At 33.6% G+C, this 72,089-nt stretch overlaps 5 protein-coding genes and 1 long non-coding RNA gene across 6 annotated transcripts; 2 read left to right on the top strand and 4 right to left on the bottom strand.

Moving 5' to 3' along the window:
* The first annotated feature begins 3,934 nt into the window (after positions 1-3,934).
* On the top strand, positions 3,935-26,555 carry LOC132030942 (small ribosomal subunit protein eS30z/eS30y/eS30x). Its single transcript, XM_059420747.1, has 3 exons — positions 3,935-3,993; positions 24,707-24,844; positions 26,298-26,555. Exons 1-3 carry the CDS (start codon positions 3,990-3,992, stop codon positions 26,342-26,344), a joined length of 189 nt encoding a protein of 62 aa, XP_059276730.1. The 5' UTR covers positions 3,935-3,989; the 3' UTR covers positions 26,345-26,555.
* Positions 26,556-27,566: 1,011 nt separating this feature from the next.
* On the bottom strand, positions 27,567-35,347 carry LOC132030940 (IAA-amino acid hydrolase ILR1-like 4). Its single transcript, XM_059420746.1, has 5 exons — positions 34,980-35,347; positions 33,038-33,163; positions 29,534-29,848; positions 28,077-28,205; positions 27,567-27,997 (listed from the first exon to the last, which is right to left on the bottom strand). The coding sequence occupies exons 1-5, from the start codon at positions 35,337-35,339 to the stop codon at positions 27,590-27,592; spliced, it is 1,338 nt and encodes a 445-aa protein (XP_059276729.1). The 5' UTR covers positions 35,340-35,347; the 3' UTR covers positions 27,567-27,589.
* Positions 35,348-36,853: 1,506 nt separating this feature from the next.
* LOC132029240 (vacuolar protein sorting-associated protein 32 homolog 2-like) lies at positions 36,854-42,671 on the top strand. Its single transcript, XM_059418555.1, has 6 exons — positions 36,854-36,972; positions 39,329-39,428; positions 40,183-40,268; positions 40,356-40,447; positions 41,157-41,271; positions 42,146-42,671. The coding sequence occupies exons 1-6, from the start codon at positions 36,904-36,906 to the stop codon at positions 42,320-42,322; spliced, it is 639 nt and encodes a 212-aa protein (XP_059274538.1). The 5' UTR covers positions 36,854-36,903; the 3' UTR covers positions 42,323-42,671.
* An 820-nt stretch (positions 42,672-43,491) lies between these two features.
* LOC132030943 (uncharacterized) lies at positions 43,492-45,068 on the bottom strand. Its single transcript, XR_009408139.1, has 2 exons — positions 44,542-45,068; positions 43,492-43,752 (listed from the first exon to the last, which is right to left on the bottom strand). It is a non-coding gene; the product is annotated as an uncharacterized LOC132030943 (long non-coding RNA).
* A 1,484-nt stretch (positions 45,069-46,552) lies between these two features.
* Positions 46,553-51,717, bottom strand: LOC132030944 (meiotic nuclear division protein 1 homolog). The gene is made up of 10 exons (XM_059420748.1): positions 51,574-51,717; positions 49,543-49,623; positions 48,679-48,795; positions 48,448-48,486; positions 48,262-48,369; positions 48,089-48,151; positions 47,923-47,974; positions 47,737-47,781; positions 47,568-47,647; positions 46,553-46,869 (listed from the first exon to the last, which is right to left on the bottom strand). Exons 1-10 carry the CDS (start codon positions 51,574-51,576, stop codon positions 46,792-46,794), a joined length of 666 nt encoding a protein of 221 aa, XP_059276731.1. The 5' UTR covers positions 51,577-51,717; the 3' UTR covers positions 46,553-46,791.
* A 5,746-nt stretch (positions 51,718-57,463) lies between these two features.
* On the bottom strand, positions 57,464-59,000 carry LOC132029241 (transcription factor RAX2-like). The gene is made up of 3 exons (XM_059418556.1): positions 58,759-59,000; positions 58,351-58,480; positions 57,464-58,208 (listed from the first exon to the last, which is right to left on the bottom strand). Exons 1-3 carry the CDS (start codon positions 58,892-58,894, stop codon positions 57,674-57,676), a joined length of 801 nt encoding a protein of 266 aa, XP_059274539.1. The 5' UTR covers positions 58,895-59,000; the 3' UTR covers positions 57,464-57,673.
* Positions 59,001-72,089: the final 13,089 nt, after the last annotated feature.

Raw genomic sequence — 72,089 nt, forward strand, 5'->3', positions numbered from 1 at the left:
AATGAGTTCATTCATTATTGTATTGTTTTCTATGAAATCATATTTGTTTTCATTGTTATTAAAATTATGTTGTATGGTGTTTTAAATACATTGAAATTTCGTGATTACATAGTCATGAAAAAGTCCAATTTTTATAACCACAAATTTGATGTTTTTTGCGTGGTTACGTATTTCATTTCTCCATTATTCCCTCCCCACCCACAGGGGCGGAGCTACAACCTACCAAGGGTGTTTAGGCGAACGCCCTTCGCCGGAAAATTATATTGTGTATATAGATGAAATGCTATCTTATATCAGCATAGATGATATTTTGAACACACTTGGACAATATGGAGATGGTAGTCCAACGGTGAAGGTTGTTCAGAAAGTCTTGCAGACCCAAGATTCGATTCTAAAGGCAGCTTCTTACTCTTTTAAAAGCAAAACTACCTGTACCAATTCACCACATATCTCTGTTTGACTTTTATTTTTTCTTTTTAGTCAATCTTATTTCAAATAAGCAAATCTTAAAAATCGTTTAACTAAATATTGTATAGTTTGATTTAAATTTTTGGTGCACCATTCATTAAAATATATATTTTACTTGCCTAAGTTTGAACATCCTTAACAAAATTCCGACTCCTCCGCCACTGCCCACCCACATCCATCACACCTAAACCCACCCCCACCTCCCACACACCAACGCCCACCTTACCCCCGCCACCCCATCTTACCCCCACCCCTCCACCCCACTCTTTACCCTCACCACCACGTATTCCCATCCACTATCCCTCACCACCACCTACCCTCAACATCCCACCGCGCACCACCCACCCAATGACCACTACTACCCGCCACCTAGTTATTTTTTAAAGTTCATGCTTTATCACTTTATCTTTTATCTTATTTTTATAAGTAAAGTATATAAACTAATTTATAATTAAGGATTGACGGTATTTCAGTAAACTTACATGTTATTAGACAATACCATACAATCAAACCAATAATAAAACGTTATTAAACCACAACAAACGATACAGTGTATCCAAAATATTGGATTCATTAATACAGTATAATATAATACAATACGATACTATACAACACCATATTGTACATTATGAAACCATGGATAACGAACATCGAAACAAAGTGTGAGGGGTTTGATATTTAAACAACTCATGAGTTATATCAGAATTAGTAATGAAAGTATCGTTGCAATATTAGTAACTTGATGAATTGAAATATAAGGATTTAGGGATCAATTGGAACGTGGGATAAGGATAATAATTATAAAATTTAAGATTAATTTTATCTCCTGTTTGGTTGAGGTATTAGCTAATGTCGAAATTATTTTGTCCTGCCATTTGTACTAAAGAATGGTAGGATTACTATCCTACATAGAAAGTGAGATAAAATAATTTCATGAAATATCTAGTATATCCTTGCTTATCTCATCCAGGATACCAAACGACCCGTTTAGAGTTTGCTTGGTAGCTGGTTAGAGTTATGCAGTTATTATTAATACATGGATTAGTTATGAGGAAATTTATGTACTCCCTCCATCCCATTTTATATGATATAATTTGACTAGGTACGAAATTTAAGAAAGAAATAAAGACTTTTGAGACTTGTAGTTTAGAACAAGTCATGGATATTTGTGAGGTTGTAAATCATTTCATTAAGCTAGTTTGTTTCTAAATATGAAAATTTATTATTCTTTTTTGGACATACTAAAAAGGAAAATGATCACATAAATTGAGACAAAGGGAGTACTATTTTATCTAATGATTAGTTATGTTGAGTAAGGTGTTCCATTTTCTATCATACATAAAATAATATATAGATTCTCTCATAACTCGTACATATAACTAAATATATATGTAGAGGATTCTCAAATGGAATGGAAAACGAAATCAAATAAGGGCCTCGTTTGTTTGCACTTAATGAGGATCCTAATCATTAAGATCTTGTTCATTAAGTTTGTATGTTTTTCAGGTCTTAACCTTAATCATTCAGATATTAATCACTGAGTGTATTTGTTTATTCAAACGTACTTAATGGTATGAATAGTTATGAATGATTAAGATTTCTAATAGAGTCTTAGTATCATTATCACCACCACCAACCACCATATAATTTATTAAATTTTTTTGTTGATTAATATTAGAATTTAATATCTTATTAAATTTTGTATTTATTAATTTTTAAATAAAAATAATTTTTATACACTTGGATGTTGAAAAAATAAATAGTCTTAATTGTTTGATAATCAGATCTCAATACAACATCTTAATATTCAGATGTGTATTTAGATTCTGACATATAATTTTAACGCACATCTTAATATTTAGATTCAAACGTCTTAATCTTAGTGAAAACAAATGATGCCCAAATCCAAAATTACATGTACAGTTCCTTTGGGGAAATTAGCACGATTGCCCTTATTCGGGGGTGGTCTTAAATTTTTGTTCCTCAAATTGCCGGTCATTAATTTTGCCCTTCGCCTAAAATACCTGAGGTTCTGGATCGAACTTCGGCTCAGTAAAAAGGAACAATTCTTAAGGCAGAATTTCATAGCAAAACTAGGCCTATTCGGGCAAAAGTTAGGCCTTAACTTTTGTAGAATTCCAGCAGAGTAAAAAAAAAAAAAAAAAAACCTACCTTGCAAAAGTTCGCAAGGCAAATTATTGTCTTAAGGCAGAATTTTCTCGTAGCCTTGCCTTCAGTTTTTTTATTTTTTCTTATAACTGAGTGGAACCCAGAACCTCGAGGTATTTTCAGCCACTTTTTTAACCGAAGGACAAAAATTAAAGACCAACAATTTGAGGGGCAAAAATTAAAGACCAACAATTTGAGGGACAAAAATTAAAGATCAGCACCTTTGAAGGACAATCCGTGCAAAAAAAAAAAGTTTCTTTGGGCTCTGGCCATTTTTAAATCATATTCCTAGTTTTAAAAGTTGTGCAAATTTAGTTATTGAGAAATAATTCTAGTGACATTGTTACATTCAAGTCTAACATTCTCTCATATATTGTTCTTACTGACAAAATATCAAATATCACCAAAATCTTGCAATAACTTAAATAAAACTAGATTGTTGTCTAATATTTTCTCATAAATTTGCAGTTTGCTCAAAAGAAATATTTTATTGAGATAGACGGAACTCTGCCTCTGAGAACCGTATACGAGACTTTCATCTCGTACAACTCAAGCGAATTCCGAAGGCAGTGCCAACCAACCGGCCTCGATAATCACGTCAGCATGCCACGATGAATGTGTACTTGTGCCCTGTACACACCACCCATCACACCTTGGGAATTGGTTTCGCCCAAAGCATCGGACCAATGATCACCTATGACTTATGTGGAAATCTATTAATTATGGTCCAAAAGGTCCATAAATTACAAGAAACTTACTAAGAAACTATTTGAAAAAGGTGATTTTTTAATTCTTTTGATAGTTTGACTCGATTTTTGGTTTGATTGGATTTTCCAAATGGATCACATGTTTCGGGCCGTTTTTTTACTCTCAGGAATTTTCAACCTGTCCTTTTTTGAATAGTTGTTAAGTAGATAACATCTTTTATTTTGCTCACAACTTATGAAACTTTTCGACTGTCGTCTATTGATCTCTTTTGAACAAACTGATTAGAAAATGTTATACCATAGTCTTAAATTTTGTAATTTATTCAAACGTTAGACTACGGTTTAAGATTTCATCAGTAAGATTGAAAAACATATGATTAAACATTAAACCGAGTCAAATATTATCTAGCAACATAATTTTTTAAGGATTACATTTGCAGCAAGGGACATTCGGGTAAACGGCCCTTGACTCTCTCCCTAGGCCCAAGTCTTTTTTTCTCACCAAGGCCCAATACAGTTGCAGGCCTTACCAAACTTGCTATAAATAGTTCTTAATTTCCCACAAAACACTAACCTTAGCATTCTAACCTTGCCAGCTCCAAACTCAAGCAGTTTCTCCGACAACCAGCGACTCACAAATCAACCATGGGTAAGTTCCTATCTTAATAATCAATTTATTCAATTTTTTCTAAATAGAAACAAATTACTGCTTAGTAATTTTGAATGAGGACTGATTTGTAGTTTTTGATTTTTTTTTCATTAATTTATTTAAATTTTGTCTGTATAGGGACAATTTTTTGCATAGTAAAATGAAACGAGATTAAATGGATATTCTTGACGTATAAGATAATATAGCTGATATCAACTAGTTAGCAATTGTGACCAGTGTTTTAAAAGACGGGGACGTAAGGCCGGGTGTTTTACATTTGCCTCAGCGAGGCGTAACCCCTGAGGCACGGGGCGTAAGCCCCATGGGTATTTATTTTTAGTATTTCATAAAATATTATAATTACAATAAATATTTTTTAATTAGGTAAAATTACATAAAAAATAAAAGAAAACTGCAAATAAATGATATATAGTAACATTAGTACTTATATTAGTGAGGATTAATTCAAATCAATAAGATATTAGCCATGTGTTTTAAAGACATTACCTAGGATGTTATTGTAAAAACTTTATTTAATAATATGAAGATTTGAGTAATTTAGTTCAAAGCTTTAAAATATTGCTCTTAAAACGTAGATAGTGTTGTTTCTTTCTTTTGTTATATATATTTTGTAGTTCTTTTTACAATCTTCAATATTATCTAAGAGAAACTTAAAACATAAAATTCATCGGTAAAAATTTTTGGGGCTTCAAATGTTTGAGGGTCTAAAACAAAAGCTTTACTAGCTACAACTTGTAATTATATATAACATAATTTTGCAAGTATAAATAATCCAATGAAATAAAAGCTATTATGGAATCAACTCTAACATCTTAACTTTCAAACAATGAAATAATCACAATTTCTTAAAACAATATTGCTATCAGATTATTCATTTTATATCAATAAATTTTATTAGTATTATAATTAAAATGTAATTCCTTCATGAATAAAGTTAAAATTACTTTTAAATAGCGAAATAATAAAATATAATAACTTTGATATATAGGACAAAAGACCAATGACAAGTGAAAATGTACAGTTCGGCTATGTATTTTTTTAAAAAATATTAAGTGATATTCACCCTCACAATGTTCTTAAATAGTAAATATGCAATACTCCGACTTGTTATTTGAGCTACACTCAATCTTCTTATTTCTATAGATGAAAAACTATTTAGTACCATTCATTTGTTATAGAATTACTAGGGTCAACAATTTTAATTAAGGAATTTAACATATAATTTGTGTAAGAACGATTAGGCGAGCCCGAGCGTTGGGCGTTAGATACAAGCCGTACAGTCGGGCGCTTAGGGCATAAGCCTCACAGGAACTAAGCCCCACACGTGAGCCCCGGGGCATTTTGCTAGTGCCTTGCCCCGAAGCGAGCCCCGAGGCAAGTCCTGAAATTTCCTTTTAAAACACTGATTGTGACATAGTAGTTGTACTTGTCGTTGAATGAGGATTGATTTGTTTAGTTATCGATTTATTTAGTAGGCGCTTGGCCATAGAAACCAAATGTTTTTCATTTTATTTGGAATTTTTGAAGTTGGAGTTGTGTTTGGTTATAGTTTTTGCAAAAAAATATTTGGTTGTTTGAATGTGCTGAAAGAGAAAAAAAGTGAAACAAGGCTTTAGGTGTTGTGCAAATTTCAAAGAAAACTTGAATAATTTCAAATAAAGTGATTTTTTTTAAAAATTGTGTGAGTAATTTCAAATAATCCTGAATGGCCAAATGCTAATTTTCAAATAAAGTGAAAAAAAAAATTCCTTAGAAAATTGAATAATTCTCATTGCCAAACATGTCCCTTTTGTTCTGGATAGTGATTAGTGTGATTTTTTTAAAATTATGTGAGTCACAAATAATTTCAACTTGAATGGCCAAACACTAATTTTCAAATAAAGTGAAAAAATTTCCTGAGAAAACTGAATAATTCTCATTGCCAAACATGTCCCTTTTGTTCTAGCTAGTGATTAGTGTGATAGGGAATCTAATATTGTGTGAGTAGTAGAATGCAACGAGATCAAATGGATCTTCTCCACATAGAAGATTATACAGCTGATGTCACTAGTTCACACTTGTACATGTTGTTGAATGAGGACTGATTTGTAGTTTTTGATTTCTTAAATTTTAGGTAAGATTCACGGTTCACTTGCTCGTGCTGGTAAGGTTAGGGGTCAAACTCCCAAAGTTGCAAAGCAGGATAAGAAGAAGAAGCCTAGAGGACGCGCACACAAGCATATGCAATACAACCGCAGATTCGTCACTGCTGGTACACTTGTCGTCCTACCTTGGTAAGAGTAAGGTCTGCGTACACTCTACCCTCCCCAGACCCCACGTTGTGAGATTTCACTGGGTGGTTGTTGTTTTTGTTGTTGTATCGTGTTCAGTCAAACACCTTCACATAAATTGAGACGGATGGTATAATGCAAGAAAAAGTAATTTAAAATTGAAATAAATGCATTCTTTGTTTTTATTAATATTAACATGTGTGAATGTGGATACTAAGATATATTCATTGATATTAATAAATTATACGGTGGGTGTGATGATGATGACTAGATATTATGGTTAACTAGTTATGGGTGTCGATTAGGGATGTTCACTGATGGTGGTTGTAGTAATTAGTGATTATGATGGGGATTTGGGTTGATAAATTCGACTTGTGGGAGCAAAATAGACTCATGCATATTCATGGGAAAATTTTCCATTACCCCTCATTCCCTTTCTAGGAATCTAAACTTCTCATCTCCCTTCCAGTTATCTTCTTCAATAGTTCTGTTCTGGCCATGAAAATTTCTCACTTTTTTCCGGAAAACGTTTTCACTTTATTTCGAATTTGGAAAACACCAAAAAACTTGTTTTCACTTTTTTTCACTTTCAATACATTCAAGCAACCAAATATTCTTTGCAAAAACTATAGCCAAACACAACTCCATCTTCAACTTCAACTCCAAAATACCAAATAAAGTGAAAAATATTTGGTTCTCATGGCCAAACGCGTACTTAGTTCTTGAATAATTATTCTGCCAGACAATGTTACTGTAACACCTCGTACCTTTAAACTAAGATATGTTCATGATTCAGGACTTAGAAAATCAGACCGGGAGTGTTAGAATTAAATTTGTTTTAGTTCAGTGAAGTTTAAGTTTTACGCCCAAGTTATACGGTTCGTATAACTTTTACGGACCGTACTTCCCCTCGCATAAATAAATACAGACTGTACTTTTGTCCGTATTGATGCATGGGAAAATCTTAGTTTCTGGAAATTGACAGGGAAATACAACCACTTTATACGGACCGTACTTCCTATCCGTAAATCTTGTGGGGAAATTCTGAATTTGAAGACTTTGAGAAGAGAGATTTTATTAATTCTCAAGTGTGTCTATACAACCAATTATAGAGGTATTTATACACAAAACCGAAGCCTAACTAGGAAATATACAATTAAGGAAACAAGATAAAATCTCTATAATAATGGAAACTAAACTAGATAAGAATCTGTCTAGTTATGATTTAGAATCTGATCATATCAAAATCATATCAGAATCAGATTAAAATCTGATCCAATCTCAATTATAGAATCAGATTTGTCAACACTTCCCCTCAAGTTGGTGCATAGATATCACACATTCCAACTTGCAAACTAACTTGTGAAAGGTTCTATTGCTAGGCCTTTTAGTGAAAACATCGACTACTGCTATTACTTTGGATGTCACATGGAACGAGTGCTCAAGGTATCAACGATCCAACTTTTCCTTGATGAAGTGTCGATCAATTTCAATGTGTTTTGTCCGATCATGTTGTACTGGATTATGGGCTATACTGACGGCTAGCTTGTTGTCACAGTACAACGATAGTTTATTAGGTCCAGACATTTTCAGTTCTTCTAGTAGCTTTCGCAGCCACAGAACTTCACAGACACCCTGAGCCATAGCTCTATACTCTGCTTTAGCACTTGATCTAGCAACTACACTTTGCTTCATGTTTCTTCAAGTGACTAAATAGTACTTTTCAAAAAAAAGTATTTTTGGCTAAAAGCAGTTTGTGTTTGGCCAATTAATTTAAAAAGTACTTTTGAGCATCAATTAGTATTTGGCCAAGCTTTTAAAAAGTACTTCTATGTGTATTTTTCTCAAAAGTACTTTTCAAAAAAGTGCTTTTGGGCAAAAACTATTTTTTTAGCTTCTGAAAAACTGCTTCTGCTACTCCTCAAAAGCACTTATTTTCTCTCAAAAGCTTGGCCAAACACCTCACTTTTTTAAAATAAGAATTTATTGAAAAAATAAGTACTTTTAAGGGGGGGGGGGGGGAAATAAGCTTGGCCAAACGGGCTATAAGTTCCCTCACAAGTGTGCAATAACCGGTTGTAGACCTCCCATCATCAGAGATCCCAATCAGCATCTATAAAAGCTTCTATATGGAGGTGACCATGTTTGGAGAAAAGAAGACCTTTTCCGGGAGCAGATTTCAAATATTACGAATGCAAAGATTTTGCATGTGAGACTCACGAGGATCATGCATGAACTAGCTTACCATGCTAACTGCATGTGTTATGTCAGGTTTAGTGTGTGAAATATAAATGAGTCTTCCAACCAATCTATTATATCTTTGTTTATCAATCACTCTCCTATCCCTGCTTATAGCTTGTGGTTGCTCTCAATTGGTGATCTTGCTGGTTTACAACTCAACATACCAGTTTCTTCCAAGAGATCTAGAATATATTTCCTCTGAGAAATGAAGATTCCTTTTCATGATCTAGCCACTTCAATTCCCAAGAAATACTGCAACTCCCTTAGATCCTTGATATCAAACTCGCGAGCCAAAAGCTTCCTTAGCCGACCCATATCTTCTTTGTCATCACCTGTCATCACTATATCATCAACATAAATTATTAAAAGAGTGATCTTACCCTTATGATGTCTTATAAAGAGAGTATGATCAGCATTGCTGATCAACATTGCTTTGTTGATAATCAAAATAAAACATGGTTTTGTTGAATCTGTCGAACCATGATCTAGGAGACTGTTTTAGCTGGTATAAAGCTTTCTTCAATCTACACACCTTTACTTGACTTGTTTCATTATCAAATTCGGGGGGAATCTCCATATATACTTGTTCTTCCAAGTCACCGTGTAAGAATGCATTTTTTACATCAAGCTACGCCGCAATTCCGGTCAAGGTTAAGGTTCGCACAAGATAACAAGATTCTGATTGTGTTCATCTTTCCAGCGGGAGCAAATGTCTCTTGGTAGTCCACTCTATATGTTTGAGTGAATCTCTTAGCTACCAATCTGGCCTTGAACCTCTCAATCGAACCATTGGCTCTATGTTTCACAGTGAACACCGACTTGCAACCAACCAACTTCTTGTCTGGTAGAGGAACAACTAATTCCTAAGTCTTATTTTTTGCTAGAGCCTTCATTTCTTCAAACATCGCTTCTTTTCACTTGGGATCCTTGAAAGTTTCCTTCTAATCTTGTGAAATAGATACAGAGAAAATTGAAAAGGCAAAGGCTCTATAGGAAGGGGACAAGGAATCATAAGACACAAAGTTAGAAATAGGATTTTTGGTACAGGATCTGACCCCTTTTGTTTGAGCAATAGGTCTATCTAAATCATCAGAAGAATCAGAAATTAAAGATGACTCACCAGAAGAGAAGGATTCTTGGCAGGGAGTAGGTGCATGATGTCTTCTTGTCTCTTGTTTCTCTTCGAATATCTCACCAAATCAGGTTTGTCAAGATGTCTAATAGTCTCTTCGTGAACAGTAGTCTCCCTCTGAGTAGTACGTCTCACAGTTTCCTCCTGAACACTCTCTCTGATGGAACTCTCACCTGGAGTTATGTCATCAAGAAATCCAGAATTAGGTATTACCTCTTATTTTCATTATCGCCCCCCCCCGAAGAGGTGATTGGATTCCATTGAAGTAAGGTTCAGATTCTTTAAAAGTAACATCCATACTTACAAAATACTTCCTTGATGGAGGATAGTAACACTGACAACTTTTCCAGTGTTGGAGAATACCCAAAAAACACATATTTAAGGGCCCCTAGATCTAGTTTTCCTGTATTCCTACTATTAGGGTTGTACAAGGCAAGCCGATAAACCACACCAAATCTTTAAACCGAACCAAATCGAAAAAAAAAACGCCTAGTGATTTGGTTTGATTTGGTTGGGTGTTGGGAAAAAAACCTGACCATTATAGGGTTGGTTTGGTTTTAACTAAAAATGGTCAAACCGACCCAATTATATGTATACTACTTTTTTTTTTTTTTTAAATTACCCATCTGGGCTTTTTATTTATCTAAAAAACAAACAAAAGGGCAAAAAGGTAGCTGGCCCAAAATTGGTCCTGCCCAAACAAAACAAAAAGGAAACAAAACATTTGCACTACTCTTCTAAAATTGGAAAATCGGACATTTGACATTTGTTGCCCTAAAATATCGCCTCTTTGTCTCTTTTCCACTTCAAATCTCCATTGTTAACGGCGCAAAAATGATGATTGGTCAGACATAGCTCTGATTTGCACCTTATCCCCATCTTTAATGTAAGTTGCAGCTGGATTTTGAAAGAGATAAGAGTTTCCCCTTCTAAAACACCACCACCGATATTGCTTCTGTTGCTTTGAGCTTAGATCAGCTCCGATTTCACTTTGTTTTGCTGCGTATCTTCTATGATGCTGTTTATTTCCTTGCAGGTGAAGTTGAAATCCCATGTACTTTCTAGACTCTTCAGTTCTTCTCTTGATTTGTGTATTTTCACCTAATTTAAGCATTCTTGTTATTGTGCCTGATTGTCCCCACGGTTCGGTGAGCTCTATACCCGCCTTGAGCTGGAAAATGTAGCAGACTTATGTTAATCTCCTCTGGGCTAATTTACTGAAATAAAAAGTAAGCAATGGCCCTCTTTTTGTGTTGTAATGATCCTCTACCTGGAAATGCTTCTTGATGGCATATATATCTTCAGTATTCTGTGGTTTTAATCTAAATAATATGAAGGTATGTCCCTTTGAATGACCACCAAAAGATGCTAATACCACAAAGATGACACCCATCCAGATTATTTGATAAAAAAAATACTAGAATACTGTTACTATAATTGCTCTGAAACTGCTTGTGTTTTACTTTAATGGAGCACGATGATGGAAACTCCTGGACTCTTTCTTCTTCTAGTTGAAATCTGTTATTATTTGCTTGTTGAAAAATGATGTCTCCTGTACCTGAAAAAAAATAACAACCAATTAGATAAAACATCCTTCCCACTCTCCTCCCATAGGATTTGAGTGTAAGGCCATCCTACTCCCTTTCCCTCTGCTCTTGTCAACCTCATTATCTCCTTTTTATTCTCAAATATGGAATTTGACTCTTGTCACTATTCAAGATCCTCCTCATGAAAACTTCCAGCTCATCAAAATCCTGATAGGAAACTGCCCCATGATCCAAAGCATGATTAGCCAAAGCATCTGCCAATTTATTTGCCTCCCTTAGAGTATGAGTAAAGATTATATCCATATGTATACTACTTTTAAATTATCTTATACATAAAAATATTTTTTAAAATGTAATTTATAAATATTTTCTTAAAGTTTTTCATAATTTTTGTTTTCTTTCTTACATCCAGATTTGGACTTAAGAATAATACAAAAAAAGCCCAATAGAAACCAAATGAGAAGGAAATGAAAACCAAATGTCCAAAACATATGTAATGCAAGTGTAACAAAAGAAACCCTATTCGGCTACAATACCTTTTCTCCCAAAATCAGAAACCCTTTCTCATTTCATAAAAAACCACTGTTCTTCCTTTTCTCATTTCACAAAAAGCCATTGTTCTTCCCTCTTTTGCTTTCCTCTCAAATCACCAACCCTACAAGACTCAACTCTAAAAGAAACTCTCATTTTACACTGTAAGCCTTTTGTTTTTCCTAATTAGCTTTGAGGTTTTACAAATTTATTTATATTGCTGTCAATTTGTCGATTTATTACCAATTACAACTTTTTAATTATGTGCAGAAATTGTCTTTCGCGATGGAAGCTACAACTTCTAGAACTAAATCGCTGGTGATTGACAACAACCCTCCGATTGTGCCAATAGAATCTCAACAACAACAAGGTAAGAACATTCCTCATCGACACACTCCTCCTAAAAAGCAAAAAAAAACAACTCCTAAAGAACCTTCTAAATCTGAGAATATTGGTAGAGAGACTTCTGAGATTTGGGATCACTTCTCCAAATTTAAAGCTAAAGGAGGTAAATGTAGGGCAAAATGCAATTAATGTCCAAAAACGTTTGCTGCCGAAAGCAAGAATGGGACTAGTACATTATGGTCACATCTAACTGATAAATGTAACAAATCTCCCTTTAGAATCGTTGATAAGAAACAAACAACATTAAAACCTATTAAAGAAGGATGGACAGAAGGTCCTTCGGGTTCTAATAAAAGGGTAGTGTATAATGCGGATGACATTAGGAGGGCCATGGTTGAATTTGTAATTATTGATGGGCATCCATTTAGAGTTAAAGAGGGAGAAGGCTTTAGGAAATTGATGATTAAAGCCTTACCAAATTTTGAATTACCTTCTCATGTTACTGTTGCTAGGCATTGCTTGAGGATTTATCAAGATGAGAAAGACAAGCTTAAATATCTTATCAAGAACCAACGTATTTGCCTTACTACTAACACATGGACATCACTCCAAAATTTGACTTATATGGTTGTTACCGCACATTGGATTGATGACCGATGGAATTTACAAAAGAAAATTCTAAACTTTTTTCCAACACCAGATCACAAAGGCGAGACTATTGCTAAGGGAATTGAGGAATGCTTATTGGGTTGGGGGCGTTGAGAACCTGTTTACAGTAAACTTAGACAATGCTACTGCTAATGATGCTGCCATTAAGCATTTAAAGGTGCTGATGGATGATTGGAACGGGGTAATACTTGGAAATGAATTTTTACATGTTAGGTGTAGTGCTCACATATTGAACTTGATTGTAAAAGAAGGGTTAGATGAACAAATTGAACCCATTTATCGTGTAAGGAATGCGGCGAAATATGTTAGGTCTTCTCCTTCAAGGTTTGCTTCTTTTAAGTCATCTGTTGAAAAACTAAGATACACACTCATGGTCTTGTGAGTCCTGATGTAGAAACTAGAAGGAACTCGACATATACAATGTTAGATATGGCTATAAAATTTGAAAAAGCCTTTACAAGAATGTATCTGGATGACCATAAATACCAAAAGTATTGTCGAGAAATAAGTGCATTAGGAGGAAATCCATCAAAAATGACGGAAGAATGTGAGAGCTTTTGTCAAGTTTCTTGATCTTTTCTACCATACCACTTTAAAATTTTCAGGGACTTTGTATGTTACTTCCAACTATTTCTTTTGTGAATTTTTTACTCTTTGAAGTTTTGTTAATAAGTATTCTACATGCGAAGATCTTATTTTGGTTGATATGGCAGAAAGGATAAAAAGTAAATTTGAGAAGTATTGTGGTAAGTTTGAGAATATGAATATGTTGTTGCCTGTTGCTCTTGTATTAGATCCCAGATATAAGATGAAGTATGTAAACTTCACTCTTTCCAAAGCATATGGTACTTTGTTGGGAAGATTAAAGTCGGAAGATGTGGCAAGTGTTTTAACACGTTTTTATAATTCTTACAGTAACTCTGTCTTTGATGCTTCTTCTGATGACAATATTGGAGGTGATACTAGCATGAGTGAAACCGATGATTTGTTGGAATCTGAGTGGGAGAAACATTTGGAAGACGAGGGAAATATTGCAAAAAAATTTGATCTTCAGATATACTCGATGGATGATGTGGTGAAGAATAAAGATTTTGATATCTTGTCTTGGTAGAAAGTTTCGTCTAGTAAATATCCAGTTGTTTCAAAAATTGCAAGAGATGTTCTTTCTATCCTACTTCTAATGTTGCATCTGAGTCGGCATTTAGTATAGGTGGTCGAATTCTTGATTCAGACTGGAGTTCTTTATCGCCAAAAACAGTAGAAGCTCTAATTTTTACTCAACAATGGGTATGATCACCTTCTAAAGAATACAAGTTTCATGACAGTTTAGAAGAAGTCCAGAAAATTGAGCAAGTTGAAGAAGGTATTTTATATATTCAATTTTAAGAATCTGGTTATATTTTTATATTATTTATCCAATATATTAATTTATTCTTTTTTCTTGCAGAGTATCGAGACTCACCTTTGAGCATTGATTAGCCAGCTTTGTTCATGGTGCATTATCTGTGTGAGAATTGATTGCATTATTCTTCTACAAAAAGTTGCAGGCTTCTTCTACAAAAAGTTGTTTTGTACAACTTAGCTTCTTTGATAGTTATGAATTGGCTGGCACTTATTCTCCTATATTATTTCAGTTGGTAAAAACTAATTTAATTTTCTGTATATTTACATTGCTTTAGTTTCTACAAGCTTATACTTGTCACGACCCAACCCCGTAGGCCGTGACTAGTGCCCGAGCTGGACACTCGTATCCACCTGTTAGCCATAATCATACGTGGCTAGCATGACACGAACTTATATATGTATAAAGGCAAGATGTATGCATATCAAAGCTACCTATCTCCGCAGTTACAACCTTTAACAGTTAATATAGCACAAAAGCCGGCAAGGCTGTCATATATATATATATATATAGGGGAGCGTCCCAACAATACATAAGCCGACAAGGCTACCTTCATACACCGCTGCCATAATAAACATATATATATCTACGTTGGCCGACAAGGGCCGCCCTTCTGCGTGGGTACGCCCCAAACATAAGTCATATCCACACAATGGAACAACAACTACACACGGACCCACACATGTGACCACAGACCTCTAAGAGTAACAACGACATCACATGATGGGACAGGGCCCCGCCGTACCCTGAATAGCAGCACATATACATACCAAAAGGGCTATACCACGAGCTAGGCTCCTGAACAAAGGAGCACTCCCGAGATGTGACAGCAGATATCCTAGGCCAAGCGGATCTCGTAACGAGCGTACGAGATGCCGGGCATGAAAGCCCGGCCCGAAGAAAGGGGTCGTGCGAATATATCGAGTATGTAAAAAGCATGAAACATAGTAAGTAGAATCATATCTGAAGTGAGTAGCATAAGACCCAGTGCAACCACTAGAAATCACAAGACTTACCTTTGAACATAAATCATACGTTTGAACTTTGTACCATAGTCATCATAAGTTTTAATAATCATAGCAAGATAATCATACTGTATATAAGTATACATAACTTGTCCCGGTCCTCTAGTGAGGGGCTCGGTAAGTAAAATCATCATATACATGTACATATAACGTGTCCACCCTAGTGAGGGACTCGGTGAATAAGAGATCATATGCCGTCCAGCCGCCTCCCCGTATCATCACATCATCGTATATCGTATATCATCATATATATATATATAACGTGTCCCGACCCTACAGTGAGGGACTCGGTGAATAATATAATAGATTTGCGCACGAACGTACACGGCCGGGACTCGGTGAAGGATATAGCGGTAAGCACGAGCGAGTAATAAGCAACCACATACAAGTAAAACATCTTTTGAGACTCGACGGATAGTAAACTTAATCGGCTCGAACATCGGGACAATAATCACATTAAGTTCTTACTAATTACCATCATAGACTATATTAAGGAACGTTTCGGGATTCATATACATGTATCACTAGCATGTTACATCTTATGAAGTCGAGCATACATGCAATTCCTTTTAATTCTTTTAAGAATAAGAACTTACATCACGTACTAGTCAATTATGTAATAAATAACGAGATAACTCGATTATACCAACGAGTTTCAACATTAAGAACGAATAACAATCACATGTCATGCTAGGAGTTAGAAGTGGAGTTACCCCGAGCTCCGATTATATCATACTTACTTCTAGGACATGCCAAAAAGAAAGAATGGATAACTTTACATACCTTTAGCGTTTAGTCGTATTATAACGTGTACTTGCTACCCAATGGTACTTATCCTATATCAAGATATCAAGAGCTACGATTAGTCTACGAGGGAATTCAATATGTATTTTGACGTTAACAATCCCTTTCTAACATTTAGACGACGTTTCGTTCGCATTCAATCCAACTAGCACTACAAACTAATATTGCTAATCATACTTTCAAGTATCAAACCGAACTTGTTTAAACATGACTTAAGGGAAATTTGGACAGCTCGTACATCATTCAAAACAGTCCCTTATTCACGGCCAAACAGCACACACAACATTACCATTTTCACTTCGGAATTTTCCAACTTCAACTACAATGACAACAACACGTTTACAACATTACTTATACGATTATTGGAACTGTTTTAGCATCATATTAACTCTTACAACAGCCCACAAACCATTTCAATTTCAACTTGAATCATTAAACTTCACTTTCACTATACGTCCATAACAATAATCAACATTCAACATACACTAATTTACCCCCTTCATGAAAACAGTCCACGGTTTTGGACTGTTTTTATACTTCAACCTAAATCATTCCTTTTACACCTAAATTCACATATACATAAGGCATACAATATACCACAATGTCCATAACAACAACAATTAAAACATGACACAAAATAGTCCATAACTTCTCCTAAAGCAGTCCCCTACACGGCTTCAACACAACTACAACAACTTCATGATCTTCATCCATTTATCCATACTACAACACATTCAATTCATTCCCAATACATGTACAAAAGAAGATTAAACCTTACCTTAACAAGTTGGCTCCTTAATTTGCTGAAATTGATGAATTTAATCACCAACATTTTTGCTGCCTCTTTAATGATTAATTCATATTGCTATGACCTCCAATTGGTTGGGACACCATGGAAAATAATTTTTGGCATCAAAATTCATCAGCTCAACTTGCACAGCCATGGCCGTGAGCTGCCATGGCTGGACTCTCTCTCTCTAACTCTTATAATTCACCAAGTGTGAAGATGATGCAATGAATAAAGGGCTGGTTGTGAGTTGGTGGAGCTGCCATGGCTGGCCGTGGCTTGGTGAAGCTGCCATGGCTGCCGTGTTCCTTCTCTCTCTAGCTCAACAAGGTAGATGAACACTTCTCTCTACTTCAACTTGTGAGTTGTAGGGAATGAATGACTTATTAGTCATCAACTAATCTTATATATGCTAAGCATGGGCTGGACACGTGTATGGCTGCTCATTATTTATTTATTTTTTCAACAAAATTCTTCTGTGAAGGTGAATTTCAAAGCCATGGCCGTGCATGGCTGCCCACATTCTTCAATAAAGTTCTTTTGGTCTTGGTTTATTCTTATTTACTTGCTATATGAATTGTCCAAGAATATGACTCATATTTCATGAATTTATGTGCCTCCCTTCTCTTTTATATCCATATAATAATAAATCCCCACCACTAAATATAAATCCACACTTGACACGTTGCTCTTCCACCTTTCACGTGCAACTTTGCATTCCAAGGAATATGACTCGTTATAATATGAACACATAATACTACTGATTTAATTTGCTCTTCCACCTTTCACGTGCAACCTTGCATTCCAAGGAGTATGTCTCATTATAATATGAACACATAATACTACTAATTTAATTTACTTCATCCATGAGGTACTACCATAGTTGCTTCCACGTTTCCAATGCACATGGGCATGTCCCCTCAATTTATCCATTAATTCCCAACCAATTTATTTACTTCCACTATAATTTTCCCACTTAATAATCCAATCATGATAAATAAATCCCAAATTTCCACTAATATTTCCACCAATTGTAATAAATTTGCAAACCGTGAAATTATAAGAATCGGGATTAACAATTCTTGTCCCATGTCCGAAAATAATCTTGTCCTCGGATTTATGTTCATTAACTAACGAATAGTCCGTCGTATAAAAATACGGGATATAACAATACTCATATAAACTAATACAATTTATAGGTGATTGTGCTTAGTTTTATTGTTTGAGGGTTGATTAATTTTGTTTGGGGATATAGGATTGCATACTAACAATCTTATTGAGCATTCTTCAAATCTCTGTATCTTTCTTCTGATATCAGTCTTCTAACTTCTGATATCAGTCTTCCAATTTCTGATATCAGTCTTCCAACGGTTCATAGTGTGATTATCTTGATGTGTTGTATAGTTTTGTAACACAATTTATACATTCTTAGAGATTCTTGTTATCTTTGGAATTTGACTTGCTTTGGATCATTATTTCTAGTGTTTGTAGTCCTTGTACATGAAAAGTTTTTCTCGTGGGTAGACATTGAGTGATCTTTCTAGTGTTTAATTACCTTTCGTTTATCAACCCCGAGCAAGCTATGATAACTGAAGTCTAGTTAGGCAAGTAACAGTTGTGCTTGCACTGACTCTACAGTTCTGGGATCTTTATTCTGTTTAGTAGACACTAGTATTAGTTCTACCATCTCCATTATGCTATCTGCAAGAGAGCCTGATCATTCAAGTATAATCATAAGAAATGAGTAAATAAACCAAGATCGTTATAAGCTTCTTTGGAAACCTTTATACCTCCTTTAGAACTACATCTGACTTCACTTTTTATTTTGCAGATGAGGAAATAGAACCAAATGTGTAGATTGCTTCCAACATTATGTGGCTTGTGTTTAATTGAGAGTTGAGACAACTTCAGTTGTAATAGTCTAGATGATTTAGAGTATACTCAAACTCTAAGGTGGATTTTTGTTTTTGCGACATCCCATTTTGTCTAAAACTGTAGTTGCTTAATTTTATGGAAGAAACTATATTAGTTTTTGTTTATGTGTGATCAAGTCAATTGGCAGAACATCTGGTTCCATTACGTGCGACATTTACCTCATATTTACATACCAAGCAGATTTTGGATGGTATTATGAACACCTTTGAGAGTAAAAATATGGCTATTTAACATTTTAGTTGTATTATAAAGTTAAAACTTAAAACAGTGTTCTGCCTCCATCTTATATGTTGATATTTTGTACTAAAACTCTTTTTAAGAAGCATTGCTCTGTGCTTTTCATTAAATACTATGAAAAACCCGAGAAATCCGAAAAACCCGAGAAAAACTGATATTGAAAAACCCGACTTTATTGGTTTGGTTTGATTTATAGATTTAAAAACTCGATACAAATGGTTTGGTTTGGTTTATAGAAAATCCAAACCAACCCGGTTCATATATACCGCTACCTACTATGAACAAAACAAACACACCCAAACACATTTGGAGAAACAATATAGACATTATTCCCTCGTAAAATCTCTAATGGACTCTTAAAATTGAGTGTTTTAAGAGGCATTCTATTGATAAGATAAGCAGCAACTAGAATTGCATCTCCCAATAAGGTTTTGGGAGATTCATAGTGAACATGAGGGATCTAGCAACTTCCAACAAATGTCTATTTTTGCGTTCAGCCACTCCATTTTGTTTACTAGTGTAAGGACAACTAGTTTGGTGGATGATCCCGTTAGACTCCAAATAAGTACCAAATCAACTATCCGTGTATTCGGTGCCATTATCGGTTCTCGGAATTTTTTATCTTAGTTTCAAACTTAGTGCAAACCATCTTATGAAAAGATTGAAAGCAAGAAAATACATCACTTTTTGCTTTTATCAGGTAAACCAAAGTCATTCTAGTGCAACAATCAATAAAAGTGACAAACCATTGACTACCGGACAGAGAGGTTATCTAAGTAGGCCCCCAGAAATCGGAATGGATAGTCATGAGAAAGGCTGTAACTTTTATTATTACTTGACGGATAAGAGTTTCTAGTATGTTTAGCATATTCACAAGCGTCGCAAAATAAAGAATCAATCTGAATCCTAGAAAACAAACTAGGATATAATTTTTCTAAGATAAAAAAGGATGGATGCCCCAACCGCCTATGCCACCGTATCATTTCTTGATTGGCATTCTTATTTTCTCCAAAAAATCCTTGACATGGAACATCACTTTGATTCTTCTCCAACATATATAATCCATCATGCACTCTACCACTGCCAATCCTCTTCCCTGTTTGAAGATCTTGAAAGACACAGTGATCAGGAAAAAACTAAATTTTGCAGTTTAGAGCTTTGGTGGTGGCGCTGACTGATAAAAGGTTAACTGGAAATTGAGGGACATGAGGTGCAGAAGATAGCTTAATATTGGGAGCATAAAAAATAGAATATGTTCCAACTATCGAGGAAAGAGAACTACCGGCTATTCTAACATTGTCTGTTTTTAAACATGAAAAGTAGTTAAGAAGTTCTTTAGAGGAGCCTGTCATGTGTCAATTCGCACCAGAATGAATAATTTATGAATTAAGATGAGTAATAATAGCAGTACCTGACTTCACCAAATTAGATGTTGCACCGGAGGAAGAGTCAAGTTGCGACAAAAAGGACTTGAGATACTTGAGTTCACTAGGATTAGATGCCTGAGTTCTCCAACATATATAAGCCATCATTCACTCTACCACTGCCAATCCTCTTCCCTGTTTGAAGATCTTGAAAGACACAGTGATCAGGAAAAAACTAAATTTTGCAGTTTAGAGCTTTGGTGGTGGCACTGACTGATAAAAGGTTAACTTGGAACTGAGGGACATGAGGTACAAAAGATGGCTTCATATTGGGAGCATAAAAAATAGAATATGTTCCGGCTATCGAGGAAAGAAAACTATCGACTATTCTAACATTGTCTGTTTTTAAACATGGAAAGTAGTTAAGAAGTTCTTTAGAGGAGCCTGTCATGTGTCAATTCGCACCAAAATCAATAATTTATGAATTAAGATGAGCAATAATAGCGATGCTGACTTCACCAAATTAGATGTTGCACCGGAGGAAGAGTCAAGTTGCGACAAAAAGGACTTGAGATGTTTGAGTTCACTAGGAGAGAAAAATTCACCAAAGGTTGTCTCCTTAGATAACTCTACTGTCTCTGACAAATTTGCTTGAGCTCTCATTGAGTTGACTCATTTTCCTCTACGACTTCTAGAGGGTCGACCATGTAACTTCCGGCAAGTTTCCTTGGTATGGCGTGGCTTCCCATAATAATCACAATGTAAGTGATCTTTATCATAATTGGTAGCCTTTATGTGCTCACGAGAATCGCTAGCGTTCAATCGAGACTTCTCAATTAGTGTTGTATAATCACTAGCAGTCAACCCAGACTTCTCTATTGGTGTTGTGTAGAGCATAGCACTCTTCCTGCTGGACATAGGAATAGGCTTTCTCAAGAGAAGGAAAAGGGGTTTTACCAAGTACTTAAACCCTTATCTTGTCAAATTTCTGGTTCAACCCAGCCAAGAAATCATAGATCCGCTCCTTTTCAACCAGTTTCTAGAACTTTACTGCACCCTTAGTACAATCTGCTTGGAAGTCTTGACAATAATCTAGTTCTTGCCACAAACCACTCAATTTAGAAAAATACTTAGAATCTCACCTTGCTTTGTGCCATGGACTTTGTTACGGATCTCAAAGATCGGAGCATCATTCCCCATGCATGAGTAGGTGAGCTTAGTTGTATTCCAGATTTTTTCAGTAGTGTCTAGCAATAGATATTGTCTGGTAATATGGGGTTGCATAGGGTTGATAAGCCATGACATGACAAGTGAATTCGCTGAGTCCCCTTTGGTTGTAGGTGGGATCATAGGAAGTTGGTTTTTTCTTATCCCTGTTAATGTACCCTGCAACTTTCTAGCTTTGATAAATAATAAATTGAATCTAGACCAAGCAAGATAAGTGGAACTACCATCAAGTTTCACAGGGCTAATATATAGGTGTGGATTAGTTTCTGACACGGTGGCAAGAAAATGGCTAGAACTGTAGAAAACAAAAGGAAAATCAGAGAAAAACTTTATAGCTACTCAATAGTGTGGGAAAGAGGAAACTCTATCTCCTAAAAAGGCACGAGCTCTGATACTATGAAGACTTTGAGAAGAGAGATTTTATTAATTCTCAAGTGTGTCTATACAACTAATTACAGAGGTATTTATACACAAAACTGAGGCCTAACTAGGAAATATATAATTAAGGAAACAAGATTAAATCTCTATAATAATGGAAACTAAACCAGATAAGAATCTGTCTAATTATGATTTAGAATCTGATCATATCAGAATCTGATCCAATCTTAATAGAATCAGAACTTTTTATGGACCGTAAAAAGGGATCGTAAATCTTTTCTATGTATGAACACTATAAATTCGTGGGTTCAGTCTTTTATTAAGTTTTTCATACTCTCAAGCCCTAGCACGAAGTTACTCTCCTCCCACTATTAAAGTACACCAAGGTAAGCCCGTTCCAAGTATTTCAAGTGAATTCTAACATGTAACCATGATTGCTAAATAAGAATTCATTGTTCCTAACCTAGGGTTTTCAAGAAAACCCATCTCAAAGATTCAAGATAAATGCTTTTGGATTTCTTCTTCAAGTTCAGACCTTTTCTACAAGTTATGGAGCGATTAAGGTATGTAGGGTTTCTATCTACGTGTGGGAACATCATTGTTCTTCCCCACGTCACGTTCTTCCATAATAATACGAAATTTCACCAAAACTAGGGCTTCTAGCCATGTTCATGATAACCCTAAGTTCATGTACCATGCTATACCGTGTTGTATTAATAATTTGTTATTGTGTTCTACTGTTTTTAATAGTCCATTTTGGTTATTGAGAATATATCTATAATCCATGGAAACCCCTACTTTGCATTTCATGAGTTCTTAAATACAAGATATGAACTTTTATATTTATTTTCATAAAATTCTACATGCTTCCATGTTTTCATACAAGTTACACTATATTTTTATCTTCATGTTATAATATAAACACGAATCAGCTATTGGTGAGCCCCATTCAATTCGGGGTATTATCTTTACTTTGCTTTCATGCTAGTTATGCAGTTAAGGTATGCCAGGGGCTTTGTCCCGGAAAACAGTTTAGCAGTTCAGATTCATGTCTAGAGGTTTCATAGACTGGTCTAGCATGTCATGTCCAATGTTCAGAGTTGTATAGCCAGCATTGGCTTAGTACTTGATATATATTTTCAGATTACTTCCGCATCATGATATAAACAGTATTTTCAGTATTACTATGATGTCAAATGTTTTATTCAGACTATGCATATTTATCTTATATTCCGCATCAGTTCATGCCCCATATTTATTCCTCAAGCCATGATTTGCTCGGTCACACGCAGCAAGGCATCGAGTGTCGCGGTACGCCCAGACCATGGTTTGGGGCGTGACAGTTACATTCATATCAAATATTTTTCTCATATACTGTTCAGCTTTCCGATAAAATATTAGATATCATATAATATTTGTAATAACTTAAAAATTTTAGATCGTTATTTAACATTTTCTCATAACTTTGAAGTTTGCTCAAAAGAAATCTTTAGGTTGTGGTCTAAAATGTCGATAAATTACAAGAAAATAATGGCCTAAAAAAGAACATTTGTGTAAATTGGCCGTCGTTTGGACTCTCTTCCAATGGCCCAAATATTTTGTTACCAAGGCCCAGCACAGTTTGCAGGCCTTACCAAACTTCCTATAAATAGTTCTTAATTCCCACAAAACCCTAACCCTATCATTCTTAACCTTAACAGCTCCAAACCCTTCCCATCTTCACAGACAACCGGCGACTCACAAACCATGGGTAAGCTCCTGTCTTAACCGGCGACTCAGAATTACATTCTATGTCTATTTTTGAAAGTATTTACGTCACGTAGCCAATACTTTGAGTTTGTTGCCCGATTTAGCCCACATTTGTGTATAAACACCTTTTTACACAGTGTTCTACACTTTATACAATATACTATGTATAACTCGTTCCCCCAGATATTATGTTGTATCTTATTGTATATTGGGCTACTTGACATAATAATTTATGTTGGGCTGTATATTTTTGAAAATTTCCTTTTTTTTTTCCTTCTGAATACGGATTAATGTGAGATAGAATCTAATATTATGTGAGTAGTAAAATGAAACAAGATAAAATGGATCTTGTACAATATAATATAGCCTATATCAACTAGTTAGCAATTGTGACATAGTAGTTGTACTTGTTAAATGAGTATTGATTCATAGCTTTTGATTTCTGAATAGGAACAAAATTATTGCTTAGTAAAATGAAACGACGATAACAAATGGAGAGCATCATATAGCCGATATCAACTAGTTCGTAACTGTGACATAGTAGTTGTACTTGTTGAATAAGGACTGATTTGTAGTATTTGATTTCTTAATTGTAGCTAATTAGTGTGATAGAGGATCTAAGCTCCCGTTTGGCCATAGATTGAGAAGTTGAAACTTGAAAATTCACGAGTTTTTGAAGTTTTGTTTTATGGAACTTGAATTTGTGTTTGGACGTGCATTTTACTTTGAAAAAATTTGAAGTTTTGTGAGTACAAATGAAATTTCTCCAAAAAAACTGGTCACCATTTTTTGGAACTGGAAAATATTTTGAAGATAAATTTTTAAAATCTGATCAAATTTCATGGCCAAACAATTAGTTGAAGCTAATTTTTTAAAATCTGATCCAAACGCTAGCTAAAATTAATTAGTAGTAGAATGAAATGAGATCAAATGGATCTTTTTCCACAGAGAAGATTATATAGCCTATATCAACTAGTTAGCAATTGTGATATAATAATCGTACTTGTTGAATGAGGATTGATTTGTAGTTTTTGATTTCTGAATTGTAGGTAAGGTTCACGGTTCACTTGCTCGTGCCGGTAAGGTTAGGGGTCAAACTCCCAAGGTAGCAAAGCAGGACAAAAAGAAGAAGCCCAGAGGACGTGCACACAAGCGTATGCAATACAACCGCAGATTCGTCACTGCTGGTACGCTTGTTTTTCTTTCCGTATTTCACTTTGTGCATATTTACTGCCTTCTGCTTGAACCATGTATGTAAGCTAGAAATAAACAAAATATATGGATTTAACCAAGCCTGTATCTTTTTTTCTGGAACTGGTATTAGTTTCATTGATACACAATACCTGCAAACTTAAAATTGTTGTTCCTGTGGTATCCATTTGCAGTTGTAAATGTAATCCATATTTCACTTTATGGATGTATACTACCTTCTGCCTGAACTGAATATGCAATTGAAAGATAAAAGATATATGCATTTAACTAAATCTGAATCTTTTTGCTTGGAAGTAGTAGTCGTTTTGTTGGTACGCAATATCTGCAAATTTAAAATTGTAGTTTCTATGGTATCCATTTGTATTTGTAAATGTATGTTAATTTGGGGGACATACATTAGTTGGCACTCACACCTCATTTGGGGGACATACATTAGTTGGCATTCATTTCCAGGATTATGGAAAGCTTAAAATAGATACCAACTGTTAACCAGTTGTAGGCATATACACAGTGATGCATAAAGTACATGTGTTTGTACAAATTGCTTATGTATGATCCATATACATAGAGTATGCCAAATTGTGCATTTTTGAAGAAACTGCTTTGCTGGTGTACCACTGTTATAGTGAAATTTTACCACAGCTTGAACCTCTCTAGTACTCGTTAGTTTCTCTTCAGAATCATGAATCTTTGCTATTAAGCATTCTAGATGAGTTTTGGAATTGGAAAATCTTAATATAATATAATATAATATAATATAATATTATTTGGTTTAATTTGAGTTCTTACGTTCTTTTCAGTAAAAATTAAAAAAAAACACAGCCATGTATTTCATAATGATGCTCAGAGACTAAATGCGTGTGTTCTGTACAAATTGCTCAAGTGTAATCCACACTTATTTGTGCATATACTCGAGTATCATATTTATGCTTTTATTACCATTGAAATTTAACCATGGCTGAGATCCCCCAATAGGCATTAGTTTTTCCAGCATCTTTGCTACTAAGTAGTATTCTAGATGAGTTTTCTGATTGTACCAAGTAGTTTTTCCTATTTCTCTGTTCACTATTGTATGATACTAACAATAGATTTATTGTGTTTATATAAATAAATAAACAAATATGATAATTGTTCTAAGATAAAAAAAAGGCTTTGCTAGTTCGGTTGTCAAATCTGTGCGGTTTTATCTGAGTTTTCCTATTTCTCTACTCATCATTGTATGATCTTAACAGTAGATTTATTGTTTTTCTATAATAAACAAGTTTGTTAATTGCTGGTGTGTTTTCCTCTAATTGATAGTTTTATGTCTGTATTTGGTGGATACTTGTATGTGTGCTTTGTTTTGATTGGGAACTTTTTGATGCTTCTCTTTTTAACATTTAATTAAAAAAAAAATCCTTATGGAGTGCTGTTATTTTCTACTTGCAGTTGTTGGCTTCGGAAAGAAGAGAGGGCCAAACTCTTCTGAGAAGTAGATGAGGACATCAGTTACTTTAGGTTGAGAAGTTGCTCGTTTAAAAGTTTTCACCTTTGTTATGTTTATAAATTTTGTTTCTCAGACCTCACAATGAGAGAAGACTAGTTTACTTACTGGTATTTGTAGGATGGATGAGTACGTTCTGTTTTGCAAGAATTAATTGAATACATGGTTTGAATTTTTTATGGTATTCGCAGTTTGGATGGCCACTTATGGTTCATTTAGTTACTCCTTTGATGTTAATGCTTTGCTATTTATATCTGTAAACAGGATGGAATTGTTTCTTGAAACAGATCTCTAATACTTCGTATGATTCTGTATAGAGGTTGTGGCTCCTTGTGATATTCTGTTTGTTCAGTGGGATCATTCTGTTGGTTCCATTTAGTAGGCATTTTGACAACATTTGGTTGAAGTTGAAAAAAGTAGTACTTGGAAGTTGTAAACCTAATGTGCATTGAACAATTTATTATTTAGAGTGGGGGAATCTTGTGCTATTTTGCTTGCCTTGGTTACCATTAACAATTCATTTAGTATATTGTACGTTCTAGTTCTACTTCTAGTTATAGAGATGAATATGTTTTGAGCACTGCAGGATGAAGCGGATATGATCTTGAAGTGATGTGAAATTGTTACTAGGATTTACGTGGTACTAGTAAAAGGTTTTCATCATAGCAATGCTTATGCCTTTGTGAAACAGAAATTAGCGATCTAGGCTGATTTTATAGCCAAGTTCATGTTGACTTGTACGTGTCTGTCAAGAGAGAGAAGAGCCTTTCACTTTAAGTTCGGTTGGTATGATCATTCATGAATTTTTTCTGTCCTTCAATTGATCTCGTGAGAACACATTTGATCAGCGCATAGCAAATGAAAAAAAGGTTCATCTTGGATTCTCTTCCTCGAGAAAAATATCTATCAATTGATCTGATGCATCACTATTTTAAGGTCGTTTGACACTTAACCAACAATATCACAACAATATGTATATCCTAGAAAATAATTTATTAACAAAAAACGACTTGTTTGCAGTTCAATTATTTGTATGGCTGGTGAGAAACTGACAATCAAATATAAGCAGTAGGATTGAGTGCAAGTCACATTGGAAAAAGATATATAAAGAACTATATAATGAGACCAAGATTCTTTATAACTTGCACCAACAGTGCCACCGATGGCCAGAGCATTTTTTGGATTGTCAACCAAACAAGCTCCTACACCAACTTGATTATAGGACTCTCGGAGGACCTTACAATTCATCACGAACAATTCTGTCCTTAGTGGTTGATTTAAGCTGATGTTCAAGAAGGTAAGTCGTGGCTAACGATGCATGTAAAGCAACACCATATGGAAGTGCATCTTCATTGACTCTGTAGAAAGGGGAGTGCCCTGACACAAATTGTCCTTTAGTTTCATCAACCATTCCAAGTAAGTAGAAGTACCCAGGAAAAGCCTCGGCAAAGAATGAGAAATCTTCTGTGCCCATCGTAGGTTTCTTTTCAATGATCTTGTCGGTACCCAGCATCTGTCCAGCTACGTTTCGGAAATGTTCATGCAAAGCCTTATTATTTACTGTCACCGGATAAAACGGCCTATTATTGGTATCGAAGTCAACTGTTGCATTGCACCTTTGTACAGCAGCTTGTCGTGTGATAACCTGTTGATTGTGAAACGCCCTTCAACAATCATATGGTGCGTTGGGCATTCAAATTCAAATACTAATAGTAAAGATATACCTCTACGAGTCTCTGTTTAAGTTGCGAGAAACTTTCTTTTGAGAATGCCCTGAAAGTTCCACCGATGGTGACAGAGTCAGGTATAACATTAAATGCACCGCCACCTTTGAACTTTGCGACCGTAACAACCTGCAAAATCATGAGTCTTTGAGGTAATTGATAGATAAGTTGTTAGGGCAAAATTAAGACCTTGAAGAGCGAACAAGGTATGGTGCTATTTGAACTTGTCATTTTTTTATCAGAAGGATGCAGAAGGAGGAGAATGAGTAAGACAATTTTTCACAAAAGAAATTGCGCTCTAAAATCTTTCGCTCTTTACATGCCATAAATCTTACTATTAGCCTTGTACTTGAACATGAAAAATGCAGATGAATACATTTTTTTTTTTTTTAACAAGTGGTACTATTCCATATAACACTTCTGCATGGATCCAAGAAATTGTGCAGATAAGATGGATGTGCAATTATTAATGACTAGACGAGATTGGAATTCACATTCAAGTATGCACACATCGAGGATACAATAAGAGAAGATCGCTTGAGATGGTTTGGTCATGTTCAACGCGAACCTCCAGATGCACCGGTCCACAGTGGCGGAGCCACATGCACCCACCCCTTCGCCAACACTGTGTAAATATTTAAAAAGAACTTTTTTAGGTATATATGCTATGTGTTGAACCCCCTTATATTTACTTTTTTCGTCGTACATTTTTGTATTTTGACTTTTATGTATATATACTATGTGTTAAAATTTAATTTTACATTTTCCTTTAGTAAAAAGCTAGCCGGTCCGTGTGTGTAAAATCATAGTTAGTGAAGGTGTTAAAGAAGGACGAGGTAGACCTAAAATCACATGTAAGTCAATTGTCTCGAAGGACTTATAATTTCTTGGGATCCATGCAGATTTAGCGAAAGATAGGACACAATGAAAGAAAAAGTTCTATATATATGATACCTATTAGTTGAGAATATGTTCTAGACATGTTAGCACTTTTATTGTAGGTCGTTTGCTTTCTAGGAGTGGTTTAGCCTTTCGGAGTTCTATACATTTAGAAAACATAGTGAACTTGAAGTCCTTTTTCTTTGTATTTGCATATAATATTGGTTTTAGATGAGTTTAAATGGAGTAACATGAGTAATAAGGATTCACATAGCCAACCTAACTTGTTTGGTATTGATGTGTAGCAGCTGTTGTTACTATCCCATATATTAAAATGCACTGTAGATGTTCAATCTACAAAACGGAAGGCATCCCTCTGCCTGAAAAACAGTACCTTTTGCTAAATGGGAAACAGAACTTTCACACATTGCCTGTCAAAGTGTATACAAGTAAAATTTTTATGCTGGCAATAATGATGGGAAAGGAATTATAAACTTTCTTCAAATCAACAGCAATAAGAGCGTATAAATAAGCTGCATAAATTTGCACGACTGCTAGAGTAGAGGGAGAGAGAGCACCTGTGAATCCAAGGGATCTGCTTCCCGCGAAACAAGATGTTGCAAACTAACTATAATGTTGGAAGCTGCTAATATTGGATCTATAGTGTGCTGAGGAATTGCTGCATGACCGCCTTTCCCCTTTATTACTGCCTCAAAGAAGCCACTTCCAGCCATGATAGGGCCGGAACTAGCGGTAACAGTGCCAATAGGAGAAGTGGCTGAAATATGCAGACCAAAAATGGCATCAACATTATCAAATATCCCGGATTCAAGCATTTTCTTTGCTCCTCCACCTCCTTCCTCAGCTGGCTGAAAAACCAAAAGAATAGTTCCCTGCCATCAAAAAGTTGTGTCAGTCCCCCACTCCCAACTCAATTACTACTTTTCCGAACGAAGTTATACAGACAAGTTAGGGGTGGCCTCCGTGGCGGACAAAATGAGGGAAGAGAGACTGAGGTGGTTCGGGCATGTGAAGAGGAGGTGCACGGAGGCACCAGTAAGGAGGCGTGAGAGTTTGACTATAGCAGGTTTTAGGAGAGGTAGAGGCAGACCAAATAAGAACTGTTTTTTTGGTGGGGGGAGGTGAACATACAGGACAACACATCTCCAGCTTATTGAGGACATGACCCTAGATAGGAAGGTTTAGATGTCGAGGATTAGGGTAGGAGTGTAGTGTTTGAGCTACTATTGGATCAATGGGAGCTCAAGAACAAAGAAAAGAAAATTAGGAAAAACTGGATAATAAAACTTGATTCACTATTCAATGCCTTGCAATTACACAGTACTAGGTCCTTATACTACTAGGACGAGACAACTAACAAATCTAACGACTTGTACTACCTATGCTACGGGTCAACATCTTAGTGGGCCAACACTGAGGGACTTAATTGAAATGCCAGAAACATAGAGGAAAATACTAAAACTAAGACTAGCAGCTAATAACTTCCAAATAGAGGAGTTGGGCGGCCCAACACTGCAATTGATTCACATAACCCGAATAAGCCCAAATGTCACGACTTAATCATGACAAGGAGCAGGCGTATGTTGTAGAACTTTTATGAGAGAAAGGCAGAAGCTAGTCTCCTCTTCTCATCTTCTCTTTATTTAGCTGTCTTACCTAGTATTCACATAGTATCTTATTCTTCATTTTTACTACTACCTGTTGCTTCGAGTGCTTTGTTTATCTTGTTACTTTGTTGCCATAATTTTCTTTTCTATCCTTCTTTGATTATATTTCTTTTGAGCCAAGGGTCTTAGAAACAACCTCTCTACCCCACAAAATTAGGGCAAGGTCTGGGCACATCTTACCCTCCCGGACTCCACTTGTGGAATTACACTGGGTATATTAGTGTTGTTGATCCAACCGTTTAATCCTTGACACACCACTAATATCTTTACAACAAGCTAGAAGAGCATTATTTCCTATGGTCTAAGTGTTCCGATAAACCAAGGAGTTCTTGGTCCACTTAAATCAGTTTGAAATGCCATAGCAACAATAGGACCAAATCAATTGAATGAGAAATTTAAGGGCCCGATTATGGTGGTGAGTCGATAAAATCATGAGCTGCCAAACCCGTTTAGGTTTGGGCGGGTTAATGACCAACTTCTTTTATTAACTCAACCCCTTCTGCCCCCCCACCAATTCAGGCCATCAAAAAATTGGGCTGATATGCAGCCCAAATTAACCCATGAATAACTTTGTCTAAATATTTCAGAACACATTTTCTAATTTGATATGTTAAATATAGCCACAATAAAACAAAAAAAAAAGGTTTTATTAGGTACTTAAACAAATAATAAGAAATCAAACAAAGAATTTAAAACTTAGTAAACGTTGGGCGGGTTAGGTTATGATCCGGATTTTAGCGCATTTCAGCCCAACCCATTTCAACCCAAGTAACTTTTTGACCCGCCCAGTTATTAACTTAGCCCATTTTGACACGCCCAATTTCAGCCCAACCCGCCCATTTGACACCCCTAGGACCAGATCAATTGAATGAAGAATTTAAGGGCCATAATGACCCTTCTAAACAGCACAGTCATTATCTACAACTTTTACTATATTTCAGAAAGTATAAGGTAATTGAGAGCAACTAGTGATTTTTTGTCGATCGAGCAGCTACCCCTAATTCTACTATAAACTTGTACGGCTAACTATATTATTGCAAAATAAGGAAATACGCGACAATTCGGCACCAACTATATGGAGGTGTAAGAGGACCAACTCAAAATCGTGAGGATCCAAGTTCCCTGTATAGCCAGAAACTATTTCACTCCTCTACAACCTTTTCTTTAAGTCCTGGTTCTACAATAATTGCCACTCCATTCCAATTTTAATTTATTTATTCCACAATACCATAATTTATAACTGGTGTTACCTATCTCTCTAGCCTTTTGCCATTCCATTCCTATTTTCAACTCTCTTAGTTTAGAGAAAATAAATAAAAAAGACATGTCACTCGTAAGTCCAAACAACATCTTTCGTTTTAGGTAAGCACAACTAGTGACCCCTTACCCCGTTTTAGTCTTTTAAGCACACAAACAATTCTGTCTTAAAAACTCACCCACTGAACTTATGTAACATATCCCCAAGAACATGACATAAACAGATAATATACAACAAAATTTCTGATATAACATAATATCAAAATCCTTTTGTAGAGAAGATACACAACACATTAGGATGGTCAATCCGTAGAGTTTCCATGAAAAGAAAAAGAGTCTAGTGGGGCTCGGCAAACGAGCACAACTTCAAGAGTCTCTCATGTCAAACTAATCACTCTCTCCGTTGAAGCAAGGGGTACTACAAAATTTATAACTTGTTATCTGGCTACTCACTGGTAGTTTTGATAAAAGAACATACCACAAAAGGATGAATCAAATATTGATATGTGTAGGAGGCATTTCTCAGACAGTTAGGTCAGATGGAAATCAACATCAAGGAGTGATCATTCTTTAAAAGTGCATACATCTAAGGAAAAAAATGTCTAATTGTTTCCTAGTCACAGGCGAAGCTACAATTTTGAGTTATGGGTTCTAGGTTCTAGAAAGACAATTTACTTGGTTTTGATAAATTATTTATACGTATTAAGTGGATATTTTAACAATAATACAGGGTCTAGGCCAAAACTACAGGGTTTTGCCGAACCTGTAAACAGAAATATAGCTCTGCCCCTTTTCCAAGTAACCAGATTCCATTACTCAGGTGGTCACTCAACTATCCGAAATTAGCTACTAAAGTCAGGATTCTTTTGTGTTTAACATAAATTATCTAGTTAAGTGACTTTTTTGTTACAAATAAAATAAACACGACTTTACTAGATAATTTCGGATAGTTGAGTGACCATTTGAGTAATGGACTCCAAGTAAGCACCACTATATAAACAGAAAACAGGGCAAAAACAATACTAAAAATATTTTCCTTTCTGGTCCACAACACTAATGACACCAGAATTAGCCAGCCAATAGAACAGTGACATAAATTCTTGAATCCAAGCTAAGGAAGAGAACTGCAATATGAACCTGCAAATCATCGTGCTGCTCCTGAAGAATCTTAGCAGCACCCAAAAGCATAGCAACATGTGCGTCGTGTCCACATGAATGCATCTTGCCCGGAATTTTACTCTTGTGCTCCCATTCCACTTCCTCCTGGACCAATCAACACAAATAATTACATGTTAAGAGTTTTACATCTACAATTTCTCCCTACTCACCAACCCCCCTCCTAAAAAAAAAAAAAAAAAAGTAAATTACACAATTTGCCGGTCAGGGAAAAATATTACATTCGCTAGCCAAATATGCAAAAAATATACACTATCTTTTTTTTTTTTTTTGACAATAACAAAAAATATACACTATCAAAAATGTATATTTTATGTATATTATACATTAATATACAAAAAATTATACATTTGTTGGCTATTACTTTGGTGGCAGCTATTTATGTCAATTCTCCAAATAAAAAAAGGCATACCATTACAAAATTCCACGTCAAATTATCAGTAAATACAATAAGGTAGTACCTCACATTATAATTTGCCTGGACTATCTGATATTGACAAGAATATTACGACAATTACACTTCAATCCCCACCAATTTAGGGTCAGCTATATAAATCCTCAGAGACCATGTCGTTCCATTTAAGCTTATCTCACGCCAATATAATTGCAAAACAAAAATGAAAAGTACTAACATGACAAAAACATTGACAAAAAGGAATACAATAACATTTGGAATCAATCGCCAACAAGTTTGGGTTGGCTATATGAATCCTAACAGACCATGATGTCCAATTTAAGCTCATTCGAGACCAATATAATGCAAAATAAAGCAAAGATAAAAAGTACTAACATTACTAAAACAGTGACAAGAAAGGAATACAACACCAATTACGCCTCAATCTCCACCAAGTTAAGGTCATGTCTATGAATCCTCACAGACCATGTCGCTCCATTTAAGCTAATCTCAAACCATTATAATGCAAAATAAAAATAAAGATAAAAAGTACTAACATTACTAAAACAGTGACAAGAAAGGATTACAATAACATTTACGCCTCAATCTCCAACAAGTTAAGGTCCGCTATATGAATCCTCACAGACCATGTCGTTTCATTTAAGCTCATCTCAGGCCAATATGATTCCAAAATAAAAATAAAAAGTACTAACATGACTAAAACATTGACAAGAAAGGAATACAACAACAATTACGCCTCAATTTCCAACAAGTTAGGGTCGGCTATATGAATCCTCACAGACCATGTCATTCTTTTTAAGCTCATCGCAGGCCAATATATTTGCAAAATAAAACAAAAAATACTTAGATGACTAAAACATTGACAAGAAAGGAATACAACAACAGTTACGCCTTAATCTCCAACAAGTTAGCGTCCGCTATATGAATCCTCACAAACCATGTCGCTCCATTAAGCTCATCTCGTACCAATATAATTGCAAAAATAAAAAAAAGTTCTAACATGAGAAAAAGAACCACAAAAAGGAATACAACAACAATTATGCCTCAATCTCCATTATATGAATCCTCACATACCATGTCGCTCCATTTAAGCTCATCTCAGGAAAATATATACTAACATGACTAAAACATTTGACAAGAAAGGAATATATGTACATATTTAGAAATGCACATAAACCTACTCCTTCCGACTCAAATTATTTGTCGTGTTTCTCTTTTACACGCCTCTTGAGAAAACATTACTAAGGAGAGTTTTTTTTTTTTAAAACTATTTTATCCTCATTTATGTCTTAAGATATAATATCTCTTCATTGAATATTACTCTACTTATGTGTCATCCCCCATAATTGAGGTGCTTATAGTCTTCAAGAACAATCACTACTAAGGGTAAAATGGGAAACATAATAAATTTTGTTTTGAACTTCTATAACGACAAATAATTTGAGACAACTATTTTTAGAAATCAAGGCAAATAATTGGTAAAAGAACCTGTATAGGAAGAGCATCCATATCAGCTCTTAGAGCAACAAAAGGTGGTTTTCCAGTCCCAATAAAACCAACAACACCAGTAACAGCAACAGGATACTTATAAGAAATTCCCATTTTATCAAGTTCATTTCTAATAAGTTTACTAGTCTCAAATTCCTCAAAACCCAACTCAGGATTTTCATGTATAGTCCTCCTAATTTTCACCATCCAATCAAAAAGTCCAGGACTTTTTGCAATATTCAAGAAATGGGTTGAACTATTTTTCACCTCCTCTAAATTCAAGAATGAATCAGGTAAGATGGGTGTTGCTAAAACTGTGTATAGAGTGAAAAAGACAAGAACCAATTTCAAGAAACCCATTGAAAGAAAATGAGCTCTTTTGTGGTTACTGTTTGTGTGTTGGAAAAAAGAATAGAATTTTTGCCCCTTTTATTTGCAGTTTTGTGAATTGAGAATCAGAATCTAGGCATAAAGTTAAAAAGTCAAGGTGATGATTGTAGAGGATATTGGGACAAAAAGACTCCTCAAGTCTTGGATGAACACAAAGTTTAAAACTTAGATAATTTTTTTTATATGTAAGTTGAATATATGTAAAATATCAAAATTATACTCCTTCAGTTTCAAATTATTTATTACTTTTTATTACACGTCACTTCAGAAATATCATTTAGGAGAGGTATTTGACTAACTTTTACCTTTATTCATATCTAAGTTATAATCTATTTACTCCATTTATGTGGCATATCCATTAATGACAAAATTCTAAGGGTAAGATGGGAAAAAAAAATTGTGCCTGAACTTTTAAAACGACAACTATTTTTAATAACCGCGATACATAATTTGAGATAGATGGAGTACTTTTAAATGAGTGGTCGACAAGAGTTACGCCTCTTTTCTCATAAAAAGAAATATTTCTATCATGTGAGTCTGAACGAGTTATGACTTTTTCTTTCGGTTTTCCATGCACTGTCTAGTATCCGTCTTGGCGTCCAACTAATTCAAATTCGCACTGCGTAAGATCCAGGAAAGTGTTTCCTTACAGGATCTTTCTTCATATCTGCGGCGCGAACATGAAAGCTCTGATTAAGGATGGAGGGACCCTATCCCTCACGAAAACTCTTGTTGTTCAGCGGATCATGTCATAAAAGTTAAATTTGAGATTTTAAGATTAAATGGTTTAAAAAACATGTCATTCTTTTTAGAATAAATTAAAATAGGAAGTAAGTCACATAAATGGGACATAAGCAGTATAGATTTACACAACTAACTCTAACGTTAGAACTTACTTATACCCGATGTTCATAAAAATCAAATAATTTAATCTAATAATTAAAATGCGAATACATATCCATTAATCATCAGTGATTATCGTGTGATTTCGAGACACGAATCTTGTATTTATTGTACTATAGTCTCATAACGTGATTCAACAGTGTGTTCTATCAAGAAAGATTCTAGTAATTTTTATAGCACGTGTGTTTGTTGAATTATAATTGTGAGATTTTATGTGCAACTTTATAAATCCGCATTGTAAAGTCTACTTTAGAAGGTATTATTTAAACTAATTATTTAATTTTGTATAAATATGGTAAACATATCTCCAATCGGTTACAAAATAAAATAAAATGCCAACTCAGCCAATAGGCCTAATGAAACTCAAACCCAAATCTTATTATTTAGTGAAAATTCCCCCTTCTGTGTACCCTAACTCCTATAACTAAAATATATGTGACAAAAAATATGTTTATGCGATTATTCTTGATATTTTAATCGTTTCCTCTTGAGGATATTTCATATTATGCTAGAAAATCTATTTTCTTGAGTATTTTATACATAAAAATTTGATCTTTTTCACCTTTTTTGCATATAGGTTTAGTCACAAGAATAAAGAAGGGTAGATAGCTATTGCATTGTATTTGTGAAGATGTATAGGATTTTTGGGAAACTCAAAGAGGAACCTAATGTTCTTCCAGCACTTGAACAGTTAAACGAGGTAAAAATTAGTTTGTGCTATGTTCTATATTCATATGCAATTTAATCATTTATTCTGAGTTATGATATAATAGTTACTATTGGTAACATGTTTAGTTTGGTATATTTCTAAGTATTGATTATAGAGTTTAAATAATATCCACCGTGTAAGTAATCTTTACAACATCAGGCCATCTTTACTTGTTGTAGCATGTAATGTACTTATCTTATTTTCAAGAATTCAAATCCCACATTATAAAGAGAGTTACATGTACGTACGTATCCTTTGGATGACCTAACAGTTTAAAATATTATTTACACTGATGGTGTATAGAACTTAAACTCTTGATTATATTTTTAGTGGAAGGAAGATTTTTAACTTTGAAATCACTAGTGGATTTGGATGAAAGTGTACTTGCGATGGGCAGAATTTCTGTAATGGTGTGAAGATATGAATGGTATAAGGGATTCTGAGTTATGATATAATAGTTGCTATTGATAACATGTTTAGTTTGGTTTATTTCTAAGTATTGATTATAGAGTTTAAGTAATATCCACTGTCAGTGTAAGTAATCTTTACAGCATCAGGTCGTCTTTACACGTTGTAGCATGTAATATATCTTATTTTCTAGAATTCAAATCCCACATTACAAGGAGAGTTACATGTACATATCATATGACAGTTTAAAAAATTATTTACACTGATGGTGTATAAAACTTATACTCTTGATTATATTTTTAGTGGAAGGAAGATTTTTAACTTTGAGATGACTTGTGGATTTTGGATGAAAGTGTAATTGCGATGGGCAGGGTGTGAAGATATGAATAGTATAAGGGACTGATTCAGTATGTGAACTTTGTGCTGGAAACTTGTTGAAGTGTGTTTTTTTCTTCTTTAATTTTTTAATATTATTTTTCATCATGTATGGGTAGCTTTGTCGACCGAGACTAAGACAGATAGGAAGATCACCTAATGTCTTCTTTATTTTGTTTCTGAGATTAAACGTGTTGAAGTGGTTATGAGCTAACAATGTCAATTGCTTTTGCTTGGACCAAGATAAAATGAAATAATTGACAGAAAAATGGAAAGAGGGTCGGGCTATGTATGTGAAAGGATGCTCCTGTTGTCCCATTTTATGTGACGATATTGATAAAGCGTCTTATGCTTTGAGAATAATAAAAAATGGACAGTGTACAATTGGACCATAAAACACGAGTGAAATAGGCCCAACACACTGTTCGGAGTGGAATGCAAGTGGGAATCTATATCACGGAAAAGGATTTAACGGATTACAAGTTTTTATATTGATATAGTCCATGAAATTATGAAGTACTACAGTAATTGAAAAATTGGTTTGGTCGAGAAAACATATCATCGAAGTATAAAATTTACTACTAGTTTGTAAGAATTTGAATTCTTGAAAGTTGTCATAGTAGTAAACTTGTTATTTGGTTTTCTACTTCCAACTAATAAAATCTATTGTCTGATGGCTGTGTGAAGAGGTTCTTGTTGATTTTAACTAGGTATAAATGTCATCGATGTTGTTGTGAGGATATATTACTTAAAGGTCGCCCATCGCGAAAGAGTTTCCTCTTTACTGAGACTCTGAATCAGCAGACGCGGAGCTAGGATTTTGAATTTATGCGTTCTGAATTCTAAAATAACGCAGCTTACTGAGTTCTTGATATATTATTTACATATCAAGTGAATTTTTAGAATAGATACGGAATTTGAACCAAAATTGCAATTGCTTGAACTAGTACTGCTAGATGATAGAAATATTAAATATTTTAGGTGTCTTGGTATCTTGCATATAATTCTTTTATGCTCTTCTAACTTTGAAGTTACATATACAATCATGTCGTAACAGTTTGGTTAACTTGTCAGCTTTTGGAGATGATTCTTTAGTTTTACTTCATGTACGTTCTTCTGACTTTGTTTGAAGTTGGTGACATAGTTATGTTCTTCTCTCCTGCTAAATCACAGGCTTGTTGTTTCCATTAACCTGATAATTACTTTCAAGATTCCTCATTGATACTGTTTATGCTCACGGGTTCATTGTATTTCGATGATAGTATAGCTGAGAATTTGTTGATCCAGAAAGCGATATTAGACAACACAATGCAAGATGGTTCTCTGAATGTTCCTTATGAAGCTACATTTGCTTGCTTGTTTAAGCAAATAAAAAAATTAGTTCACTTGCTTATTTAGACTTTTGAAACAATTTTATATCGTGGGTCTGTTTTTGCATCGAAGTATTTGATATTTATTATTCTCCGGTTTCTTCCTCGTTTCTTTATGTTCTGTTACGTGGATGTTTCATTTATTCTAAGACGGCGCATGTATTTGAAGTTTTTGTTCTTAATCTGTTGTCTAGCACTTAGAGTATCTTGAGAAGAAGGAGAAAGTATTCCTGAAGAAGGTTTCTGAGGAGGTAGAAAAGGCCAAACAGTTTACAAGAGCTAAGAACAAGAGAGGTATGGATGAGTTGTTTCCTTGATTTTTAATATTTCCAGGTTCCCATAAGTATTCCCGGTTATGAAGCTTGAACTTTGTAATACATACTAACTGCTCACAAGTAGTGGTGGATCCAGAATTTGAAGTTTATGGATTCTTATAATGACCTCAAGTTAATAAACAATAATAATTGAATTCACAATCAAATATCTGCAGATATTCAGTAGATTTCGTAACACATATACAAGATGCACTTAAAATTTCTGGTTCATGAACCCCTAGGTCGCCCTTGCTCACGAGTATATTTTATTTCCAGCTAGATAGTCATATACTGGTTATTTACATTACACTCGAGCAGTGGGGAACCAGTATCTTTCACTAAGATAATTCAAAATATAAAGAGGTAAACACGCGAAGATGCTAAGGGGATTCAACATCTATTGTAAATACATAAAGGATAATTTTGGCCTTGTATCTAGCAATGTAGTACTGCAGTACAGTCAAAGCTCTCCATAACAACGTTTTTTGTCCGGATACTTTTTGGTTGCTATAGTGAAATCCCATTACAGATAACATATAATATAACATACCATAACATGAAAAATCGGTTCCAAAAGAAACTCGACTGTTGTAGTAAAATATAGTTATAGAGAAGTCTGACTGTATAAGCATTCTGACTTTTTTATATATTGAAAATTTCTCGCCTTCTTTCGAGGTAAAGAGAAATTATAATTATCTTCTTCTTTTTTTTTTTTTTTGGTTTTGTTTTTGCAGCGGCTATTCAATGTTTGAAGCGGAAGAGGATGTATGAACAGGAAATTGAGAATCTTGGCAGTTACCAGCTTCGCATTCACGATCAGGTTTCTTTTTTATTAGCGACCTTTTCGTGTTGTGCTACGTAAAACTATTTGTCATACATCAATTACTTGTCGAATTTTCATGTGTAGATGATAACGCTAGAAGGTGCTAAAGCTACAACTGAAACTGTTGAGGCTTTGAGAACTGCAGCAGCTGCAATGAAAGGAATACATAAAGCAATGTAAGTGACTAACTTACGTCCTTCCTCTTTGTGACTGGTCCAATTACCCGGAGAATAGTTTTTATTCGTACAATTCCTCGACCTAATTTATTAAAGCTGTTAGGTGTAGCCTAGTTATCAATGAAGTTAGAATCATGAGGTTTTAAGTTCAAATCCCATTAAGGCAAAATGACTAGGTGATTTCTACTATTTGTCCGAGTTTGGGTAGATAGAGTTCGAGGCGGATTCGCATTTAAATTTTATGGGTTCAATCTTAAGATTTTTAGCATTGAACCCATTATATTTTAAAGTTAGGGGTTCATATCTACTATTTATTGTAATTTTAATAATTTTTTACATATAAATTTAAGCTTCGCGTCGGAAGTTTGGGGTTCAATTGAACCCCTACCTTAGTCGAGCTATATACGCCTCGGCCCAAGTGACCGATCTACACTTGTCTTTGGTGGGGAGGTAACAGATATTGTGGAAATAGTCGAAAGCTTATCTCGGCACGGCTAAAAAAGCATCTCGGCATAACTCAACTCTTCTCTGAATGGTTGTCGCAATCGCTTGAACCTCTTTCTCTGCTATCATCTTTTATTCTTGTCCAAAACTAAGTCAAATGAAGAAATGCGATTCTATTACATTACTTTTATATTACATGAAGGTTTATTTTTCCTCTGTTATGAACACTATCAAATCCCTTGCTCCTAATACATCTATTTTACAGGAAAATCGATGATGTGGACAAGACGATGGACGAAATAAACGAACAAACTGAGAACATTAAACAAATACAGGATGCTTTGGCCACTCCTATTGGTGCAGCAGCTGACTTTGATGAGGTTCCTCGGCTATTTCTGATTATCATCCTCTATTTGCTATGTTGCTCGGACTCTTCAAAAATGACAATGTGTGCGTGTCGGATCCTCCAAAAATAGTGCATTTTTGGATGATCCGATACAGGTGCGGCTATATTTTTAGAGAGTCCGAACAACATAGTCTATTTGTATTCTTTGGTGGACTTTTGATATTATGCACTTAGACGTGGCAAAATCAACCAATTATTTCCTTAGTGACCTGCCAGCTTGCCCAAGTTTAAACGGAGTGGGTTATGGACCTGTATGTTGACGTGACTCAATGGATTGAACTCGAAATTACCATAAAATTATTGGATCGAAAATTATTGGATCGAACGAGTCAATATAGTGCAACCCCCCATATCAAAATCCAACCCAAACAGACAAAATCAAATTTGGAGATTAAGAATTATGTAAATTTACATTATATTGACTCATTTCTATCCAATAACTTAAAGAGAATTACATTAACTTTCACATCCTTTTTTTTAAAAAGCAAAATAACAAAGGAGGGGAAGCTGGATCATGTTGGTGGGTTGAGTTATGCCCCTTTCTGTCCCATCTTGATCGGGTCCACCATGTCTTTGAAAAATTGTCACTGTCACAGAGTTTTCAAATTCTATTTCACCTATTAAATTTGAAGCTCTATGACCTTGGTCATTTTTCAATCACATGGGTTGAAAAGTGGTTTCCTGGCGCTATTTCATCTTGTTAGCCCAATCCATTTTGGCCCTAGCAAACTTTGGGTGGATTGGATCATGACCAGTTTATTGATTTGAACCGTATCGACCTGTCCGAGATAAATTCAACCCGCGCATTTGCCACCTCTAATTCCCGTTTCATCATGTTGTTCTGGTAGGATGAATTGCAAGCAGAACTTGAAGAATTGGAAAGTGCTGAATTGGAAGAGCAACTACTTCAACCAGAAACTACAGCCCCTGCTGCAGTAGAAAAGCAACCTGCTCGCCCGATTCCTCGAATTCGCACTGCTGAAGATGATGAACTTGCTGCTTTACAAGCAGAGATGGCTCTTTAAACTTAACACCTTCTCATGTTTAAGTTGGAATTACATTGAGCTTTAAAGTGAAATGGAATTTGAAACTCCATGACAGTAACTATTTTTCAAAGACAAGGTCGAAAAGTAACTATACTGGTTGCTTTCTCATATCTTTGATATATCTGCATGGGTCATTGTGTACATAGATGTGTTGCAGAAAATGGAGATTTCCATGAACATTGCCATACCATTATGCAAATAAAAAAGTTTATGTTCACTCCCTTTTTATTTTGTTTTCATTTAGCTGAAAGGATATTTATGAGATGCCGTATTTGTCTGCACAATGTGTTGATTAATGAGGCAATTAGCAGGCATGCCCTTATTGCACAGGGGTGGTCTTTGTTTTCATGCCTTCTGTTTTTATTTAGTGATGTTGTTTCAGCGAAAATTTTAAATTTAAAAAAAAAAAAATCGCAAGGACATTTTTGAGATGCCGCATTTGTTTCCACAACATGTTGATTAATATTAGCATGGCCCCTACGCAAGGTAGACAATGCACAAATCAATAAATGGCCAGGTTGACAAAAATAAAAAAAATATCTGGTGAATCACTGAAGAATAGTTTTCATCTGTTTGTGTCTTTGCAATTTTTTTTGTTGGTACAAATATTTCATATTTACGACAAAATTTATGATAAGTGGTCCACTTGATGCAGCAAGGAATTCTGCCTAATTTCACTAATTTGTGGGAAGATACTAAAATGTTATGTAGGAATTCTCTAAACTAGGTTGGGCTTAATAAATAACTCATTGACTATAATTTCTCATCTCTGTAGTAGGTTGCATTAATAAAGAACTCTTTGACTATAATTTCTCATCGCTGTAGTAGGTTGCATTAATAAAGAACTCTGACTATAATTTCTAGTATGGATACCTCTTTGCCCTAGTCATTGCAAGGAGGGGCGGAGCTACAGTTATTCAGAGGAATCAATTAATGCTACTTCACCAGAACATTACATTAGGTAAATAGCTCTTTAATCCCTTTGTGTGTTTACTTCCAGTTCCTTATATTATGAATCCGCTTAAAGAAAATTATGATTCCACTTAATTTCTTTGTGTGTTTACATTTTTATATTATGATTCCGACAGTAATTGCAAGCATTGGGTAAAAAAGAACATAAAAACATATGCAATGAAAGAGAGGGAAGATTTAAAGAATTTCTACTTAATCATTGAATGAAGAAAGAGAGAATTTCAACCTCCATAAGAATACAAGAGAATGAAATTTTAAAACATGATCAATTCATGCCTACCATTATAAAATGAAGGGATCACAACCAGAAGAAAAGGGGAAAAAAATAGATAGAAAAGCAGCAATGGAAGCTGTACACATTGCTCAGTGAAGCATATAAGTGATTGCCAAAGCAACCAGCATGAGCACATACGCTATACCTTGGTCAATTGCAACTCCTGCAAAAATCAAACCCATAATACACCACATTAATTATTTACACCAAGCTAGCTTTCAAAAAAGACTATTGTACTAATAAGTTTCATTAAAAAGCGTAAAAAGCGTGCTCATATGCAAAAAGTCTATCAAAAAATAGAAAACTTAACTAAAAAACAGTTTTCTGGGAATGACACCCAATCTTTTATACATAAAGAAATCTCATGAGGGAAACAATGCTATTAATATTTTACTTCATGATTTTAACATTTTTTGTGGTACACAATTTACAACTCCCCCCCCCACACACACACACAAAACCATCCTCCACCCCCATTTGAGTGGTGGGATGTGGAAGACTCAGCATTATACACAAGCCACAATGACCATCAAGAGGTGCGGAGGGATGGTCGAAGTTCTTGCATGCTTACCTAGACGTCTCAAGTTTGAGATCTGAGAATGGAGAACTTCATGGTGTCCCTTAATGGGCCTACCGGCGCAAGTCCATTCTCAGGTTTTGAACTAGACACTTCTGGTTAAGGATGCAAGAATTACATCCATGCTAGCGCACCTTCTTGGTGGGCGGCGTTTTATCCTTAATGGGCCTACCGATGTGAATCTAGATTAGTCGGTCAATAAACTTCGAATGCCAGATGGTTAAAAACAAAAAAAAATCTTGTACTCTTACCATACATAACTTAAGAAGTGGTACTACTGCTTATGAAACCTAGATCTATTTCTCAAATCAAGAATTGTTCATACATTATCAAATCTCAAATTAACAACTTTGGGGGGTTGAAGAGAGAACAAACCATCACTTGTAGGGGCAGGAGCAGGCGTAGGGACTTGAGCATTGATGGAAGGAACAGCCAATGCCATAACCAAACCAAAAATAGCCATTAAGCAGAGTCTCAAGACCTCCATTTTTCTTGTTTCTTGAGACCCTTTTTTTTTTTTTTTTTTTTCTCTCTACTATTTTGTATCTCTAAAAATGCCAAAGCTCTAAGATTTACTCCCAAAAAACTTGGTATATAAAAAGGAGGCGAGAGATGAAGGGCGTCCTCAATCCCTATTTGCCTTTATTTGAAAATGTGATTTGTAAAGGATCTCCACTCAGTATCCACTCTGTCAAATTAGATTTCTTCCCAATTTGAACAGGACTCAATAAAAACCAAAATAAAAAACTGTTCTTTAGCCGTTAATAAAGGACAGCTGTAAGGTTAAGATTCGCTGCACGTTATGAATACAGATAGTATTGAGTTGTATAGTGTAAAAAAAAAAAAAAGATTGTGGACCCCTTTCAATTAATGAAAATTCCTTCCCCCACTTGCCAGATGCCAACATGATTGCTTGTCCTTATATTTTTTTCCGTTTCTTCATTGTCACCTTATTTTTTTCAAAATTTAAAATGGAGTTGGTCGTTGCTTTTTTGACGTTTATGTAGCTAACCGTTGTTTGGTTAATGCAAATTGGGCACGTATCAATTATCTGGACTTTAATTCAACTGTTATCGCTAGTTTCGGTCTCAAATTGACAAATTCCGTTAATACGACAATATGTTTAGTTCAGCAATGAAATGACACTTATCTATCAAAAACGAATCACCAGATGGTTAAACCGAAAAGAGATAATGAAAAATTATAACTGAGGAATTATCAAGACAACAGTAAATTAACATAAGACTATGAATCTCATTTTATAACTCTATTTTCAACCTTATGTTCTGAAACCACCTGTTAAATAGAATTAGAAGAGAAATAATCTCAGATTTCTCCCCCAACTTTCTAAACGCAAAGAAAGAAAACAAAATAAAAAGCCTTTACTTTCACCACTTTTTTTCTGTCATTTTTTTTGCGCGGAATGTCCTTCAAAGGCACTGGTCTTTAATTTTTGCTCCTCAAATTGTTGGTCTTTACGCCCATTACCTAAAAACCCATGAATTCTGAATTCGAACCCTTGCTCAGTCAAAAATTAAAAAAAATCACAAAACAAAATTCGAACCTTATAAGGCAGAGTTTGGGCAAACGTCTGCCTTAAAGCAAAAGTTTATCTTAAGCCCTAACTTTTACCTAAATAAGCCTAATTTTGAGCAAAAGTTAAGCCTTAGGATAAAGGTTTGTCTTAAGGCCTAATTTTTGGTAAAAGTATGCTTTTAAAGCAAACCTGAAAGCCTAACTTTTGTCCGAATAGGCCTAATTTTGCTACAAAACTCTGCTTTGTGATTTATTTTTTTTAATTTTTATTTTTTTACTGAGCTAGTTCACACCTAGAACTTCGAGGTATTAAGGGAAAGGCAAAAATTAAAGACCAAAAATTTGAGGGATAAAAATGAAAGGCCAGTGCCTTAGAAGGACAATCGTGCAAATGACCGATTTTTCATTCCACTTCCCTCTTCCAGAATAAAAGTCCTGGACAAGTATTATATTCTGTGTGGCATAATATGTTTCGCTATATACAGCTTAGATGACAAACTTTCAACACAATTATTTGCCTCAATCAGAATAGAAGTCACAGATAGTGAGATAGCCCTGCTTTCACATCTATGGCTTGATAAAACAGTCAGATCTTTCACAGCATTAGCAGTAGGAAGGTAAAAGAAACAATCAGATCTTTCACAGCATTAGCAGTAGGAAGGTGAAAGAAACAATCAAATCTTTCACAGCATTAGCAGTAAGAAGGTAAAAGAATAACGACGATAATATGCGACACTATACTGCACCAACAAGGGCTAAAAAGATTTTCTCTTCGCTCAGGCTCAAATGTAGTCGACAAAACCTCCAGTATCCACAAGAAGTTTACTATATGGTCGCACATTAAAACATGGTAAAGTGAAAGCACTGGGGTAACGCTAATTAATATTATGGTTATTCAGCTACACAGGCTAAATGGACACATATGGACACTAGCTAAATGGTATCAGTGCATATTCGATTTTGACAACGCTTCTCAGATCATTCAAATTATTAAAGCAAGAACCAACTCCTATACCTCTGGAAAGAACAGACATAGCAAAAGGTAAAAGAACATAAGGAAAGCATATGTTGAACTGGCTTTCAGCCAAATTAAAGTTCACCCTCAGTAACAGCAAGAGGAACCACTGCCGGCAACTCCAAGTAGTCAAAGTCATCTGTTATTCCAGCCTGTCATAAGACGAGAGAAAAAACTAATTCAGCAAGGTAATGGAAAAGTTGCTAATAAACAGTGTATCTGCATTTGATTTGTTTCTTTCAATCATTCATTATTTGTCCTTTATTGGCCTTAGATTTCAGTCTGTAACACATAAACCCTTCAACTGAAAATATGCTCTTAACCTTAGCGCAAAAAAGTGATCCCTTTTCAACCAAAACTAGTCATTCCAATGGAGAAAGGCGATGTTGCCTATCTTCAAATCAAGTTCAAAAGCTCTTAAGAAGAAACAATGAAAAAACAAAACAGAAAAAGAGAGGGGTTATAGGGGGGATACGATTAGGTGTAAGGGTGACAAGGGCTGGCAGGAGAGATGTGATAGAAAGCTTTGAAGGCTTCTTTGGTCAATGTATAACTTTCTATGGAAAAACTCTTTTTTTTTTTTTCACAAAGTACAAGGATTTGATCTAATTTATTTTCCATACTTTTGAAATGCCTGATGGTGTTACATTAGTCAATAAGGTGGAGGGGCATACTGTGTACTGTATTCTAAAGTGAAGAGGAATCATGGTCGTAAAGTCAATATGAAATACAGTGAAATCTCCTTAACTCCCTAAATCTCTTTTGATATAGAAGAGGTGCATGATCTAGCAGCCGTTCATAATCCTATACAAACAAACTCGTGGCTTTTATGAAGGATTTTGCTTCCTACCTCATTGTATAGGTTATCAAGCTGCTCTTTTGCTTGAGGGAAGTTATTGGAACACCATTGCCTCAATGTGAAGATGTTATCTGTATAGCAAATGCACATGACCCTTAAGAAAGAGAGCAATAATGGAAGTATATAAGGTAATAACTAGATAATGCAGGAACAGCCAAACCTGTCCATCTATTAGCTGCTGAATGGGCAACTTCAATTGCCTTCTCTGCAAAAACAACTTCCCAAAGTCAGTAAACACAACACTTTGGTAGAGAGAAGCATATTGGTGCATGCAAATTGACAGCTTAATAATTAAAAATATTGTCTGGTAAATACTATTGGAGCCTAAAAAGAAAGAGCTCCTTACTCATTGCATCAATAGTAGCAGGATCATTGTCTGCATACTGTGCCAACTCTTCCTGAACAAGAAAATAATCTCACCTTAGTTTTTTAGCATAACAATGATAACCCATATGTATCTAAATATCATATTAATTTTGTAAGCTCCAAAGCACAAAAAGGCACGCCTAAACCTTAAGTTCATTATGTTTCTGTTGAATAGCTTTCAGCTCATTCAAGGCATCTTCTCGTTCATCCTAGTAAAGCCACAGAAGTGAAAAGTAGAAACAGTCTATTAGCTCAATTCATCCGTACAAAATTATGTTAAGATTAACCTAAAGGACCAACTAAAACTTGGTGTACTTACAGATTCTTCCCGTCCCTTTTTCAAAGCCTCGCGCTGTTCAAGAAGTTCAGCGTGCCGCTTTTTACTGGTCTGAAGATCAGTCTCAAGCTTTCTAGATACATTTCTCAGCTGTAGAATGAGCATCGTGTATGAAGCAGCTGAAAATAAAGATGAAAAGCATGTGCAAAGATTGATCCAACCACTTACTTGGTTCCCAGCACAACTAGGCAGACTCCAAAAGTATACCTGGAATTTTACTATTTATTAAACATATTTGAGATTGATTAAAAAAAATCGACATGCTTTAAGACTTTAGACTTGTGGAGGGGAAGCAGATGATGCTTTTATAGCACAAAAAACATAGATGAAAAACTTTACGCTTAGCAGCAGAAGATTAAAAAGATGATGCTGTTATAACACAATCCATATATTACTCACAGAAGTCCCTATCTTGTCTTTAAACACAAGATCATCGTCCACCAAAGTTTGGATAACATCTTTCACTGACTGGCTGATAACCCCTTTCTTAGGACCCGACTTTTCAAGTTCCTTAAGCTGAAATAACAAGGAGTTGGAGAAAGTATTACTAACTAGATCATAATGCAGGGACAGTTATACTATAAACAAATGAAGTGTGATTTGTCCCAAGTTGTAATTGAAAGATAAATTATCTGGTCTAAAATACCACAGGCCAGTGCCAAACAAGGAACCTTTCAGATATTTCAAAACTTTTGAGCTCTCTGGTAAAACATCTAACAGATCCCCATGCTTGGTTAGCATAATTGGTTAAAAGATTTAACAAACCCAAACTGACAAAGCCCTTAAATAGATACATGGTCCATTATGATTCTTCCATTCCATAAGTAATGTCACGGATGTAGCCACCCAAAATTCATGAGTATCTTGCTAATTACAAATATTAACGATGGATGATCTAATGCTTTTTTCACCATGGAACTCTTAAGAACACTGGTGCAAAGCATAATAGTTACAGAGACAATAGTCACACAACAGATACAGAAACAATAGTCAGGACAATGCTAAAGTTCTCCAGATGTAGCAAAATTTGATGATATAACTGGTTCCCAGAAAAAAATCTGTTGCTAAAACTGGCTAAGAGAAAGAAATGCAACTTAGGAATTAGTTCTTTCCCACACTTATGTGTCTGCAAGACATGCACAATGCTAAAACTGCTAGTTGAATTAAATGGCATTGATCTCCATTGTTATCCTGCACGATTTTATAGCAAAATTAAAGAGCTCCAGTTCTTTTGGGAACCAAAATAGCAACTAGTATACTTACAAGGAAGAAATCTTGTGAATCATAAAAGATCTGCAGCATTTTCTCTCGTTTCTCTTCCAATGAAAGACCTCTTTTCTTCGACTGTGTCACCAAAAAACAGGAATTGGATACCGAAAATCACAAAATGCATATGCATCTATGCTACATAGTTCAATCAAATTTAGGTGGTGATAGAATTTAGAGTTCAAAGTAGGCTTCTAGATCTAAAGGATTTACACCTTATATGTTCCAATGCCAAAATACTACATCCATGAAAATTAGTGAAAGCACATTAATGAAATTATCTATCCAAATACAGGAAAGTTAGAATATCTATCTCAGCATAATAGAGCTCCTCAATGTGGAACATTTTTTCCCCTTTCAGATAACCACTTGCATAAAAATTTGGAGAATAAATAAAAAAGAAAACAATCCACGCAACCACCAAACTAATTAAAATACAAAACATCGGCAGTGCAAGACAGATACTGAATTATAAGAGGAATAAGGCTCATCTTATATGAATCAGATAACGAAGAGAACAGCCTAATTAATGCTAAAGAAGTACTTCCTACACTGAATCTACTGTGTGAAACTATGTAACCCTATGTTTGTAATAGACAAACATACATACAAATATTTGTGTGTATTAAAAAATGATGTTAAACTGCAGTTTTACCTTAATCAGATCACAAAAAAAAGTTTATCAAAGTTATCTAGTCAAATACAGGATAGTTAGAATAGCCATCTCAGCATAATAAAGCTACACAATGTGGAACTTTTTGCTGTTTTCAAACAATTACTTGCATAAACCACAGCTACACATATTTAGTTTAAGACGAACAGCCAAAAAAGGATTACATAATAATTTGAAGAATAAATAAAATAAAATACAACCGATACACAGGGGCGGATCTACTTGGGGGCCAGGGTGTTCACCCGAACACCCTCGGCAAAAAATTACAGTGTATATATAGGGTAAATTTTTTGTGTTTATGTGCATATATTAACTTTTGAACACCCTCGGCAAAAAATTACAGTGTATATTTAGCTTCTTTTTTTTTCCAAACATCCTGAATGAAAATCCTGGATCCGCCACTGCCGATACAGCCACCTAACTAATTACAACACCAGCAGCGCGAGACATACTGAATTACAAGAGGACTAAGCCTCAGCTTATATGAATCAGATAACGAAGAGAACAGACTAATTCAGGCTACAGAAGCACTTCCTGCATTGAATCTAAGGCGTGAAAAAACGTAATTCTGTGTGTGTTCACAGATACAAACACATATGTGCATATTCAAATTGATACTCCACTAAACTGTGATATTTATTTCCACCAAAATATCTGAAAATTTGTAATGGAACAGGTGAATTTCATTTCAGGATTTTGGTACCGCGAAAATTAGATCCAGCAACGTATTTACAGTCATGCAAAGCAGTAAACACACACAGATCGACGAACGCAAATTGATAAGCTAGGTTTTATTAAAGAATACATAAATACTTGTATGTACAAATACAAACACATTTATGTGTATTCAAAACTGATGTTAAGCTGTGATATTTACCTAAATCAAAATGCAAAAACAATTTAACAAAATAAATGCAAGCACATATAATTGTATTCAAAAGATGACATTAAACTGCAATATTTTCCTAAATCGAAGCGCAAAAAGAAAAAATTAACAAAACAAAATACATCTATTACTGAAATAGTTCATACAAAGGATTAAAAAATTTGTAATTTCGATACCGTGGAAATTAGATACTGTATTATAAGAGAACTAAACCTCATCTTATATTAATCAAATAACGAAGAGAATAAGCTAATTAAGGCTACAAAAACACTTCCTACACTGAATCTAACGCGTAAAATACATAATTCTCTGTTAGATACAAACATATACTTACCTGAATCGACGCAAAAAAAAAAATATATATATATATACATCTATTACCGAGATATCTGTAATGTAAACGGTAAATTTGGACTTAGGATTTCAATACAGTGAAAATTCGAAAAGCAGCAATATAGAAAATGCTTACCATTTCGAATTAGCGATAATTAGCAGTTAGCTTTGTTGTAGTGATTAAGCTGAATGGAGATGATAAGAAGCGTATTGAAGAAGACTCTAGAAGATATTTTGAAAATGCTTTTTGATTTGGCGGGAATATTTGGCACTGGAAAATATTTATATATACCCGGTTTATGTAACGAGCTACTGCCTGAGTGTCATTTGACTAGGCACGGAGTTTAAGAAAATAAATTAAAATTTGTAGTTCAAAATAAGTTTAGATAAATGTATGGCTGTAAATCATCTCGTACAATTAAATTGTTTCTAAATATAGAAAGGTGATGCTTTTTTTTTGCCAGATTACAAATGAGATAGAGAGAGTAATAATAATAAGGGTTCATTTGGTTGTGGACTTGTGGTATTGAAGAAATTGATCGCAACATAAACTTTTGCATAAGATAATATTGTGATTAGTTGGACGCATAAGAAAAAGATTCGTCTTATAATTAATATAGTATCTGCTTGGTGGTATTAGATAATACTCGTATTAATTCTGCGATAACCTATGTATTAGTTTAGATCAAACTACTACTGCAACAACAACCATAACATACTAGTATAATTCCACAAGTGCGGTCTAAGCAGGGTAGGATGTACGCAGACCTTTACTCCTATCATTGGGTGGTAGGGAGGTCATTTCTGAAAGACCTTCGGCTCAAAAGAAAGGAAAACAAAAGATTATGAATTGGACGCAAATACAAAAAATACGACGGCAAATAGCAAGATACAAGCAAATGCGCAATAGTAACACACGTCGAAAAATAAGAAGTTACGTGATTACTAAATAATACTACTAATAAGGGTACGTGGAGAGGAGGATAGCCCTACCTCACCCAGCTAAAGTGCGACGCCACTCGGCTACCTGATATTATAATCCTCGACCTCCATACTTTCTTATATATAGGTCATGCCCCAAGTAAGTTGAAGTTGTGTTATGTCCTGTCTAACTACCTCCCCCATTTCTTTTTTGGCCTAAATATACCTCCCTTAACTCCGGCGATAGCCAACCTCTCATACTTCCTTACTGGAGCATCCGCATATCTCCTTTTCACATGTCCGAACTATGTCAGCCACGTAGTTTAAACTATTTAACGATAAAAAAAAAAATACCATTTTATAAGTAGTAAATAATTCTTCATATTTAATTTTTGCATAAACAATATATGCATTATAAATCCCACGTCACTAGCGAATCAAACGACACAATAATTTTTTCATAGAATTTGGGCTCTATTGTACCTTATTTCGATAATCAATCACGCAGAGGTGGAGGCAGCGTAAGCGGATGATATCACGGTCCAAGTTCCTAGCACATATCATTCGGTTTGACCCAATAGACCTCGGCGTTGTTTTTTGAGCCATGCCATCAGCGAACTAAACAATGCGTGTATCATGTGAATTTGCGTCACTTTCCTTTCTCATTTTGACTAGGGATTCACCTAAATATCATATTTACCCCTTCTTCAACAGCTTATTAGTTAGAAATTTGCTAGTTCTTCTATGTGACTTGTTCTCATCAGCCCACCTCCTTTATGGGGTCACAGAGGATGTGTGACAATGTGAATTTAAATTGTAGTCTCTTGACACTTATTTATTTCATTAACACCGTAAATAGAAGATGTGTTCATATATATATATATATATATATATAGTTAGAATATATAGTTCTTCTATGTGACTTGTTCTCATCAGCCCACCTCCTTTATGGGGTCACAGAGGATGTGTGACAATGTGAATTTAAATTGTAGTCTCTTGACACTGATATATATATATATATATATATATATATATTCAACATTCATGTTTTCTTTCATTATAGGGTCAAGAAATCACTGCTTAACTATACTAAATGATTCCATAAATATTCAATGTCTTCGTACAGTCTACTAAAGCGGCCTTGCATTATACATTTGAAGCAAGCAATAGCATTAATATTCCTTCCCACACGAAAGAATTTTTTCTGCTTCGTATTCTTCTTCTTCTAAAAATATTTTTTTTGTCAGTAATTCATGATATGGTCAGCGGGTAGTACCCTTAATAAGGCTGTTAAAAAGTATTTCTTTGAAAATTTCAACATTTGGACGGGTGATTACTACTAAATAACATGTACTTTGTCATTTTTCTTTCAAATTTGATGTTCAAATTTGCCCTTGGTTGGGAACACTTTCCTCTTAAATGGACTTTATGCGGTGCAAATTTAGATTGGGGCAATGACTTTTGAATATCAGATGACTGTACAAAAAAAAGGTTATTCTTCAATTAAATGTTCCTCAACTTTTGGGTTAGACATGTCATAATTTGATTATTCTTCTATTAAATGTTTCAAAATCTAATGTAAATTGTGGATGGTCGTAAGAAGACTTATCGTTTGTCCATTTAATAATTGATTGTACTTTCAAAATAATAATATGCACCGTAAAATTCGTTGTCGAATTGTCTTTTTGACATTTCCAGGCTCTTCTTCTTTTCTTTTTAAGTAAAAATGGACAATTCAACAGTCTGAGCCAATAGTTTTGACTCACTTTAATCTCTTTCAAATTTTTGACTCAAAATCTTATGTATTATGGTGAGATGCTGAAAGTCTATACTAGTAGTTTGTACTTGCACGTTTATCATGAAAAAATAATTTCAAGTCCAAAAGCACTTCATATCTCCGTGCTTCTAATTAAGTTTTCATTGATTTGCACAACGTTCAATTATTTTTATAACTATCCAGTATTTAATATTCACTAATCTTGACTAATTTAAATCCGTGTGAGTTGTGACATAGGGTCCACTAAAAGAGTAAGTGCTCCCTACCAAAAATTTCTCCATTCCAAAAGCTCAGGAATTCTCTAGTTAATGATGGAGAAATTCCATATATCTCCTTTGGTACATGGTTCGAGTTAGCTAGTTTTCAACTAGTAACCAAAGACTTGTAAAAACTAGAAATGACACTTATTGGACTGAATTAAGTGTATGCTGTTGCATTGTTTGGAGGCAAGACAAATAAGAAGGAAATTAAAACGCGTCACTTATGCTTTGCTAATAAAATAAGAATAAGGTATAAAGTTCGTTAAACAAAATCAAACAGCTATATAAACACCTTTGATTTTTTTACAAACAGGTGCGATGACTAATTCCAGATTGCTGATCTTGTTAAGATCCTTAAATAGATAAGCTGCATGTGAAAGTAATAGAATTAAGCAGTTGTGTCTGTCTATTGCATAGAAATCTGAATATAAAATCTTGGTTGAAGATATACGCTTTTGTTTGTCGGTTGTAGTGTAACATCGAGTGTAGATTCTTAAATCAAGTTTGTAGACAAATTGTTACTATTATAAATTTTTTATTTACGATTTTGATGGATAAGTATTGATTATTGGACATTCAAACGTTGTCTATGCAAATAACAAGTGGCCTATCAAGTCTCCATTGACCTTAATTAGCACATATCTTATTTCATAAAACAACAAATCATCAATGTACGAAGTACTTAAAAGGGGGGATTAAGAAAGTTTAATAAGTTGACCCCTGTTAATATAATTGATGGTTAGAAGAATTAAAATAAAAAGCAAAAAAAAGAGAAATAGAAAAACTTACAGACGAGTAATTACTGAAGTAAAAGGTGAGAATTACTGGATTAATTGCTTAAAGAGTTTAATGCCAATACATGAATGGTGTAATTTTTATTCAATTAGGCCAATTACAAGATAATTACATATAAATATTCATGGTAACATAATAGAAGTGGAAAATGACCTATTATTATAAGACTAAAAACACAGGCAGGTTAAAAAACATTTATATATCTTGTCAATTTATATAACTACATAATATTTAATGAACAAAACCATGGGAGAGAATGAACTAGCTTTCATATTGAGTTTTACTTTTTATTTTATAACTAAAATGTATCCAGTACCTACATACCCACTTAATTTAGATTTGCATCATGTATAACTTATTTCATACGGAGTATGTTTATTATACCTTGACCTAAAAAGAAGTTAAATTTTTTATATATCTACATCGACCTATCCTATGCTCACCTAGTTAAGTCTAGCCTTAGCCCTAATCCTTAGGTTTTATGAATCAACATAGAAAGAAATATTAGTTTGAAGAGGCCCCAATTATTTTGTGGAATCTTTACTTTAAATATTTCAAACCACACTTGGATTAAAAATTATACACTTAAATTCTTCCTTCTCATTGTGGGAGTTGATTTACTATTCTAGTATTCAATTCTGAATCTTATTGGCCAACATTTTCCATTATCAAATAATGTCTGGTCGACCATTTGGGAGAGTTTCACAATAATGTCAAGTAGCTAAAGTTTATAGACCATATATAGATTTACTTGCAAACAAAGGTACGTATATAAATATGCATAGTCAATTTATCTATGCTCAGCGGCTTCCGGTAATGAGTTGATTCAAATCGTCAATGGTGTCGTTAAACAAATCCTTCTAGCTACTTTATATTTGATTTTCTTATTGAGCGAGAGTGGCGGTTTAAGACTATATATAGATTTTGCAAACAAAGGTACGTATATAAATATGCATAGCTTTTGTGGCCAAAATAAACGCAATGGCGAGATTAAACTAATACTTCTAGCTTATGCGTATACGGTGATTGTGTTTTTTCAAAATCAACGAAAAGATAGATAAGCGTGCTATTTTCAAATGTTCTAATAGATCGAAAGAGATAGAGTGTTTGTGCTAATTTGAATTGAAGAATGATATAAACTCGGTGTATTTCCGACATTATATCTATAGTTAGTCCATTCACCCTAGTCAGCAATTTCCTAGGACACATGACAATTTTGAACTCCACATATTGGGTTTGTGTTTCTTCCTAAATAATGATTTATTCTTCCTTTCTAAAACGTTAAATACTATTTCTAAACAAATTCAGTATATTAATTATTAAAATGACTAATATTGGGATTCGAACGAGCGAATTAGTTGCTAAATTAGCTCGAAGAATTACCTAATATTAATACTATACAATGATACATATTGGAGAACTTAATTAAGTACTACCATGAATGTGTACATGTGCATGCAGACGCAAGCATTTCTTAGTGAAGACAAAATGCTTGATTTTATCCACTAACTCTAATTGTTTACTAAAAGTTGGCAGTCAATTTAGTAAAAAGATAACCATCATTTTCTGTCTCAAAGACCAAGCACTCATGAAATTTCCCAGAAACACGTCAACACGCCATAAAACCATTATCTTCATGATGTCTCTGAATTGGCCAATCCATGCAATATTCATGACCGAAAGTTAACAAAATTTCACAATGCTGACAAATCACTCGGCACATTTAGATGCATTCATGAGTACCTTGCTCCATAAGTTAATTGTATATACGTACTGTACTAAATTATTTCCTCACATCACAATATATTCATGTGATCGATCAGTATTACGTGCAAATTTGGACGAATCTAGTAACTTTTGATTAGATCATGTGTTTGTATTAGAAAACTTATTAAATATATATATGTAAATAGTTAATTATGAATCCAATAACTAGAACGAGTTATGCTTTTCGACTGACAAGTTCAGAGCCCATAAATTTCGAATCCTGATTTTGCGTGTGAGATACATTAATATTTGACTTCAAATATAAACTTTTTTGTTATACTTCAATCAGATATTGTCCAAATGCCTACTTACACTACAAAAAATGGGTAATTTGCGGAGGTTGAAAATTGCAATTCACGGAGGTTTTAACCTTTGCTAGCATATATTGGATTCCGCGAATTGCAACTTTCAACCTCCGCAAATTACCCAGTTTTTTATAGTGTTAATCAATTGCATTGAGGATTTAGCTAAGTTGAATGATCATCGTAATTCCACAAAAGAGGATATAATAAGAAGAAAATGGAGCACTTTATATAAATATGATAATTAATTTCAATAATATTCTTGACTAGGATTCATATACACTGAACATTATCTAACCTAAAGTCCAACATGCAACAGCCTTAAATGGAAATTAATACTGCAAATCTGACTACAACAACCCTACTTATCCACCATATTATTCATTAAATTAATTCTTGCCCCTCAGCTAATTTTCAAATCCTCTGAAAATCAAGCTCATCCACGTCAGGAATATTAGTAGCCTGCAGCTGGACCAAGGTCGAATAAGAAGAACTAGAGAAATTTGGATCATCAGCTCCCATAGTATTCTCTTGAAAATCAAAGCCATTTACAAGATTATCATAGTAAGTTGATGGAATTCCAGAGCTAAAATCCATAAAATAACCATCTTCTTGAACTGATGATTGAATTATTGCATCATTTTCTTGAATTTCCATGAGGGCTGGAAGTGGGAATTGATAACTTGAATTTGTTAAATTTGGGTCCATCATAGTACTTGTGAATGTGTTAGGATCCACAATAGAACATGTAGACTCCAATATCCCATAGTAGTTTCTTGAACAATTGTGATTGAAATCACTAGAATTAATATTGTTGGTGAAATTGTAGCTGTTGCTAATAAGATTAGTGTTTTGAGCTGCCAAAAGCTTTTTCTTCAACTTGGTGTTCCAGTGGTTCTTCACATCATTATCTGTCCTTCCTTGTAGATTTGCAGCTATCACTGACCACCTAATAATTTAATTTCCAATTCAGAAGCGGATCGAGCATTTAAACAATCTATAAAATACAGGGCCTATAATTTACTAAACTTTTGACAAATATTATATTCTAAACCCATAATTTTAAAAATATAACATGAAATACCACCAACCTGCTTCCAATTTGACTGTAGAGAGTTAAAATGGTATTATTTTCTTCCTCAGTGAACCCTCCATGCTTGATGTCTGGCCTAAGGTAATTGAGCCATCTAAGCCTGCAACTCTTTCCACATCTTCTTAGGCCTAAAATTTACAAAACCAATAAGAGTTTACTTTATATACACTGACAATAAAAAAGAATCACACTATAAGTCAACTAAACGATAATCATAAGTAACTTCTTGTACTAAATAGAACTATTTATATAAAACGGAGCGAATAACCTGTTACAAATACTGATAATATAAAGAAAGTTACATTATCAATGTATAGATACGAAACACCAAATTAAAACTATATCTAATTACAAGGATTTAAAGAGAAGAGATGAAGTTGAAGGAGGAGAAAAAAAAATGAAAAACCTGCTTTTTGAGGCAAAGAAATCCAATTGCCACCAGTACCATTTTTCTCAAGATAATTCTTGAGAGTGTTGTCTTCATCCTGAGACCATGGTCCTCTCTTAACTTTGCTTTTGTCACAACAAGGAGCTCTTCCCATTTCCAAATTATAACACTAGCTTAAATTTTTATATTTTTTGTTTTCACAATACTGGAATGTCTTAAGCAAGACACTTACCTCTATAGTTCTCTATTGTTGCTTAAAGAGAAGCAAACAAATATGTCCCAAGTCTAACATTATAAAGAGGAGAAGGCTTTATTTTAACTTATTTTTCAAGAAAAAAATGGCGGGGGGGGGGGGGTTGACTTGGTCAATCTGTAATGGGATAATTGCACTTATGATCCTTCATTCATTGGTAAAGTTTCATTTTAGTTCTTATAATATTATGCTAAGCACATCTAACCTTCACTTAGAAAAAATGTGTGTTTTTTGGTCGTTTCATAAAGGAAATATGTGATAATTAGCTTATTTTCAGATTATATTATCTTTAAAAATATAGAGTAACGATAACAAGTTAACATAACACATCGCAGTTAAATGTTTTAGCACTTAATAATTCATTAAATTTGTGACGATTTAATGATAGACGGATAAAAAGTGTGCATATCAATTAATTGAAGGTTTAATCAGAATCAAAATTTATGTTATTTGAGGGACTAAATCTGCTAATTTTACAGCTTTATACTTTATTATAAAGTTTCTTTCTCTTTGAAAATTTTCATTTTCATTTATTGGGTAAAAGAACTCAGTCAATGCGGATTCATGAGCTTGAGTGTATACTCTGTAATTGTCAACATAATCCTCTCCTAATTTTGCTATCAACTATGTGGAGCCCACAAAACCTTTACTTAGCTCATTGTTGAATGGTCAACCTCTTTTACACCTACTAAACTTTACCATTTCCACAAATTTTAATTCTTAAAAATACTATTTTAGTTATCTGAATTTTTTACAAAAAAAATTGATAAAACTAATATAAGTGATTTATAAAAATAATAGAAGTGATCTTTGTCGTAGACATAGGAAATCATTTCCTCGATTACATTGGTAAAAAGATCAATACATAGTTTCTAAGGTAAATATTTTCCCACACATGGGTAATTACACCAACCTAGTGAATACCAAATATGTGTCTTTCATACATATTCATAGCTTAACTATGTATCCACACTTTAATCATCTTTTACTGCTAAGATTAAATTACATAATTTGGTGTATATATCGAATATGGATAAATATTTATCACAGTTTCAATTTGTTTTCTTTAATTTTTATCTTCTTTTAAAAGTTGGACAGCCACTACTCTTGACAATCTGAGGAACATTTTTTTAATCAAGAAATGACTTCAATCGTCGCAATTGATAATGTCTAGATTTTCGTTTTTTTATATGAAACTGTGAACATTTTTTTTTGTCGGATCGTCCTTCAAAGGCGCTGGTCTTTATTGCCCCTCAAATTACTGGTATTTAATTTTTGCTCTTCGCTTAAAAAAGTGATCAAAAATATCTCGAGGTTTTGGATTCAAATCCCCGCTCAGTCAAAAGAAAAACAATTTTGCAAGGCAAGGCTTCGGGAAAATTTTGCCTTGTAAGGATGAATTTAGTTATGTTTTAAAGCAAAAGTTTGCATTTTTTTTTCTTTGCTGGAATTCTATGCTCGAATAGGCCTAATTTACTACGAAGTTCTGTCTTACGATTTTTTTTATACTCTACTGGGGTTCGAACCCAGAATTTAGGGGCATTTTCGGCCACTTAAAGTGCCGAAGGGAAAAAAATTAAAGACCAACAATTTGAGGGGCAAAAATTAAAGACGACTCCCGAATAACGACATTTGCGCGAATGACCCGACTGTGAACGTGGAAAGCAAACTTAGGATAAAGAACAAAGGGCAATTTGCACGATTGCCCTTATTCGGGGGTGGTTTTAATTTTTGTCCCTCAAATTGCTGGTCTTTAATTTTTTTCCCTTCGGCTAAAATATCCCGAGGTTCTGGGTTCGAATCCTAGATCAGTAAAAAAAAAATCGCAAGGCTGATTTTTGTAGTAAAATTAGGCCTATTCGGGCCTAATTTCGCAAGGAAAAAATTTGCCTTATAATGCATAACTAAATTCTGTCTTAAACAGACTTTTAAGGCAAATTCTGCCTTATAATGCAGAATTTTCGCGAAACCTTGCTTTGCTAATTTTTTTTTTTACTGAGCGAGTGTTTGAACCCAGAACTTCGGGTTATTTTCGATAATTTTTTTAAGCGAAAGACAAAAATTAAAGACCAACAATTTGAGGGGCAAAAGTTAAAGATCAGCGACCTTGGAAGGTCAAACCGTGCAGAAAAATGAAGAATAAAACACATTAGCTCATACGATTTAAATGGCCCAAAAAGTGGATTGGTTTCTTCTAACAGTGTTACATGCGACTTTGGTGAGCCTGATTTCTCCAATGGGCCCAAATATTGGGTTAGTTTAGCTCAATACTAGTTTTGGGCCGCAATAATAACACGGGCTAACTACTTTTCAGCCTAGCAATTGAGAATTAACTATTGCCAACAAGTTTCAAATTTCACAGGTCTGTGATATTGTCCTAAAAGTTTACATGAGAAATTTGAAATTGCATGACAACGACTATCTTCAATCAAATACGTACACCTGTATACCATGGAAATTCATACATAACTATTAGCATGAGTTGTATTTTGAACATGAGGTATATCAATATCTGAGTACATTAAAACATCGATTAAATTACTTCCAAGCATTCTATAATGTGACTCAATTCTCGACACTCCTTATTATATAATAGAACCCTACACAAACACAATTATGTTATTCGACTATTTTTTGAAAAAAAATTAAACGCATTATCTAATAAAAATCTATATTATATTAAAAGGAGGGTAGTGTAGTTTAGGGCTGTTCAAAATCGAACCGCAACCAATGACCCAACCGCAAAATAAGTTTATTGGTATCGGGTAATTGGATTAATGGATGGGGAATGGTTTGGAATTTTATAGTTAACGGCTTAACGGTGTGAGGGACAGTTTCCTCATTTTCCTTATCGGTTTAGCCATTAACCCGTTAAGAATAATTATATTATAAATATATCCCTATGTATATAAAGTACTAAAGATTATAATTACTAATCTTTGAGCCTAGAACTCATTTTTCTTCCCGCAACAAGATAGCAAATTCTCATTTTCCTTATTGCTTCTACCTGGTGTTTGTTTCTTATTATCTCATGTTACCAACTAGAATCATTAAAACATTTTTACTTTCCTTGGATGTTTCTTCCTTTTTCTATGGTGAAGATGGGAACGGGATAGAATTACTAGTACTTGTTTGAAAGAAATAAGTTTTCTTATGGATATTGACACACTTTAGTATGAAAATTTCATACTTAATCTGCACAGTTTATTTAATAACGATACTTTAGTGAAAATTTAATTAGTATTTCCAATAATTTAAAATCATGTGTCCCAAGAATACCCACCATGAGTAATACATCCATTTAAATCTTGCGATGTGAAGCAAATAGGGTCAAATGTGAGTTTGCAACCTATACACTATCAATATTGAGCCTTTTGTGTTTTGATAATTTTGTATTGATGCAATAGTCCGAGCAATAGAAGGAAAAAAAAATCTCATATACTTTATTGATTAACCGATAAACCGACCGCTAACCGACCGTTAACCGCTAAATCCACACCGAAACAACTGATATCTTATTGGTTGGTTAGCGGATTGAGATATTTAAAAACCGATATCCGATAAGCCGAACCGTTAAGCACAATTATCCAACCGAATCGCCCGATAAGAACCAGTAGTGTAGCTTAATATTAAGTCAAGTGGTGTAATATGAACAAGACACTTGGAAACAAATTATACTTGCATTAATTTTAAAAAGAAACTAATTGACATTATTTAAAGCTAATATGTGCGTACCTATTTTTGTGGATTTGACTGGAGTAATGTAATTAATTGATTTTCTTGGATCTAATTTATAGTCAAGAATACTCCTTTAAATGATAAGATATAATATTACATGATATAATTAAAAAGGAAAAAACTTTAAGGGTTTGTTTGGAAAGCCACACGGTAATTGGAAATGGTGTAATTACTGGGGTAGTAATTACACAGCCTAGTAACTACATAGTATCGTAATTACAACGACCTGTTAATTGTTTGTCATCACGTAATTACAGTGTAATTACAAGAGTACTGTTTGGTTGCATAAGTGTAATTACAAAGTTAGTTTAATTTAAAATAAAATTTAATTATCAAAAACTAAAATTAATATTTGAAAAATATGTGCCTTTATAAATGATAAGAGTATTAAATTATGTATTTAACATCACATTATCCTCAAAATATATTAATTAATAATCATATATTTGTAACTAATATTGTAAAAATAATTGATATATATATATATATATATATATATATATATATATATATATATATATATATATATATATTTCAAATTAATAATACTTTAGTTTTAATTAATTATAAAAATTAAAAACATAATTTTTTGTGAGAACATCATCGATTGGATGTTTGACGAAAAAAATAGTATTTATAAATATAATACCATAACATTTTTTAAATGTTTGACAAAAAAATCTATCAATTGTAAGTGAAAAATAAACAACATGCAATGTGAAATAATAAGTCAATAGTACTAAAAGAAATAAGCTAAAATCGAAATATAACCTAAATTCAAAATCCAAAAAAAAAAAAAAAGTTTAACCTAATAATCTTATGTCAAATTCCAACATTACATAAGTAAATTCAACATAACTTAAGTAAATATAATTTAAAAGAAAGGGAAAATGTAAGTCCATAACCTCATTCACTACGAAATTCTACTTTAATAACATTACTCATTATATGTCAAGTTTGTTAATGACTCATTCTTTCTAATACTAAGAGGTTTAGTTTCAAAATTAGAATAATTACACAGTTACACCCTCTCAATTACACTCAATTCTCATCTAACCAAGTAATTACTTGGCCAAACAAATAATTCAAACTGTGTAATTACACCCATAATTACTTGTGTGGCTTTCCAAACAGGCCCTAAAGCGGTACTGAATTTTTTTAATGGAATATTATAATACATATCTTTCAAAATTCTTTAATTATAATTTTGAACAAATTACTGCATAACATATATCAATTCCACGATACGCTTATAATTCCATACCATATTTAATAAGATTTCAGTATGTAGGATCTTCATTGGTTAAATATTATTATACATCAATTTTTTAACTGAAAGTATAAGTTAAAAATTTAATGTATGGTGGGGAAATCAATCAAGATTGACTCCTATTTAGTTAAAAAAAAAATAGAAATTCTAACTAAACATAAAAGTTCAAAATTTTAAAAAGAAATTCTATTTGCTTATAATTCTATACCATATTTAATAAGATTTCAATATGTAGTATCTTCATTTGTTAAATATTATTATAACATTAATTTTTAACTGAAATTAAATTTCAAAATTTAATGTATGGGGGAAATCAATCAAGATTAACTCCTATTTTGTTTTAAAAAAAAAAAAAAAAAATACTAATAATAATAAAAATAAGCATTCCTATTTTATCGGAAGGATTAATATGGAGAGTGAAATTGTGATTAATAGAAAGATGTTCCTTAAATAACTGTATTTTGTCATTTATTATCTTTTGGCTTCCCTCAATTGGATTAATAAATCATAGATGAATGGAAACCTGGCAAAGAAAGAGTTATTAAGTGTTGTACATTAACATTATAAAAGAGTATTTACACAAACACATCATTTAAAATTTAATTGTAGTTAACAATAATGATTGGTAATTTTTAATAACTAATACGAACACTATATATGGAATAAGAATGTTTTGGATATTATAGGTAGTGTTTTTGAATTTGAATTGAATATAAAGAAATTTAAATTTGAATTGAAAAATATGTCTCATCCTTATCCTTATCAGTATCGTAATTAGGACTTTTAAAATCAATTTTTTTTTTAAAAGTGTTTCGTGTTAATCAAAATACATGGAAAGATAAAATGTGGGTTTTGATTGAAAATGCTAAACATTTCAGGGGTTTTAACTAGATTTGAAAGAAATTCAACGTCATATATGATAAGATTTTATAATCTCTCAATTATGGTATTTTGTGATTTGAGAGATTTCTTTTCAAACTTAAAGAAAGTAGCATATAAATGATGGATATCAAGAAAAGTTACGCATGTTTTGATCGTGTGATAAAAGGAAGTAGTGTTGAAAAGTACTCTCAAGGACCCGTTTGGCCATAAGAATTATTCACTTTTTTCCGAATTTTTTTTCACTTTTTTCAAAAATTAGTGTTTGGCAATGAAAATTTCAAATACAATTTGAAGTTGTAGTTGGAATTTGAAAACTAAGAAAAACAAGTACTTTTGCAAAACAAGTACATTTCAACAAGAAAAATACTATTTGCAAAAAACTATGGCCAAACACAACTCCAACTCCAACTCCAACTCCAAGATTTCAAAAAAAGTGAAAATGTTTTTTATTTCTATGGCCAAGGCTGTCAAGTTTGCATTGCATAAGATCAAGAGTAAATATAAATCTGTATTAAATACTTTTGTTTGAAATCTTTTTGTATTTTCTTCATTTTCTTTGATTTGTTTCGTTTTTAACATCTGAGGGATAATCATAAAGTTTAGATTGAGGTAATCTGTGTATCTATTGTCATGTTTTGGCTTTAAAACACTTAATTTTGTCCAATAGAAAAGGAAGATGAAACAATGTATACTTTACAATCAAGTTACTTGGCCTGTGTTGAAGGTTAGGAAAACCATGTTTCATAACTAAGGTATATATGAAACTGTTATTAACATATTTTAGTATTGGTTCTTTGAATTTTTCTAATTGACATTGATTCTCTCATCATATAGGTTGCTTGAATAAGTTGATCCAGAAAGAGACCGCAAAATATTTTTGGGTACCAGGTAATGACTTTAGTTCCTTTTTGTTTCTGGCTTAGAGAAAATTCATTCATATTATTTTTAATGAAAGGAACTTATATCCAAGAAAGGCCGTGTCATTTTAATAAGTTGTATATTTTTTATACTAATTTCTTAAGAGTTTTAATTTGAGACGCAATCATGACTAGAATATTATCTAAATTAAAAAATAGTGTAGTATGTGAAAGAGGTTTTCAAGAGGAGATTAAAACTTAAGGTGAAACCCCTTCTTTCAAGTTGCTTTTCCAAAAGTTTGATGGAATTGAAATTTGACTGTGTTCTTTATTATTATATTAACATTTGTGTTTATAAAAGGAGTAAAGATACTTTAGGTGATACTTTATCTCTATTCAGCGTACATATTTTTTTATGATTTTTTTTTTTAAATCATTTTAACTTGTGCTATGAATGTGGGGACCCATGAATGTGCAGGTGCAATCAAAGAACATAAATTGTTGTTCAAGCTCTCATACTTTTAAATAGAATCTTAGCAAAGAATTACATTAATATAATTAGCTTTATCATGTAGTGTATGCAATGTTGCAAAGCTTATAGGTGCTGTGAATTCTTCTTAAGTGAACTTCACAAAAGTGAAGTTCCTATGATTCATTGGATGTAGTTGCCTCAAATAATATGTAGGTGAAATAAAATTCACAATAATTTTTTTTTAATTCTATGGCGATTTTAGACTCTGAAGAAGATAGAGTGAATGACGAGAGTAAAGAATTAAAGGAACAAGTTGCAAGACCATTGTAGTTTTGATCACGGCTATTAACAATTATCTTTGTTAGTTCTTATCAATACTATTCCTAGGAGTGTTTGATGATTTCTTTTAATCTCATTCTGCTTAGTAATAGGACCGAAATTTTTATGTTCGTCATCTATTTAGAAAATCATATATCAAGTTACTTGATTCTTTCATTCATCGTATAATTTTTAGTTATACCAATGTTGGTGATGATACATTAATTGCATTTAAAATTGTCGTATACCAAATCTATCTTCGAAAAAAAATTAGATAAAATAAAATAGTATATAACAGAGCGTGAATCATTGAATCTTGAAAGAAATTATTTACGTAAATGTGACTAAGATGTTGAGGGAGTTGGAGAGGGAAGACCAAGAAGAAGATATATTAAGAGTGTAGGGACGAAAATGAGAATCCTTAAGAAGTTTCGACTGCAAAGACGTGTTTTCAAGATGCAAAAAGTGATTATAAAGTTGGCCGCTTGGCCAACAATATTTACAGCAGCTAGCATATATACTTATATATACACTGATTGTATATATATATATATATGCTGGCTATTTTTTGAGACGGGCGGCTATTTTAGTTAATTTTCCAGCGGATTACCAACTTTATACTTCTATAATGCAAATTATGTTAGATACAAATTACAAATTTTAAGAACATGTAGGTAGGCAAATAGTTTTGTCTTAAAACTTAATAGTGAGAATTTTTACTTATTCCTACTTTGACATATAAAATTGTTATCAGTAATTTTTATATCGTCGGCGCATCCCACGGATACTAATACTAGTTATATAAAAAAGGGACACGCCTTCAACAAAGGGAAGGTTAGCTAAAAGTGGAACAATAAATAAATAGACATATTTAAAAAGGTACTCCTGTTGTTGAATTATATTACAAAAGTGTTTAGTGTAATTTACTATTAGTTTTATTGAGACCCCCGCCCCCCGGGCACCCCACACCCAACACACACACACACACAAAAAAAAAAATCACTCCTAAAAAATTGGAAGTTAACTAAAGACAAAAAGCTTAACGCTAACTCGCTAAAATCTCATAATAAATCGGAAAATGATAAAGCAGATATAGTGCAAGTTGAGATAAGATATCTGGGAACATCTCATAGTTATCCTTTAACTTGAATGCTCAATTGCTTTTGCATCAATTCTTCAACAACCTAATTAAAGTTGGATTGCATGGGACAAAACTAGTGGAGTGTAAAATATCTTTTCATAATAAGTTTATTTAATGTTACAACTAATAACTTGTAATTATTTTCGAGTTAATGATCTTATTTTTATGTGTAAACAATTACATTAAGTTCTTTCTTTTCATAGTTATATACTTGGTGTTTTTTTTTTTTTGCAATCTCCCTATTGTATAGAAGTTAAACTTCCAATAATTTATCTCATACTGTAGAAGATAAGACCCCCAAAACAAATAATTAAAATAAACTATTGGTCAAAGCCATGGATGTCAACATCATATAGATCAACCACCCAGTCAAATTTTAATTATGAAGTAATATTTGTAGATAAAAGAAACAAAGCTTGCTTAGATAAATCAAAGTAAACCATTATTACTATTTTATTATTTTATCGGATTTCAAAGGAACCATTTAATTAAAACAATGATGCAAGTTTAAATCCAAAAGCATTAGTGCATGATAATGACTTGCTTTAAATAATATTTAACAAAGTTGAGAGAAGCTTAACGTGCCGGAAAATCACACAACAGAAATACCTTATTTCTTGGATTGTGTTGGGTTCTTATCATTGTCAAAATCCTCAATTTTATATTCGCTCAAGGAATTAAATTATATGTACCGAGAGTAACATTTAATATTTAATATATTTTCAAATCCATACGTCTTATTTTAATAAGTAATTTAATTAAGAAAGAATAATCTATATGGTAGTTGTAGGTAAACTAATAGTACTGGTTGTGGGGGCAAACTGGCTGTAGCAATAACAGCAGTAGTGGTTGTGGCCAGTAGTTTGTGTTGCTGGTAATGGTGGTAGCTGTGGGCTGCATGTAGGTAGTTTGTGATGGTAGCTCACAGTTAATGGCGAATTTAGAATTTCTAGAACATAAGTTTATCATTAAAAAAAAAGAAGGAAAAGAATGTATTAAGTGGATTTGATTTTGAATCTTCTAGATAAATAACTCAATCTTCAACTGAGTGCATCATTTAACGTTCTTGTAGTATCTGTTCTAGCAGTTCATATTATACTAATTTTAAAAAATATATATAAAAAATATCTAATTTTGCAAAGCGATCATATGTTCACGTGATTCAAAATTATTACGTAAAATATCTCCAGCTCACAGTAATCACATTTTCTGTGGTAATTGAAGACTGCTGATAACTGTAATAAATGATGATGATAGAACAAAATATAACATCAAATCGAACTCTTTCTTGTTGCCAAGGTAATACTTCTGGACAGAATCAACTTACCACATAGAGTAGGTGAATGAAACCTATTATAGCTAGGACATCCGATGTATTACAAATGTATGTATAATCATTTTGCTTTAGTCGAGTTATTTTATTTCACAATTTAAAAATAAAATAACTTTAACATGATGATACATTTATACGGAACCTTTACCTCAGTATACACTCAATGGAACTATGTGATTGTTGTTTCTGAGGATGAATGTAGTAATCAAATTGTGATCATGATAGTTAAAGGCGGAGTCAAAATTTGAAACTTATGAATTTGAGATTTTAATTCTTTAAAGTTATTGAGTTCTAAATCAATAATTTATACATATTGAGTAAAAAAATAATACAAATATATAGTTTGGATAAAAGCTACTGGGTTAGGCCGAAGTCAAGCTCGAAGGACTAGCTCCGCCCCGGATGATAGTGGCGTGGTAGCGGTGGTACGTATTAGTTCACATATGTACTAATAAAGGGGTTTGGTTGAGTGATAAACACTTATTTACTTAATCAGAAGTTTCGAATTCGAACTCTTCCGAATATAGAATCATCACCCTCAATGTGAATTTTCTAAAGTAAATCCAAATTTAATAGTATACCAATATGGATACGTCGAATAGAAAACCAAAAAACATAAATTCGCATTAATCAAAACGAAGAAAACAACAAAAATAAGAACCGTACGAGTGGCCCGGCAAGCTAATCCAGGACCATAATTATCTGAGACAACAGTTTGCTAGATCTGACACCAATAATGGTGCCCCTTGTTGCTGTCCAAACACTCTAAGCAAACTAGCCAAGAAGCACCAGAAAAAAAAATCCCCAAATCTCTCAGCGCAATTGTGTCCCCAAAATTGTGTTATCGTCCCTATAATTGAGGCACAACACCTGTCAACATACATCTGGAAATAGTACCAGAAGAACGAGACCTACTGTGGATCAGATAATACGTTATAAATGTATGATTATTATGCTTATTCCGTTTCACCTTTTAGAAAGAAAAAAAATATTAACTAAAAATACTTAGCAGAATTACTAAATATCCATATAAAACTTCCACCCAAGCGCATGCAATAAAATTGTATGATTATGATTGTTCAAGGTCATAGTCGGAGGTTAACGATAGTTGTAACTTGTAACAATAATGGTTATGGTAGTGATGCTATCGGTCATAATTTAAACGGAGAGAGTAACAAACTTAAGAGTGGCACGGCAAGATATGCAAGCTACCAAAGATCATTTTTTTTTTTTTAAATTACGTGTCTCACACAACTGACACTAATTATATAAGATGTTATTTTGTCCCACCAAAAGCTGAATCCAAATTTTACACTTTTGAGTTCACAAATTTTGAATCCTTTTTTTTTCGTGAGACGAAAAAAAAAACTTGCATGGCCAATGTAAGTCGCACGAGACGCATAATAAAATTCTCCGGGTTTATCTGAGACTATAGTGGTTGTATGATTGTAGTTGTAGGGGTAAGGCCGTCAACCGGTTTGAACCAGACCGAACTGGTAACCGGTTAATAAACCGGCCGGTTTCCGGTTTAAAAACCGGAACCAGCCAACGGTTCCGGTTTACCGATTTTAAAATGGAAACCGGACCGGTCCGGTTCGAAACTGTCCAAAACTTTTTTTTTTTTTTATATAGTATTTATTAGTATATTGTAGGTATATTTACATATGTTATATAAGTTTATATATTTACTAACTAACAAAGAATACAACATATATATATATATATATATATATATATATATATATATATATATATATATATATATTAAGTTATATGCTTAAGTTATACTACATATATCTAAAATATACTAAGAATATACTTATATATAACAATATACTTAGGTTATATAACTTATACATATATATATATATATATATATATATATATATATATATATATATATATATATGTTTAAGTAATATGTATACTATATATAGTTATAAGTTATATATATATGTTTAAGTTATATGTATACTTATAACTTATATATTATAACTTAAGTTATTTATAGCTTAAGTTTTTTCAAAGTTTATAAATTTGTATTTTATAAATTAAGTATATTTATATTCTTAGTATATTTTAGTTATTTTTCAAGTATATAACTTTCTAATTTTTTATTTAAGTAGATGTATATTATAAGTATATTCTTAGTATATTTTAGGTATATTCCTAACTTAATATAAGTAAAAAGATGAACACAAGTAAATAGAAGAAAGCTCAATGAGCCATATATTTTATTCATTCTTGGATAACATTTATTTGCAAGTTGTAGTTTTTTTTTAACTTGCAAATAATACATGAGTTGCAAAGAAATAGTAGAATAATAAAATCACCAATTGTCAATCATTTGGTTAATTTCCCCCATATCATATTCGGCCATGGAGATATCTTCAAAGTCTTCCATTTGGTCCGCTCCACTTGCTATTAAATCTTCAATCTCTTCCTCTTCGCCTTCCACCGCTTCTAAGTTTTAATTGCGTCGCTCCGATCTAATCCAATCGCGAATGCACGCTAGTACTTGTAAGCTAAATCCGGATAATGAGTGTCTATGGTCTCTAATTTGTTGTCTTCCTTGACAAAATTCACTCTCCGAAGCCACGGTTGATATTTGAACCGTAAGGATATCTTGAGCCATTCTTGAAAGTATCGGATGACTTGCCTTGTATTTCTTCCACCATGCTGAGACGTCCAAATCGTCTAGTTCCTTGATATCCACATTTGGCTGCATCAAATAAAAGTGATATTCATCAAAGTTTGCATTATGAGAAGGAGTTGGATGTGAATGTAAAACTTTTAAATGCGACAAACCCAACAAGCCCTTTTTGCTACTTTGAGAAGTAGTAGGGCGTGGAGCAACGGGTGTAGCATTTTCTTCCAAATTAGAATAATGACTAAAAACTTTTCTAAACTCGGCATCAATCGCGAGCTCGGCGTCAGCTAAAGATGGTTCAACTTCCTCTTTAATTTCTAAAAAGGTATAAATTTGACCGATCAACGCTCTAGTATAAGACATTTTTAAACAAGGATTTAAAAGAGAACCCAATATAAATAAAGTTGGGATGGAAAAAAAATACTTCTTAAATTT

The sequence above is a fragment of the Lycium ferocissimum genome, chromosome 9 (assembly GCF_029784015.1).
Source record: "Lycium ferocissimum isolate CSIRO_LF1 chromosome 9, AGI_CSIRO_Lferr_CH_V1, whole genome shotgun sequence".
Classification (NCBI taxonomy): domain Eukaryota; kingdom Viridiplantae; phylum Streptophyta; class Magnoliopsida; order Solanales; family Solanaceae; genus Lycium; species Lycium ferocissimum.

What these genes read in the sequence shown, in the direction of transcription:
- LOC132030942 (XM_059420747.1), top strand. An exon ending in CCGCAGATTCGTCACTGCTG is followed by an intron (nt 24,845 to 26,297) that starts GTACGCTTGTTT and finishes TTCTACTTGCAG; the next exon opens with TTGTTGGCTTCGGAAAGAAG.
- LOC132030940 (XM_059420746.1), bottom strand. Translation starts at nt 35,339, where the DNA reads ATGGGTTTCTTGAAATTGGTTCTTGTCTTTTTCACTCTATACACAGTT. An exon ending in TGGATGCTCTTCCTATACAG is followed by an intron (nt 33,164 to 34,979) that starts GTTCTTTTACCA and finishes TGATTGGTCCAG; the next exon opens with GAGGAAGTGGAATGGGAGCA. An exon ending in AGCAGCACGATGATTTGCAG is followed by an intron (nt 29,849 to 33,037) that starts GTTCATATTGCA and finishes TTTTGATGGCAG; the next exon opens with GGAACTATTCTTTTGGTTTT.
- LOC132029240 (XM_059418555.1), top strand. Translation starts at nt 36,904, where the DNA reads ATGTATAGGATTTTTGGGAAACTCAAAGAGGAACCTAATGTTCTTCCA. An exon ending in AAGAGCTAAGAACAAGAGAG is followed by an intron (nt 39,429 to 40,182) that starts GTATGGATGAGT and finishes TTGTTTTTGCAG; the next exon opens with CGGCTATTCAATGTTTGAAG. An exon ending in CAGCAGCTGACTTTGATGAG is followed by an intron (nt 41,272 to 42,145) that starts GTTCCTCGGCTA and finishes TTGTTCTGGTAG; the next exon opens with GATGAATTGCAAGCAGAACT.
- LOC132030944 (XM_059420748.1), bottom strand. An exon ending in AAGACAAGATAGGGACTTCT is followed by an intron (nt 48,487 to 48,678) that starts GTGAGTAATATA and finishes GTAAAATTCCAG; the next exon opens with GTATACTTTTGGAGTCTGCC. An exon ending in AGCAGCTAATAGATGGACAG is followed by an intron (nt 47,648 to 47,736) that starts GTTTGGCTGTTC and finishes TTTGCTATACAG; the next exon opens with ATAACATCTTCACATTGAGG.
- LOC132029241 (XM_059418556.1), bottom strand. Translation starts at nt 58,894, where the DNA reads ATGGGAAGAGCTCCTTGTTGTGACAAAAGCAAAGTTAAGAGAGGACCA. An exon ending in TTCTTTGCCTCAAAAAGCAG is followed by an intron (nt 58,481 to 58,758) that starts GTTTTTCATTTT and finishes TGTAAATTTTAG; the next exon opens with GCCTAAGAAGATGTGGAAAG. An exon ending in TACAGTCAAATTGGAAGCAG is followed by an intron (nt 58,209 to 58,350) that starts GTTGGTGGTATT and finishes TTAAATTATTAG; the next exon opens with GTGGTCAGTGATAGCTGCAA.